Source organism: Cynocephalus volans, chromosome 1 (assembly GCF_027409185.1).
Source record: "Cynocephalus volans isolate mCynVol1 chromosome 1, mCynVol1.pri, whole genome shotgun sequence".
In the NCBI taxonomy this organism is placed as follows: domain Eukaryota; kingdom Metazoa; phylum Chordata; class Mammalia; order Dermoptera; family Cynocephalidae; genus Cynocephalus; species Cynocephalus volans.
Genome location: NC_084460.1, coordinates 275,270,572 through 275,342,660, shown reverse-complemented (window position 1 = coordinate 275,342,660; position 72,089 = coordinate 275,270,572). Strand labels below are relative to the sequence as shown.

At 36.9% G+C, this 72,089-nt stretch overlaps 1 pseudogene; it reads left to right on the top strand.

The window, feature by feature from the left end:
- The first annotated feature begins 47,157 nt into the window (after nt 1–47,157).
- Nucleotides 47,158–63,041, top strand: LOC134369751 (serine/arginine-rich splicing factor 6-like; annotated as a pseudogene).
- Nucleotides 63,042–72,089: the final 9,048 nt, after the last annotated feature.

Below are 72,089 nucleotides of genomic sequence, written 5' to 3'. Positions count from 1 at the left end.
GTTCAGAGACTCCAGCATGCTCAGCTTCATAATTCTGCAAAAAAATTTAGAGCAACTCAGTACCTCTTAAATAATGACACATTTCTTTGGCCAATGCACTAATATGTTTATTTGTTTACTGAGGAGAGCTTTTTGTGTCACTGTTTCTGGTTGCTGGCTTTGAAACACTCTGTCCCCATAGGAAGCCATTTCGATCTAAAGAAGCCACTCTCCGAAGAGCATGGAACTGCTGCAATATTTATGAAATCTAAAACCTCTACTCTTGATCTTTTTAATAAAGATCCCAGAGGAAGGTGTTGAGGCTAATAAAGAAGGAAGGGAAAAGGAAAAGCGATGAGGTTTGGAGGGGACAACACATCCAAACTCCATCCCATGGAGGAGTTTCAAGATGGCGGCAGCTGCGGCGGCTGGCGCGGAGTAGCTGAGGTGGAAAAGGTGGCCACTGGGCCTCAGGCAGCCGGGAAACTTGTGGTCCTTCCTCTGGCCATCTCTTAAGGGAGGACTGCTGCTGCTGGCTGGTCGTGGGGGCTCAACGCCACTTTGCCCCCGGCAGGAGAGGCTGCCTCATTTACAGGCAACAGCTTTGAAGTGTGGAGCAGGAAAAGAACTGATTCTTAGCTGCAAAAGTGAGTCTTGAAACAGGGAACACGGCGCCAGGGCTGCTGTGGATGCAGCCAGGATCCTGGAGGCTGGGGCCGCACTGAAGGCGGCCAGCTGCCCTATCCAGGATTCGAGGTTTCAAGCCGGCATTAAAGAAGACTCCTGGGAGCGCCCGAGCGGCGCCGCGACTGAACAGCCCGAGGCGGCAGCGCCGAGAACACGGAAGGCAACAAACCAGAGACAGAGCGAGCGCCCGACCTGGCACAGCACTGTGAGTGATCCCTGGCACAGCTCTGTTCGGGGGGTGGATGCCCACGCGGCTCCCCGCCTGCACCACCAGGCCACTCACTGCCCCGGTGCTGCCTCCATTTTCCCAGGTGCGGGCAGCTCCGCCCTGCTCGGCCATCACTGAGTCCATTTGCTTGGCCTGGCGCGGGGCTTTCCGGACCCTGCGGGCCGACCTCCTCTCCCACTCCCTCCACGGTTCTCTGGCAGGGCTGGGGGTGTGGGGCGTCCCGACCAGTTTTGGGAGGGCTAGAAAGTACGGGCGGGCCGACTGTCACTCCACCACACCCTGGACTCCGGCCCCGGTAAACTTCCTGTTACTGGGAGGCAGATACCATCTCTGCGACCACCAGTTTGGAAAAAAGCCTAACGAATTTCTGGTTGGGAATAGTGTGGTAGGAGAGTTCCCAGGTCCGCTTGAACCTGCCGGAGAGCAGGCTGCAGGCGGGCACTAGACTCGGTTTATACCGGGGGGATACAAAGGTGAACAAGACCCGAGAAAGATCTACACAGTGCTACAAAGGCACCCAAAGAGACCGGTCGTCTGTGCCTAGCAGAAACCTGGTAGACTTCCTGGGCGAGGCGGTGCTGAGCAGGGTCTTGAAGGCCCAGCTGATAGACGAGGGGTGCAGAAGACACGCCCCAACCCAGCACAGTGTGCACAGAGGGGGGAGACGTGCGGCCAGGGAGGCGGAGACTCGACAGAAACCATACACCCGGTGGGGTCGCCACTGCACGATCTAACAGCCTGGGCCAGAGCACACGGAACGGGGAGAAGTCCTGTACAGAAAGTGAAAGCTCAACAGAGATCACACACCCTGTGGTATGTGATCCACCAGCCCAGCAGAGTACAAGCTGACCAGAAAGGTGGATCCCCGGAGAAGCCCAAGACCCGGGGCAACCACACACACAAGACACTAGAGGCCAACTGAGCAGTCACGGCGGGAGCCATACCAAATTGGCAACCACAGCAACATCCTAGTTAGTCATTAGTCTTAAACCGGTGGACTGTGAAACCCCCTGCCACAATGAATAAACACCAAAAAAAAGACACCAGAAATACAAAAAATCAAGAAAGTACACCACCAAAAGTTAATAAATCTCATACTCTAGATCCTATAGAACAAGAAGCCCTTGAAATAACTGACAAGGAATTTCGAGTGATAATTCTAAGGAAACTGAATGAGATACAAGAAAACTCAGCTAGACATCATGATGAAATGAGGAAAAGTATACAGGATCTGAAAGAGGAAATATACAAGGAAATCAATGTCCTGAAAAAAAATGTAGCAGAACTTGCTGAACTGAAGAAGTTATTCAGCGAAATAAAAAACACAACGGAGAGTTTAACCAGCAGGCTTGTCGAAGTTGAAGAGAGAACCTCTGAACTTGAAGATGGGCTGTTTGAAATAACACAAGCAGACAAAAAGAAAGAAAAAAGAATCAAGGACATGGAAGAAAATCTGAGAGAGATATCAGACAACCTCAAGCGCTCAAATATCCGAGTCATGGGTATTCCAGAAGGGGAGGAAAATGGAGATTCCATTGAAAACATATTCAACAAAATAGTGGCAGAAAACTTCCCAGGTATAGGAAAAATCACAGATCTTCAGATCCAGGAAGCTCAACGATCTCCAAACGTATTCAACCCAAAAAAGCCTTCTCCAAGACATGTCATAGTCAAATTGGCAAAACTCAGAGACAAAGAGAGAATCTTAAAAGCTGCAAGAGAGAAGCGTCAAATCACCTATAAGGGAGCCCCAATCAGGTTAACATCAGACTTTTCATCACAAACCCTAAAAGCTAGAAAGGAATGGGATGATATTTTCAAAATACTAAAAGACAAAGATTGCCAGCCAAGAATACTCTACCCTGCAAGGCTATCCTTCCGAAATGAGGGGCAAATAGTATATTTCTCAGACAAACAAAAACTGCGGGAGTTCACTACCACAAGACCACCCTTACAAGAAATCCTCAAGGGAGTACTGGGTTTGGTTCCTGAAAAATAACTACCACTGCCATAAAAACCTAAGAAAAATCTAAACCCGCTAGTACAATAAAAATGGCATTCATGAAGAGAAAACAAGCTAACAAAAACACTATCTACAACCTAAGGAACCAACAAACAAAGAAACCAAACAGTAAATCAGAAAGCAAGGAACAAAAGACACCTAAGACAACCAAACAACCAATAAAATGCTAAGAATAAATCAACACCTTTCAATAACAACTCTTAATGTTAAAGGCTTAAATTCCCCAATTAAAAGACACAGACTGGCTGACTGGATCAAAAAGCAGGACCCAACTATATGCTGCCTACAAGAGACCCACCTCACCCATAAAGATTCACACAGACTAAGAGTGAAAGGATGGAAAAAGATTTACCATGCAAACAGAAAAGAAAAACGAGCTGGAGTGGCTATTCTTATATCTGACAAAATAGACTTTAAACTAAAAACCATAAAAAGAGACAATGAGGGACACTACTTAATGATAAAAGGACTGATCCATCAAGAAGACATAACAATCATAAATATGTACGCACCCAATGTTGGAGCAGCCAGATTTATAAAACAAACTCTATTAGACCTAAAGAAGGAAATAGACACTAATACCATAATAGCAGGGGACCTGAACACTCCACTGTCAATATTAGACAGATCATCTAGGCAAAGAATCAGTAGAGAAACACAAGATCTAAACAAGACTCTAGACCAATTGGAATTGGCAGATATCTACAGAACATTCCACCCAACAACCTCAGAATATTCATTCTTCTCATCAGCACATGGATCATTCTCCAAGATAGATCACATATTAGGTCACAAATCAAGTCTCAATAAATTCAAAAAAATTGGAATTATCCCATGTATCTTCTCAGACCACAATGGATTAAAACTAGAAATTAATAACAAACAAAACTCTGGAAACTATACAAACACATGGAAATTAAACAGCATTCTACTTAATGACATATGGGTCCAAGAAGAAATCAAGCAGGAAATCAAAAAGTTTATTGAAACTAATGAAAACAATGATACATCGTACCAAAACCTGTGGGATACTGCAAAAGCAGTATTGAGGGGAAAATTTATTGCATTAAATGCTCACTTCAGAAGAATGGAAAGATGGCAAGTGAACAACCTAACACTTCACCTTAAAGAACTAGAAAAACAAGAACAATCCAATCCTAAAGTTAGCAGACGGAAAGAAATCATTAAGATCAGAGCAGAACTGAATGAAATTGAAAACCAAAAAACAATTCAAAAGATCAACGAATCAAAAAGTTGGTTTTTTGAAAAGATAAATAAAATTGACAAACCATTAGCATGGCTAACAAAAAAAAGAAGAGAGAAGACTCAAATAACAAAAATTAGAAATGAAAAAGGCGATATTACAACTGATTCATCTGAAATACAAGGAATCATTCGAGACTACTATAAACAACTATACGCCAACAAATTTGAAAATCTGGAGGAAATGGATAAATTTCTGGACACACACAAGCTCCCAAAACTGAACCGTGAAGACGTAGAAAATTTGAACAGACCAATAACAATAAAGGAGATTGAAGCTGTTATCAGAAGGCTCCCAACAAAGAAAAGCCCAGGACCAGATGGATTCACAGCAGAATTTTACCAAACATTCAAAGAGGAATTGACACCGATTCTTTACAAACTATTCCAAAAGATTGAAACGGACGCAAATCTCCCAAACTCATTCTATGAAGCAAACATCATCCTGATACCAAAACCAGGTAAAGATATAACCAAAAAAGAAAACTACAGGCCGATATCCTTGATGAATATAGATGCAAAAATCCTCACTAAAATACTAGCAAACAGAATACAGCAACACATACGAAAAATTATTCATCACGATCAAGTGGGATTCATCCCAGGGATGCAAGGTTGGTTCAACATACGCAAATCAATAAATGTGATACACCATATTAATAAAGTCAAACACAAGGACCATATGATCATCTCTATAGATGCTGAAAAAGCATTTGATAAAGTTCAGCACTCATTCATGACAAAGACCCTCTATAAGTTAGGTATAGAGGGAAAGTATCTCAACATAATTAAAGCCATATATGCCAAACCCACTGCCAATATCATCCTGAATGGGGAAAAGCTGAAAGCTTTTCCTTTAAGAACAGGCACTAGACAAGGATGCCCACTCTCACCACTCCTATTCAACATAGTGTTGGAAGTACTAGCCAGAGCAATCAGAGAAGAGAAGGAAATAAAGGGCATCCAGATTGGAAAAGATGAAGTCAAACTGTCCCTGTTTGCAGATGACATGATCCTATATATCGAACAGCCTAAAACCTCTACAAAAAAACTGTTGGAATTGATAAATGATTTCAGCACAGTAGCAGGATACAAAATCAACACACAAAAATCAGTAGCATTTCTTTTCTCCGATAGTGAACATGCAGAAGGAGAAATCAAGAAAGCCTGCCCATTTACAATAGCCACCAAAAAAATAAAATACTTAGGAATTGAGTTAACCAAGGAGGTGAAAAATCTCTATAATGAGAACTACAAACCACTGCTGAGAGAAATTAGAGAGGATACAAGAAGATGGAAAGATATTCCATGCTCTTGGATTGGAAGAATCAACATAGTGAAAATGTCCATACTACCCAAAGTGATATACAAATTCAATGCAATCCCCATCAAAATTCCAAAGACATTTTTCTCAGAAATGGAAAAAACTATCCAGACATTTATATGGAACAATAAAAGACCACGCATAGCCAAAGCAATGCTCAGCAAAAAAAATAAAGCTGGAGGCATAACACTACCTGACTTTAAGCTATACTACAAAGCTATAATAACCAAAACAGTATGGTACTGGCATAAAAACAGACACACTGACCAATGGAATAGAATAGAGAATCCAGAAATCAACCCTCACACTTACTGCCATCTGATCTTTGACAAAGGCACCAAGCCTATTCACTGGGGAAGGGACTGCCTCTTCAGCAAGTGGTGCTGGGATAACTGGATATCGATATGCAGGAGAATGAAACTAGATCCATACCTCTCACCGTATACTAAAATCAACTCAAAATGGATTAAGGATTTAAATATACACCCTGAGACAATAAAACTTCTTAAAGAAAACATAGGGGAAACACTTCAGGAAATAGGACTGGGCACAGACTTCATGAATACGACCCAAAAGCACGGGCAACCAAAGGAAAAATAAACAAATGGGATTATATCAAACTAAAAAGCTTCTGCACAGCAAAAGAAACAATTAAAAGAGTTAAAAGACAACCAACAGAGTGGGAGAAAATATTTGCAAAATATACATCTGACAAAGGATTAATATCCAGAATATATAAGGAACTCAAACAACTTTACAAGAAGAAAACAAGCAACCCAATTAAAAAATGGGCAAAAGAGCTAAGTAGGCATTTCTCTAAGGAAGATATCCAAATGGCCAACAGACATATGAAAAAATGCTCAACATCACTCAGCATCCGGGAAATGCAAATCAAAACCACATTGAGATACCATCTAACCCCAGTTAGGATGGCTAAAATCCAAAAGACTATGAACGATAAATGCTGGCGAGGCTGCGGAGAAAAAGGAACTCTCATACATTGTTGGTGGGACTGCAAAATGGTGCAGCCTCTATGGAAAATGGTATGGAGGTTCCTTAAACAATTGCAAATAGATCTACCATACGACCCAGCCATCCCACTGTTGGGAATATACCCAGAGGAATGGAAATCATCAAGTCGAAGGTATACCTGTTCCCCAATGTTCATCGCAGCACTCTTTACAATAGCCAAGAGTTGGAACCAGCCCAAATGCCCATCATCAGATGAGTGGATACGGAAAATGTGGTACATCTACACAATGGAATACTACTCAGCTATAAAAACGAATGAAATACTGCCATTTGCAACAACATGGATGGACCTCGAGAGAATTATATTAAGTGAAACAAGTCAGGCACAGAAAGAGAAATACCACATGTTCTCACTTATTGGTGGGAGCTAAAAATTAATATATAAATTCACACACACACATACACACATACACACACAAACCGGGGGGGGGGGGAGAAGATATAACAACCACAATTATTTGAAGTTGATACAACAAGCAAACAGAAAGGACATTGTTGGGGGGGAGGGGGGGAGGGAGAAGGGAGGGAGGTTTTGGTGATGGGGAGCATTAATCAGCTACAATGTATATCGACAAAATAAAATTTAAAAAAAAAAATAAAAAAAATAAAAAAAAATAATAATAAAAAAATAAAAATAAAAAAAAAAAGGAAAAGGAAAAGCAACTTAGGAAGGATTCTCAGAGTGTGCTCTCTACAGACTGCTAAAATATAAACAGAGAGGTGATCAATGACAGACCCTATTTCTAAATTAAGTCTTAAAATGCATATTAATGAATGCTTTTTGAAAAAGCATATTATATTGAGAATGGCACTTAGGGAAATGAAAGCTACTTTTATTTTAGATTCAGCTTCCCATTCAGCTGAGTTTGCTGACTAGCAAATACTTGCCTACTTAGTGGGTAGAGTTGTGTGGCTCATTTTAAAGTGATCTGGAAAGACTATTTTAAAAAGAATACTCCAAACATAAACAGGTCAAAATGTGGCTCTCAACTCATCCCCTGGCGGGTCTCTTAGAAAGACTCACAGATGCTCAGTTTTATAAGGCCACCTGCCATACTGAGGAAAAGGATGGGATTGCTTTGAATAGCAAGGGAAAAACGCCAACCTCCTGGAAATGAGCATGAAAAACTGAAAAGATTAGAATTCAGTATCTCGATTCTATGAAACAACTGTGCAGTGTAAAGCAAATTTATGAGTCCAGAAGAAACAAATTTAGAATTGGCCTAATTCAAATTGAATATTCTTCTAAGGTCAATAGCACAGTAAAACCCCATCTTTCGTTTATCAAGTAAGTGGCTAGATGAATGTGATGGAGCATAAATTAAAAGGCAGGAGAGTTTTAAGGGATGAGGCTGGCAAGTTGTTCCGAGGCTGGGTCATGCAGACTGTTGTCATGCAGGCTGGTGGCGGCTCTCGGGCTTTGTAAAATCAGTCAACTCCCTTCCCATCCTGTACCTCTTCCATTCTTCTACCCAAAATAAGATGTTTTACAGAATTATAATACATAGAAGGATAAAAGTAGAACTACTTTAGTTAAGTAGGGTAGGACAGAGTAAATGTGCAGCAAGAAGGGAGGAACTACTTAAAAATTTTCCATGCAAGTCCCACCATCACTACAGGGACCCTAAGTCACTTTGAATAAACCTTACGGCTTTCAGAGAACCATCCCAAACATTACTGATACAGGCAATGGAGATTTCTTAAGAGCTTTAAGCAAAGTATGAGTATGTCCGGATTACGATTTAGAAGCTGAGCATCATTCTAAAAATAGGTAAAGAGGATGAATTTGAGCTCATGAGCTTGAGGGCAGGGAACAAGTTGGGAGACTTGCAGTTCTCTGGGAGAAAAAGGCTACGGGTCCCAACTAGGACGGAAGTCATTAAAATGGAGTGGAGACATATTTAGGAGGCAATTTGAGAAAACGTGGAACATGGTGATTGATTAGACATGGGAAATTCAGAGTTAAGGAGGATTCAAGAATATATCCTGGGGTAGTTCCAAGCACTGTAATTGGGTGGGGTATAGAGAATGAAAGAGGAACAAGTGGGTGTTAGTGGGAGGGAATAAATTAAGTCTTGGTTATTTCTGGGTTGAGGTGCTTGAGACGTTTAGTGGGCAAGAATACATGTGAGTCTGAGTCTTGAAACACAAGGCTAGTCTGGATCTTTCAATTTAGGGTACTCAGATCCTAGCAAAGCAATAGGCAGGAGAGAAGAATCTACTTAGACTTGAAATCTATAGGTCAACAGCACTTAAAGGATGAATAATGAAAAGAGGCATATGAGAGAATCAGAGAAGATACAGCATGAGAAACAAGAACAAGGAGAATGTCCTGTCAAAGCAATCACCAGAAATTTTTAAGAGGGAAGAAGCAATCAACATTGTGAAATACAAAAGAGAGGTCAAGAAAGATAAAGAAGGAAAAAGCATCTGTCGGGTTTAGCATTTAAGAATTGATTTAAAGATCATAATGAAAAAGTCAGAACTCAGGTTACAGCTGGTTGATGAGTGAATGGAAGGTTGAAAGGGACAGGTGACGACAAGCAAAAGGAAGGAGGAAAAAAGAACAACTGGACAATAGAAAAGGATCTGTAAGTAAAGTGGTCTAGCACACAAAACAATGTCTGGCAAACAGTAGTAAACAAACGAATGACTACCAGAATGAATAAATGAAATGAGTGGGCAGAATAGCACAACGGACAGGATGAAATTACAGAAACATAACACATGCTCATGTGATTATGTTACTTTTATGTTCATCAAGCAACTTCCAGTCCTCTGGGGAACTGGATGAGAAATTCATTATTTGATCAATAGGAAAATCTTACAGTATTCAAATTTGCCATGAGTCTTGCCACATTTCCTTATGCTGGCACTTGTAAGGCAAGAGACCGGAAAGGAAGGGAATTGAGCTGACACATATTCATTGAGCGTACTTTGCTCTTTTTATCACATTTGATCTTCAAACAACCCTGTGAGGCATGTATTATTATTTCATCATCCTGCAAATGAGGAAACTGACGTTCAGAGGGGTTAAGTGATTTGCCTGAGGTCTGACATCATTATTTATATGTTACTATTTCCAGCTATCAAAATCAGCTGCTATAAATACTGTATAAAAGAAGAAAATAGTTCTGTGAGTGCAATTTAAAAACCATTCTGACTGGAGAAATTGAGCGATGATAGAATATGTTTAGCAAAACAGCATGGGAGGCAGGAAATTCTTCCAACACTGCAGTATACAGAGGACGAGAGTGTAGGTTTTCGAATCAGACTATCTATGTTCTTTGACTTTGAGCAAGTTATGAATCCTCTGAATGTCCCAGTGTTCTCATCTAACAAATGGGCATTAGAATTCTTCCTCCCTGATAAGTGATGTAATGTATGCAAAATATTATCACGGTGCCTGCCACATAGTAAATTCTTAATTCATGTTAGACATCTTTATCCTTCTTATCATTGGTATTATTATTATTATCACTTTCTTATTTTGCCCTAGAGTGACATAAAAGAGGAAAATCATAACTATGACATTTTCTTTTAAAAGTATTTGGAGATCGTATGGTTAAAAATCTCAAATGGTGATGCTAACAAAACCTTGTCTCAGAGCATATTCCAACCAGAACGTCTCCAGAGGTGGTCTCATGGGTGGAAGATGTATGTTGACTGCCAAAGGGGATGCGAGTTGGGCCAGATTTATCTGAGATCTACGCCAGAAACCCATGAAAGAACAAAAATAATTTCCCTACTTATGGTATAGAGATTGTGGAATGAAAATATCCTGGAGCTCTGTAGCTGAGTGATAAGGTGACTTGATTCAGAACAGTGGATGTTCACACCACGTGACAGGCAGTCGTACTGATGTGGTGATGCTGCTTCTGAAAGGTATACCCTGCTGTGGAATGAATCAGCCCTCTCATCGTAGGAAACGTTTTTCTTCTGAGGTGAAAACACTGAGGAAGAGAAGCAGTTCTATTTCTCTGGATGTTCTAGAGAATAATTCTCCTTGAAAAAGTGACATCAGCAACCCACCACTCTAAACTTAACCATGGAATCCTCCATCGTGACCCTGCTGCAGAGTCTCCTTTGATGCAGCCACCATCTCTGAATGAATCCAGTCCTAGAAAGGGGGTTTCAGTGCTGAAGATAACACTTTCCCCCTCTTAACGTTGACAGCATGGGTTAAATGGATTGAAGGGACGATTTGATTCTAGAAACAAATCCACGAAAACAAAATGAAACTTAGTAGGAAATCAGGATGGCAAAGTAAGGTTATTTATCAAGCATAGAAGCTTGGCCTTTGAGTGGCAAAGTTTACGGAGACCATGTCCTGTAATGGACACAAATTCCTTAAAGGTGCCTATGGGAGTGCAACAGCACATAAAAGTAAAATACAGCTAAGAGCTAGAAACTCTGAAAAGATGACCTGTGGCCCCTGAGCATACCTTTAACCTAAGAAAACATTTTATTAGTTTGGGATAAAAAGAACAGAAAACGATTTTCTCTCCATTTCTGTTCTCACTACCATTGAGTGTAAATATCACTAGCAGACAGTGAGGAGAAATACTACACAAAGGCATACTTGATTTGGAAGAATATGATTAAATTATGTGAAAAAGCGTAATAAAGATGGATATAAATGCAATGTGTCCCTGAGACATTGAGACTATGAGAGGAAATGTATTACTGTGATAAAGAGCTTAGGCATCAGACTGTGCAGGACTAAATCCTAGCCCCATCCTGTTTTATAACTGTGGCTTTTGCAGTCATTTAACTTCAGTAGGCCTCAGTTTTCTCATCTGTAGAATGAGAATTACATCCGTACCTATGTTGTGGAAGCGGGGTGAAGAAAACTGTTTCCCCCCTTCATTAACTGTGAGTTATTCTGGGGCTCTGAGTATGTATCCTGTATTCAACTTTATATCTCCAATTCCTAACAGAGTGTCTGGCAGCTAGTAGGCACTAAAATATTTGTTGAATAGCTATGGAATAAATTATTCCTTTTATATAACCACTGAATTACAGATGCATTTTCCCATACTACAACCAAATTCATGCATTACTTAATGCCAAACAGAAGCAAGGTTAGTTTATGTGATCTTTAGCTTGACTCCTCAAAGATTATTTAATAAGAAGCATAAAAGTTGTAATCAAATCTTGATAAGCCATCAAAGAGTGGGATAGGAAAGAACAGTTTATTAAAAATAGTTTAACATGAAAAAGTCTAATGGATATTCTAAAATCACATTGCTCCTTAGCGTTATTAGCTATATAAAATTAGGCTGTCAAATACTGGTTTATGAATAGTCAGTAAGGAAGAAACAGAATCTCAAGGGACAAATCACTGTCACTCACAGAAGACTACCTGGCAGACTAAGAATTAAGTTCACTCTTCGGGGCATGCTATCCTCAGCTGTTATAAATATGCTGGAATGCCTCTGTCAGCATGCTCAATAAAGAGGCTGCCTTCACCAATATGGTGCTTGTAAGGAGCAGTCTGTTGCTCAGAGGAAAGGAGAACAAAGACATTTTGTTTCTAATTATTGTCACTTTGCCTTTTAGCTCAGCTGAGCAGTTTCATGACCAGTAAAACAGAAAGGATTCTGAACAGTAGAGTAACTAAACAAAACCCCTCTAATTAAATGACACTTGGCTAAGGGTAGAGTACACCCAGAGTCTAGTTTAGAGCAAGTTGTCCCTACACAGAGTCAGTAGCTTAGCATTTGGGGATTAGAAAACACTTTTCCATTTGTAGACTCTCCACTGGGTCTCTCATAGCCACATTTAGCTTTTAGTTGTCTATGAATTTTCTCAGGAGCTCACTGATTTATCAATTCTCACAATATGTCATAAAATAGAGGTTTTTGGTATGACCACCATCTTTTGCAAGTGGTGTACAATAGCAGTTTCCTGATCCATTTTTCTTCCTGCTATTCTAACTGCACACAACTTTATTTACTCGCATACCTAACATCATTTGAGATACTCAAATTTACATATTCAGCCTACAAGTTACCAAAGGTCAGAAAGTGGTTTAGAGACTGCATTCAGGAAAACCCCAGCATTTTCTCTGTCAAGTCATGACAGTGGCATACCTGTGTGATTTGTACTAGAGCTGATCTGTAGCTATTTTTTTTTTTTTTTTTTTTGGTCCTTTTAGATCTGAAATCAACAAAGCTGTCTGGAACTCTGAGATCTAAGAAGCTCCAGGGGCCAGGGCAGGAGATAAATAATACCTGCACAAGTGCTCTCCATGAACCACTACACAAATGAAAGAAACATTGTTGTACAAATCAAGACACAAAATTTTACCGATCACATTCTTATTGTCATTTGTGGACTATAGAGCTGTTGCAGAATCTTCCATTCTACACCACAGAGCTATAACCCACCCTAGGAGCTGTGAATTTCTGAGGGCCTCTGTGGAGTAATCAAGGGTCTTCAAATCCTAATGCAAAGAAAGCATTGTTAGTAGAATGAATAAACATCTCTTGCACATAATGTATACATCTTCCAAATGTATACTGAAACTAATAAATTTATTTAAAATATTTCCTGAAAGCATATATGTATTTTTATATATCTTTACCATTAACTGATTCTAAAAATTGAACTGATGGCAAGACAAAGAGGAGCTACAGAAAATGCCACTATTCAAATAAGGTCCTTTCATTCAACAGACATTAGAGAAGTACCTCCAAAGAGAAAACTATAAACTTGATAAGCATTAGAATGAATAAGGAAAAAGAAAAAAAAATGTTTATCTGCTACAGTTTCAGCCCAAAGAAAAGATCTGGAGTTATCAAAGCTTATTCTAGGTGCACTAAAACCTATCTACCTTTATACAGTGCCACATTCTGCTGTTTGATACATATTAATGCAACTCTCTAATTAGCACAGTGATATTTTTCTCCTTATTCTTCCTTTATATGACAGCTCAATCTAAATACTAAATTTACTAATCTTCCATTGCAGCATAAGTTGTATCAAACTTTCAGTAAGCCATTTACTCTCGATTATTCATCCTTTTCATTTCCTCTATCATCTTCTATCTGTAGAGATCTTAGTCATAGATGGCTGGCTTATGCTGACATGCCAGGATTTTTTTAAACATTTATCTTGTGATAGCTGAAATGGTCTACCCATTTTAATATCTTAATACATTCTCCAAGTCAGACTCAATTCCCCAAGCAGTATAGAAGGTGCAATCTAAACACTTCAAGTAGAAGTGAATCATTTACATAGGGAAATAGTTCTTGCTAATAGCATCAAAAATGATTTATATTTTACTCACTTCTCAGTGAGGCAGACTGTTTTTCTCTACTAATGACCTTCGCATTATAACAGGGGTCATATGGAACCCAAAAGTATAATTATTAACAGTTCTCTGAGAACAGAAATTTAGTGTGTGTGTGGTTTTTTCCCTTCATGTTGTGTCACTTCCACCTTGCATAGTAATTGGTGTATTGTAGATACTTGTTAGTTTTTGAATGAAAAAATGAGTGAATGAGCAAATGAATTAATTATTTCAGCAAATCAGTGACTCAATGAACTTACTTTGGCCTGAAATAATTAGCTCAGTAGTGAAAACATGGTGTAGGACAGGGGAGAGGAAGTTTAGAATCCAAAACTCCACTACCTCTTTCTCTAAGTCATTTGAAACAAATATGCAATCCAAGTTAAAACAGTCTATCTTTCTATGCAAATCTTGCTTTGAGGTAGCTCTCTTGGCATACTCTACCAAAAAACTACATCCCAACTTCAAGCTTGTTATTATGGAATTCTGGAATTACAGTTGAATCATCAGCTAAGCCAAATGCATATTTATTCCTCATTTCATTTTTCTGCCAAATATTTTTGTTAACATTTCCAAAATTTTATACAGCCATAGCATTACCTTTCTCAATTACTCTGAATCATTATAATGTAAACTCTGCAAGGACAGAAATCTTTAGTCATTTTGTTTGATAATATATTCCAAGCACCCAAAACAGTGCCTGGCATATAATAGACACTAAATAAATATTCATTGCATTTTCTAATGTTCCACCTGTCTCACTTAAACACACCACTGCTTTGTACCACTGCGTGATTCTTTGCCTACATTCATTCGTTGTTACCTAACTTGATACATTAATTTCCAAATTATGTTTTCCTTACCCAAAAGCCAGTGAAATAAGAACACCATAATCAATACAGTGGAGATATTTAGTCATTTATTGGACTCCTACTTAGACATTGTATCTTCGATTGCTCAGTAGTGACACATCCAATAAGACTCTACCACTGAGTGACAGAACAGGTGGGTGCCAAAGCAAGATGGTGAAATAATCATACTTTACACACATCAGCAGTTACAGATTGTAAAGCACTTTTACATACACTGCCTTATTTAATTTTCATCACTGTTTGGTAGAGGGAAAAAAAGTCTTCTTTTCTCAATGTTCAGAAAGAGAAACTAAGGCTCAGAAAGGCTGATTTGCCCCAAGCACACGCAACTACTAAAAGTTTGACCCTTTCATACCCCTTCCCCTTGGAAATTTGCTTTCCATATATTACTCTAGGTCCAAATGCATTCCACAGATTTGTACACTTAGGAAATCAAAAAGAAACAAATACTACATAGAGACAAGGATAGGTCTCATATTTGCTACCCTTGATTATCTCATGATAGCTTTAACCTCAAAACAATGAATAAAGTGAAAGACTGAAGAACAAGCCTAATCTCCTGGAAACAAGCCCTCCAGTGGAACAAATCTATGTGCAGTAAAAATTGGGAAACTGCAGAAGGTAGAGTAGTATGTAATGGCACAGGTGGACAATCTTTCAAAGTGAAAGAGATAATTGTAATTCTGCAGGGATGCGCACCCTCCAGACATGGTGGCAGCTGCTTTTGAGACCTCTGTCACACTCTGCTCTGCATGCCCCTGAAGTCTGTGGGGGAAGGAGGGCTTCTTCCCTTTCTCACTAATCATCCTTGACATCCAGTTGGCACACCCACCATACATGGTCTATTTGTGGCTTTCTAGGTCAGCCTGGTACTGTGCGAGGAGAGTGTCAGTATTTATAAGTAGCCTAGGGTTGTAATTGAGTTATTTTGCATAGGCTGGGGAGCTCTGGGATACCTGTCCTGTTCCTGTGACCTTTGAGGGAGGCATATTCAACCTCAAGTTAAAGAAACTTTAGGGGCCCCTCATGCACATGGACCCAATCCAAGACCCTGGGAAGAGTCCTGGTAATACTGCACTAGTCACATATTTTTTAAAATTAATAAAACTGATATATTGATCTCTTCTATCTACTCTTCCATTACATTTTCCCTTGTGTCTAGTGGCATTGCAGTAGCTACTGGAAATTTTTATAATCTAAAAGCTAAATGTGGATTAAATTGGACATCCATTAATTTGGGTTTAGTGGAATATATTTGTGTAGTTTAGTCACTTCCCTCTATAGTAAAATTATTGCTAACAAGATCGCCCAGCTAGTAAGTGTAAGAGATGGGACTAAAACTAAGCTTTGCCTGACTCTAATGCTAATAAATTTTGGACTATAGTACATTGCCTTCCATATGCTTAGTGATCTGTCAATACACATTTAATTTCTTAATCTAAAAGCAAGAGAGGAGAGTCTCAGCCACCTGACAATATTTGACGCCAGACAGATCCTGTTTTTTACCCAGTTCCTACACACTTGTCTAGACTGACTACTAATTGTTCCCTCCTTATACACATTATAATCATGCTGCATTTTTCTATATTCTATGCCGATCTTCTTATACATGTTCTTTGTTTGGCCTCTAATGACTTGACTCAATAACATTTCGACATGTTCTAATTAAGTTCTTGTTGGTTTAACAAGAGGTACTGACACTGACAAATATAAAATTCATAATATGTCAATATTATGAGGATGACAATGACCATTGTTTAATGAGAGTTGTCAAATCAAACAGTATTTAAGAATACTCATGATGGATGAAAACTTGTAATGCTCTGAAATCTTAACAGTTATATGGAAAATTTTTTTCCTAAATTTTACAATTCCAAAAGTTTACATAACAACACCGATAATGAGTTGTGAAGATAAATTTTTCTAGGTTGTCAATAATCAAGTATAATTTTTTTCATCAACCCTGGTAAAGAAAACTCTTAATCATGTTTCTCTTTTCTCTGTAGAAAATGATTATCACAAAATTGTCATTAAAGAACCTGCAGCAAAAATATAGGTAAAAAGGTATTACAGAGGTATGTCAGGCATTTACTTACTAAAAAATAGTGTGCTGTATTTTTAGACTTTGTGATTTTTGCGGTATTTATCATCTTTTCAAAATTTGTACTTTGTTGTGATTTTTTTCATTCTACCTAAATATTTATTTGGTTTTGATAATTTTATATTATTTTTCTTAAAGAAGACCGTCAAATTTTATAAGCTTCAAGCTCTACAAAATCTGAGTTTGGCATTGGTGGAGAGGGGCTAAAAAGAAAACACAGATTAATGATGTATCCTTCAGACCTGACTTAAGATGCTCTCGGGACAGCACAGGGGCCTTCCTGGCAATACAGAGAGGATCAACTCACTTGGAGCTAAAGGAATATTAATGGACTCCTGTCCTTTTTCAGGACTCAGCAAAGCGAGCCCTGGGGAGTTAGGAATGTGACATTCTGTGATGTTCCATGGATTTGTTTTCTTAGGCAATCACAAACAATACATAGAAAATTCTTTGGAAAGTTGCTCTCAACAGAGCTGCATTGCAGTAGTGTTGATGCTGGACGCTTGGGGGGTAGATGATTCTGTATGTCCTCTAGAGAGGTTGGGCAAGAGGGTCTAAGGGAGAGCCCCACCTATGGGAATTACTATAAAGGACAACCAAAACCAAGATATTTGAAGCCCTCAAGTCAGCTTTGATAAAGGGCTAAGAAGTATGCTATCAGAGCTTTTGGTCCATAGGATGCTAAGAACAGAATGGGACCTAATGCAGAGAGCAGCAATTTTAAGTGGGAACCATATCACACACAGGGGATGCATTATAAATTTGTAGAGATATTTTTCATTATTGCAATTACTGCTGGCTTTATTCAAGGATTCTAGATAGTGTCCAGTGTACAGAATGGTCAAGACTAATAAAACACTATTACATGCTGTACACTAGTTTATAATGTTCTGCTGGATATTGATGTTGAATGGGTGATACCCTATTTATAATTATTTAAGTCTTTTTATATAAGCACGGAATACTTTTATACGATTTTAATATAAACTGAATTTTATGCCATGTAAATGATGGGAATTTGTTTATAATTTCCCCATGGCTTGTTCATCTCCTTAAAATATCATGAACCTGTTGTTACAACACCACACTCTAACAAATTGCGAATCAGCCAGGCCAAAAGAATGGAAATAATCATATCAAAGAGATATCCGTACTCCCATGTTTATCACAGCTCTATTTACAATAGCTGAGTTGGAACTAATCTAAATGCCCGGCAACAGACAACTGGATAAGGAAAATGTGACACATACACACAATAGAATACTACATAAAAAACAATGAAATTCTGCCGTTTGTAGCAACATGGATGAACTTAGAGAAAATTATGTTAAGTGAAATAAGCCAGGTACAGAAAGAGAAATACCACCAGTCCTCATAAGTAGGAGATGGATGGATGGAAGGAAGGAAGGGAAAGAAAAGAAAAGAAAAGAAAAGAAAGAAAGAAAAACAACAATTACAATAATACGTTGAACTTTCAAAAGGAGAGAACAGAACTGAGGTTACCAGAGGTGGGAAGGGGGTTGCAGCAAGAAATTGGTAAAGGGCCACAAAAATACTGATTATCCTGATTTGATCACCATCCATTGTACACAGGTATTGATATTCAACTCTGTACCTCACCAATACATACATACATATATATATATATATATATATATATAATTAATCATGTTTCAATTTTAAAAAGACAGAACAAGAAATTATTTATATATTATGACCCTCTTGGCAAAGCAAAGTGTGTCATTTCTATTACTGATATACTGTACCTGTTATTCTGTATGTGCAGTTGTATTTATAGAGACTGTACCTATACACAGAAATAGACTTATGAATCACTGATTTCAAATTGTCAAATGCAAGAAAAAGTTTTTAAAAGTCTTAAAACCTATTCACTATAAGTATTTGCAAGTACCAAACTATTTCATTATTTATTCTATCGTGAGGGTTCCTGAAGATGTAGATAGTGCAAAAGAACGATTAAAAGACTTATTTAGTTATTTTCCCACAGAAAATAGGTTTCTCAAATATGAGACCATAAGCTGACAGGTTGAAGCAAGTAATAATGGCAAAAGCAGAATATATAAGAGAAGGGGTTAGGCTGCAGTCTGGGATCAGTGAATCATGTTTATACAAATTTTTGGCTAAGTCTATCAGATGGTCACTAACATAAAAGTCAAGTTAAGCATTTTGACTATGAATAGGACAATTAGAATATGAAATAAAACAATTTCCATTATTTATGGATTTTCTAAAAGGCCTTGAGTGTTTTAGATGTAATCATACACGACAGCTTGCCTGTGTTATGTCCACTTAGGTCCACATCGTTTCCTTCATTAGAATTTTAAAGGGGCTGACTGGTCGCTCACTTGGTAGAGTGTGGTGCTAATAACACCAAAGTCAAGGGTTCAGATCCCCACATCCATCTGCCACAAAAAAAAAAAAATTATAATATTGACATACATAATATTTTATTTTAAATTACTTCTCTTTAATTCTTTTTTATATTGAGCTAAGGATATTATACTGAGTTTTTAGGAATTAGGTAAATAAATGGGTTATATAATCCATGACATTTATATCAAGATAATAAAGGGGTTTTGTGAAAATATTTGCTATTAAAAAGGAGTGTTGAATATGATAGGGTCGAGGACGATTTAGCACCAAGTGAAGCAGCAGGAGAGATGTTCATGCTTGGAGGCCTCCAACTGGGCTTCTCCCCTGATCCATAGGAGCCTCCATCATGCAGAAGGGGGCCTGTAGTAGAGCATCTTCCAAGTGAGAGGAATGTAATTCACATTTAACAATGGATGAATGAATTTAAAATAAGATTAAGTTTCATAACCCTCATGTGCCTCTGGAAGTATAGAGGTTTTTTGTTTTGCTTTTTAAGTACAGTCATGTGTTGCTTAACAACGACATGGGGATATGGTCTGAGAAATGTGTCATTAGGCAATTTTGTCACTGTGCAAACATCACAAACTTAGCTGGTATAGCCTACTACACACCTAGGCTATTCAATATGACCTGTGGTTCCTATGCTGTAAACTTGTACAGCATGTTACTGTACTGAATGCTATAGACAATTGAAGCACGATGGCAAGTATTTGTGTATCTAAACATATCTAAACATAGAAAAGGTAATGCATTTTGCTATGACTTTACAACATCCTTGACTTGAATTTTTCATCTCTGTTATAACTTTGTAGGACCACCATCATATATGTGGTTCGTCATTGGCATATACAGGCATATGACTGTAAATGATCCACTGAGTAGAAAGGTGATTTGATAAGTTTGCTATCTTAGAGAAACTGTAGATAGAGAAGCAAGTGGAAGAAACTCAAAATTTCCCCCCAGAAACCCTTCCAATTTTGCCTGGGGAAGCTCAATTGAGTATCTTTTAAAAATAAATTATTTTAAAGTAAATTTTACTGGGAATAAATTCAGAAGCAGATCTCATAAGCCATCGTCAAGAAAGGTAAAAATTCTCTCTGGCTTCTTATAACCAAAAAGAGCTAAGCCATGTTAGATATGCTTGCAGCCAAATGATTTTATGGCTTCATAAAATAAATGGCCAAATAAATCTGGATATTGCATTAGTCCAGAGAAGGTGTTTCACATATCAGAAATGCATACGTATCAGCATTTCAGTCTGTTACTAGTAGTCACTCTACAATTTTTCTCAAAAGGATTGAGATTGCTATATATATGTATGCATGCATGTGCCTGTGTGTATAGATAAATGTATATAAACACACGTATTTATCCATAGAAACTTGCTCCCACTCCCAATGTAATAGACTGATATTCTTAAATTTGCTCTGGAACGATGATGATGTTGCCCTTAAAATACTCCTCCAAAACTATTCATTTTGTTGTAATAGGATCTTACCTTGTCAAGACATAGAGGAATCAGGCATTTACAACTAATAAGCAAAATTTCATTCAAATTAATGATTTTGTCTACTAAATATATTACAGTGAACATTATATAACAAATCACAAACTGGGAAGAGATATATGCAAGACATATAACAAACAAAGAATCTGTACTCCAAATTTAACTAAATTCAAAATACCAAAAATAAAACGACAAAAACCTCAAGGAAAAAGAAAGGGCAAATTTCTGAACAAAAGTGTTATAGATGTGCAAATACAGAAGATCATTCCTTATAAAGTCAAACTCATATAATCTAGAAATGCAAATGAAAACCATAGTGAGATATCTTTTAGAAGTACTAGATTGGCAAAGATTTAAAATTCTAATAATACCCAGAATTGATTAACACATAGAACAGTGGGAGCTAGTAAGCATTAAGGGAAAGCACTGAGGATTGAATTATGACTTGGTATAACTACTCTGGAAAATGATACAGTGTCAGCTGCTAAATAACAGGTGCAAATTCATTACAACCCAGAAATTTCACATGTAATTCAGGGAGTCTTGTCCTTATCAATATAGAAAAAGAGAGATGAAAAGAAGGAAAAGAGAGGAAAGAGACAATCTAAGTGTGCTTATCAACAGAATAGATAAATGTTCTGCTATTTAAACAATGACGTAGTGGTGAAAATGAAAAAACTGTCATTATATTCATTGTGTAAATTTAAGCATTATGTTGGGAGAAAAAACTAAATTGCAGAAGAATATATACACCATTTATGTAATATGTTCAAAAAGCAAAGCTAAAAAAACTATCATTCAAGGATATGTATGTAGGTGATAAAAATATCATTTAAAACAAACGAATGAAAAGCACAAACGTCAGGACAACGGCTCTTTTCTGGGAGAGGTAAAGGGATATGTTCTAGGAAGGCATTTAACAAAGCTTTGAAGGGTAATATTAGTAAAGCTTAATTTTTAAGTTAATCCGTGATTTTATTATTTTAAAAATTAAGCAATTAAGTAATTTTACTTTTTATAATACTTATAACTCTATAACTTATCTATGTTAGATATGCATTATGTTGGCTTCTTTCTGGTGCTTTGCTCCTCTCTGTAAATTACTAGCAGTTCCAATAATAGGCATGGGTAGATGGAGAACATCTACCAGGAGTCACTGTATTTCTGAAGATCACAAAATTGTCTCAGCATTAACATATTAAGATATAGCATAGGATGGCTTAATAATAATTTCATTCATTTATTTATTCATTCACTCACTTACTATTGGATGAGTGGTTACCTTGCACTTTCGTTGTTTACAGTGGTTTGAAGTCCCACACTATATCAGCTAGTTGCAGAATGAACACATTCTCATCATGAGGCCAACTATTTTCTATCATTTTTCGGACTGCTGCCAAGGTGGCAAAAATCACTCTGCCTGTCTGACAAGGCTCTTTCATTGCACAATGAACTCATGAAAATGATCAATAACTAAGAGTCACCAAAAATACTCCTCAGCCCTTTGGAAGTTAATGAAAACAATCTGTGATTTGAAAACAAGGCGATTAAAAATATTTTAAGTCTTCTTATTAAAACACTGATAATTAGAATTTGTGACAAATATCCTAAACTTCCTCTCTGGAATACAAACTGTGGTGATTATGGCTTAGAACCACAACCACATGAGACAACATCCTAGGCATGAACATGTGTGCAAGCAAGACACCAACAAAACTTTCAGCTTAGTAAATGGTAACACAATCTCTAGACTGCTTTTCATTCGTATGTTTTCAAGATTTTTTTCTGAAGCCTAAACGTGGTAACTCCACTTAACAGTAACCAGGTAGGAAGTTACTATTTACCAAAAAGAATTAAAATAAAATAAACTGAATTGGATTCTTTGACTTAAGAGTGCATATACTACGAATTTTTCTTTTCCAACACCAGCTGGAAAAAGGCAGGAAAAACACCATGCTTCAGTTCAGTTTTACTTTGTAGCCTGGCTGGTTCCAGATGCTAGGATTACTCTGCAAATGTAATTAGTTTCAATTTACTGACATCTGGCCAAATATAAACATTATATTTGAGATCCAGGTAAAGAAAAGCACATCCCTACAGAGCAAGTTTGTTTACTAAACAGTCTGAAAAAGGTTAAGAAATCCTGTTTCAGCTATCGAGGAAGAGCTAGCTTATTAGAAATGGCTTTAAAACATATTCTCTGAGATTTTTTCCATCTCTAGGTTTCTGAGTTAACCTCCAATATAATTACATGAGCCAAAATCTGTTTACATAATACCAAGCCAAATCCTACCCCAGCAAGTATCAACTCAGCTGAAATCTCTGCATGGCTCTACTCCAGCCAAGAGTTCATCTATTTCAAAGAAAAATTTACATCTAGTTTCAATATGACAAAAGAAAAGTCCCCTTGGAATTGGCTATAATAGGATTCGAGTGGCTCTTCCATGGGATAAGATGTATGAGAGAAGAATTTGGCCTCATGATAGTTATGAGTGATTTTTTGTACAGGAGCTGTGCATAACAATATAGATGATAAATCTCTAATTTGATGTGCCACAGGTAGAGATCACACTAAATGCTGTTAGGCTTAGTGGGAATAGAAGTCATAGTTCATTAAAGAGAGTTTTCTCTGCACAGCAGCGTGGTACACTTCCGTTCAAATTTGAGGCTTTAAAGAATGCATAACTGCCAAAGGCCTAACATCGTCAACATAGACAACAGATTTCAATCTGTAACTCAAAGATGGTAAATAATTCATGTCCTGCAAGACCTACATGGAAAACATTTGATTTCTTGCTCATTTCCATGTTTGTAATATTCAGGTAAAGTTACCTTCAATCATCATCCATACTAAAGAATCAAATCAAAAATCATGTTCAACTTTAGGGGGTTGAAAATTTGACATTACTAGCCTCAAGCCTCTACCAAATAAAGGGTCATAAAGCACTGTGACACTCTGCTACCATGCTGTACCACAGAAAGAGCTAGACCAACTTCCTGACAGTGGCTTTTTCACATTATCTATTCTATATGTAGGATAAGACTGTCATTGGTGACAATTTCAATTTAGTCAATCTATTAGCATCATGGTCATATTCCTCATAGTTCAGTTACACAGATTGTACACATGGAATAAACAATTACAAAACTAAGGAACATATACTATGGTGACAAGATACAGTTTTATTTCACTAAAAATAGCTTCAAATTACTTCTTTTTGGCTAAATTTTTTCATTTAAGAACAAAATCCAACACATACACACACACACACACACACACAGAGTATGCATAAAGTAAATGTACTTCACAAGGCCTGGTTTTCCAAAGCTTTGCAGTTTCAAATATTGACCTTGCAAAGGACAGGAAATTTTCCGCAGGCTATAGTCTCTGTTGTAAGATAAAGATTTGTAACACAGCAAGTCTGGCTCAAAGGACAGACAGGTTACTGACTGATATGTAAAGATATGGGGAAATTGCTGTAAGAGAATGCTTGCTAAGGTCAAGCTTTTGTTGGTGGATCAACTTAACTTCTTGAAAATTGCATTATAGAAGGTCACATTGCTTGTCTTACTGAATGTTACCAGCTTCTATTGTTAAACTTGTTAAACTATACTTAGCAAAAACCCCACCTATGTTCTCTTTCTTTAACTTCCTGGTCTGGAGTATAAATGCAGGAAGAGAACTCCAATTCGTGGTTAATTTCCCAAATGGAAGGAATGCCTCTCTCTTGAGGGTTCCAAGAGATTAACCCCTTTTTGGGGCTTCTCACTGCTCAGAAGAGATGGGCTTTGAGTAATCTTTGGCAGCTCCACCACCCAGGGGAAAAGGGGTGACAAATCCATGGGAGGCAAAGCAACACACTCTACAAACACATTTCTTTGACAATATTTACCACCTCTAATTCATAGCCAAAATTCTTGACTAATAATCTACATTGACCCTCCATTTTCATATCACTCATTCATCCCCAAACAAGACGTTGGTTTCATCACTTTACTAAAAAACAAGTATTTTTCAATGTTTTTCTTATGCTTATGTTGAGTTGAACACAATGAGCCTTTTCTCCATTTGAAAATATTCTGCTACCTTGGCTTTCAATCTCCCAGACTCTTGCTTCTGTTCCCAGTTTCCTTCCTACTCCTTTTTCTTTATTTATTTTTTAATTTTATTTTATTTTGTCAATACACAATGTAGTTGATTTTTGTGTCCCTTTACCAAATCCTCCATTACCCTACCCTCTCCCATCTCCATCAATATCATATCTATTCACTTGTCTTAACAAGTTCAAGAAATTGTGATTGTTGTGTCTTCTTCCCCGCCCCCCTGTTTGTTTGTGTATTTATGTATTTATTTTTACCTCCCACAAATAAATGAGAACATGTGGTACTTATCTTTGTGTGCCTGACATTTCATTTAATATAATTCTGCTATAAAATAGAATGAAATACTACCATTCACAGCAACATGGATGGACTTAGAAAAAATTATATTAACTGCCTACTCCCTTTTTATCTCCCTTTTCTGTGCTCTTTTTAAATGTTGGTGTTGTCTTGGTTTTCACCTTAACCTCCTGTGTTCCCAGGCTATGCAGTGTCCATGACCAATTCCATTTATGACTCCTCTTTATGAACTAGCTCCTCTTACTGAATTCCCAGTGTAGTGTATCCCATCATCATCCACACAATGAAGAAGTTATTAGATTATAAGGACCATGACACAGTGAATGGATTAATAATAGTGGCTAGGAGTGTGGTTCTGGGGCTTTAAAAGGAGAGCACATAAGTCTCTCTCACTGCTCTACCAGTTCTGCCATGTGAGACCCCTGTGTCATGTTGCCATCACCAAGACCCTCACCAGACATGTTCCCTGCATTTTGGACTTCCGTGCCTCTGAAACTGTAAGCAAGAAGTTTCATTTTCTTGCAAATTACCCAGTTCCATGTATTTTGTTATAAGCAACAGAAATGAATGATACAGTCTCCTTCCAGTCCACTTCCAACTCTCATTCAAGATTGCAGATCCTGAAAATGACAGAGGCTTCAGGCCCAGTAGCAGACACTTTGTTGCAAATTTTTACCAGCCTCCTTTGCTGCTCTACTCCAGAAGCTTTGTCACTAGGTTTTCTTGCCAGAACTGGTTAGTAACATTTTTCTGATCCTTCAACTATTCTCTTTGAACCTTATTTCTTCAACTCCTCCTCCTATTGTGTGAGGTCTAATTCTTATGATAAATTCCTTATTCCATAATACTTCCTGACTGAACCCTGACTGGTAGATGGGTTGCACAATCTTCATGTACCATACTGATGTACTTGACGTCCTCTAAACATACTCTGCTCTCAAGTGCTTGTGCCCATGCTGTTCCCTTTGCCTGCTTTTTATTTGCCTGTGCTATCCTCTTCTCCTCAGGATTTCCTGACTATTCTCCATCAGACTCAGGCTCTGCCTCGTTATCATCCCCTGTCTGAAGGATTTCCCACTATGCACTACTTGCCTTTCCCTGGCATTATTATATCAGTTACCACAACATTATCATAATTATTAATTTGCCTCCTGCCACCTTCCTTAGATTCTGAGATTCCTAAAGGTAACTACAGTGCTTATGTCTATACCTTTAAAACCTGGAACAGAACTTATGAATGAAATCTAAAATAGTAGCCAGATAAGAAAGAACTCTAGTCAATGAAATTGTCTGGTATCCAGATATATGGAGCAGAACTTTTCTTTATTTTCAAAGATTCTGACCTCAAAAGACTCCCATATCATATTTTTCCTTCTTTTTCGTTTTTGAGTGAATCATAAATGATTGTATGTATCTGTGGGATACACAGTTGGATATCAACACCTGTGTGCAATATGTGATGCTCAAATCAGGATAATTAGCATATTCAACATTATGCAATGTAATTGTTTTTTGTGACCGTTTACCAATTCCTCCCTCCACCTGCCTCTTTCCTACCTCTGGTAACCTCAGTTCTGCTCTCTCCTCTTGAAAGTTCAATGTAGTATTGTGAGTGCTGCATCTTTCATTCTTCCTTTTTAATTTATTTATTTACTTATTTATTTTTCTTTAGCCCCAATTTATGAGTGAGGATACGTGGTATTTCTTCATGTATGGCTTATTTCACTTAACATAATTTTCTCTTAGTTCATCGGTGTTGCTGTAAATGGAAGAATTATATTCATTTTTATGGCAGAAGAGTATTCCATTGTCTCAGTACACACATTTTCCTTATCCAGTCATCCAACAATGGACATTTAGATTGGTTCTAACTCACCTATTGTAAATAGAGCTGCAATAAACATGAGAGGGCAGGTATCCTTTTGACATGATGATTCCTTTGGGTATTTACCCAGCAGTGGAATTGCTGGATCATATGGCAGTTTTATCTATAGTTATTTGAGGAAATTCCATACTGTTTTCCATAATGGCTGCACCAATTTGCATTCCCACCAACAGTGTAGGAGGGTACTCCTTTCTATGCATCATTGTCAGCATTTGTTATTCTATGTCGTTCTGATGATAGCCAGTCGAACTGGGATGAGACAGTATCTCAATGTGGTTTTGACTTGCATTTCCCTGATGCTTAGCGATGTTCAGCATTTTTTCATGTGTCTCTTGGCCATTTGCATATCTTCCTTTAGAAAAGCCTATTCAGCTCCTTTTCCCATTTGTTAATCAGGTCATTTTTTTTTTAACTGTTGAGTTCCTTGTATATTCTGGATATTAAACCTTTGTCAGATGCATAGTTCGCAAATATTTTCTCACTCTGTAGGTTGTCTTTTCACTCTGTTGATTGTTTCTTTTGCTGTGCAGAAGCTTCTAACTTTAATATAATCCCATTTCTTTGTTTTTTCTTTTGTTGCCTGTGGTTTGGGGGTTATGTTCATAAAGTCTTTGTCCAGTCCTACTTCCTGAAGTGTTTCCCCCTTTTAGGAGTTTTACTGTTTCAGGGTGTATACTTAAGTTTTTAATATATTTTGAGTTGATTTTGGTATATAGCAAGAGGTATAGGTCTAGTTTCATTCTTCTACATATGGATGTCCAATTTTCCCAGCATCATTTACTGAAGAGACATTCTCTTCCCCAGTGTGTGTTCTTGGTGCCTTTGTCAAAAATCAGTTGGCTGTAAGTGTATGTGTTGATTTCTGGGTTCTCTATTCTGTTCCATTGGTCCATGTGTCTGTTTTTATGCCATTACCATGCTGTTTTGGTTACTATAGCTTTGTAGTATAGTTTAAAGTCCAGAAGTGTTATGCCTCTGGCTTTATTTTATTTTATTTTTCAGGGTTACTTTGGCTATTAGGGATCTTTTGTTATTCCATATGAATGTTAGAATTCTTTTTACCATTTATGAGAAGAATGTCTTTGTAATTTTGATGGGGCTGCATTGAATCTGTAGATCACTTTGAGTAGTGTTGAGCCTTAAAAACTAACACCACCTTAAGTGACATTACAAGCAGCACCATTATCGGCCCACAAGGGCATATTAATGTGGCAGCCTAAGACGGTGCCAGGAGGAAGTAGGGTCGGGGTGTCTGCGGGAAACTTGCCTTAGCCCTTATTGGCCAAATACACGCTTCCACGCTCGAGGTTGCAATAGCTAGGCATTGAGACAGGATGCATGCTCTCTTGACCTTTAAGCTGATAAGATTTTGTAAAAAACCTCCCTTCCCCATTTGCCTTTAAAAGCAAGTGCTTGTGTGGTAGTAAATGGAACTGCTCGACAGAACCCCAACTGTGTCTGAGTGTCCTTTAACCAGGCTATTTTTGGGGGGCCGGTGGCTGTGCTCACCTGTCTTCATGGCTCTCTTCCCCTGTCTCCTTCCAAAGGGGACAGGAGGGAAAGAGGAATCCCGGGCCATTTGCTCACCCACCGAAAGGAACGAGGCTAGGGCTGTTCGGGTTGGCCGGCGGCGGACCCGACAGAGTAGTATGGACATTTTCACAATGTTAATTCTTCCAATCCAAGAGCATGGGATATCTTTCCATCTTGTGTCCTCTCTAATTTCTCTCAACAGTGATTTGTAGTTCTCATTGTAGAGAATGCAATTTGACAAGCCACTAGCTAGGCTAACTAAAAGAAGAAGAGAGAAGACACAAATAACAAAAGTAAGAAATGAAAAAGGAGATATTACAAGAGATACCTCAGAAATACAATCTGCATGCCCTTTCTTTCTTTCTCTTACTTGATTGCTCTGGCCAGTATTTCCAATACTATGTTAACTAAGAATGGTGAGATTGTCCATCCTTGTCTTGTTCCTGTTCTGAAGGCTTTTCCTAATTCAGGATGATATTGGCAGTGGGTTTGTCATATATGGCTTTTCTTGTATTGAGATATTTCCCTTCTATACCTAATTTGCTGAGAGTCTTTATTATGAAGTGATGTTGAATTTTGTCAAATGTTTTTTCTGCATCTATTGAGATAATCATGTTTTTTATACTTGATTTTGTTGATGTGGTGTGTCACATTTATTGACTTGTGTATGATGAACCATCCTTGCATCCCTGGAATGAATTCCACAGGATCGACATGTATAATTTTTTTGATGTGTTGCTGTATTCTATTTGCTAATATTTTATTGAGGATTCCCATACCAGTTGAAATGGGATAACAAGTAAAGAAATTTTGCACAGTTCAAAACTCATGTCCAATGCCAAAAGGACTGTTATTTCTACTTCCATTTTACTCTACAGCCCTCCTGGTATACCTCATCCTCTTCACCAATGGTTTCCAAACCAGATTCCTCAAATCCCAGGATTTCCTTGGAATTTCTTCAGTGGCACCTATGGGGTATGAGGCAGGAGCTGGTAAATCCTGGATGTGAGAATGTGAGGTGTTATTCTACTCTCTGCTTCTATTATATGAGATGCCCTTGTATGCTTCTGTCTGAAAATAAAATTTTTTTTAAATCCTTTAAGACAAGTTGAAAATCACTGGCCTACAGGATAAATGTCACAGCTCTTTAGCTCCTTAGTATGGCTACTCCAGTCTCCCATGAACTGTCTCCTATCTAATCCTGTAGACCATTCTTCTGCCATTCCTTCTCTACCTTTACATTGTAGTAGTTTGCAACAAATATCGTGCTGGTTTATGCTGTTTTTTGCCTTGGTTTACACTATTCCCTCTGCCTGGAATGTCCCTCTCCTTGCCTAAATTCACTCATGTGTCATTCATAAACTCAGACATCACCACCTCCAGAAAGCCTTTTCTGAGACCCAAGGATGAAGTAGGTTTTTACCCTCTCCACTAGCATATTACTCAAAGTGCATCTCTATCATAGCACAGCAGTCATTGACATTATTTTTTCATCTAAGTATTCCACATTCCACGGAGTGTTGCAAGATGTCTTTATTACCTTTGTGCCTCCAGTGTTGAGCCCTGACACAATGTTAAATTGTTATTGAATGAAACCCTCCCACATAATTCATCAACAAATTTTAGATTAAAGAAAGAATAGAGGATAAAAATAAACAGAAGCTGACTCTGTTTATTTAGCTCCCAAAATCTGCTAGCTTATTTCCATACATATCCTATTTGAGCTTTACAGGAACTATATAACACTAATATTATTATTCTAATTGTATGGTGAGCACATCTTGGCTCACAGAAGTTAAGTAAATCACATAGGATCAGGTACCTAGAAAGGAAGTGAAAAGGATTGGATTTCAGGGTTGCCTGACTTCAAAACCTAAGTCTTTATTCCATAATACATGTAAATAATATATATCAATGTGCATTAAAATGTGACACCAAAGAAAGCTAGCCAAGAGAATGGTCTACAAAAGTCCTCCATAATATGTCAGCCTGTTTGAGTTTTCCAAATTTTCCTGGCAACCAAGATTAAAAATAAAACATGCCTTTCAAAAAATAGCAGTCTATTTCTAAATATATGCCAGCTACTCAGTCAATTTAATAAACATTTATTTAGCACCACCTAAATATAAGTCATTGCATATAGCCTTAGGGGAGATATAAATGAGAAGGGCATGGTCCTTGTCCTTCAGGAGCTCATAATCTGAAAACATACATTAACAATTCTGAATGGAGGCAGATGGTGATAAGTGCTGTAATAGAGCCACTCACAACGTGCTAAGGAAGCATAAAGCAGGGAGAGATTAATTCCGACTCTGGAGTAATAAAACATCTTGGTAAATGTATCTTTCACTATACACCAAGAAAATCTTTTATGATCCCAGCCAAAGGATGCATTTCTTTGTAACATACCAGAGCTTATTCAAGAAACTAATAGACATAACTTTTGTTAGCAAGAATTGAATTTAGCTACAATGGAAGCAGCCTTACCTATATGTGTTTTCCACTGCAATTTGAGGAAACCCATGGGTCTATTTATTTAAAGGGCCTTTGGTCAATTTAGAAGAGACTGTACATGGTTCTGCCTCCAAATGTGTGCCCGTTCATAGTATTTCTTTCCAGTTCACTTGTATGCTTAAAGTGAGACTCTGAATACTCAGTCTTGAGGCAGAAAATGTAGGAAATTTCAAAAGACACAGCTCAGGCCTAGCAAATGAAGGATGAAGGCAAAAAAAAATTTTTTTCCTTTTTAATTTTATCAAGAAGCAACCACAGCATCTTAGCTAGTTGGAACCTTGACTCAAAGTACTTAACTGTGAATGAGGCCGACAATGCTAAATGACTTCCCCTATGTGCCAAGTAGATTTATTAGGTGTCAGCACTAGTGTACCAGCCTAAAGTGGTTAGACAGGAAATAAAAGTGAAAGCACAGAAAATTCATACAGTTCCATCATTAAGGATCATCATTACAGAATTTGCCCTGTTCTTTAGAAGTCAGTAGTATGATACACACATGAAGGAAACCACACTACTCATACGAATAATATTTTTAAATAAGGAAGCCCTTTCTTAATGTAAAACTGTATCACATATGATAAACTTATTTTATAAAAATTAACAGTTTTTTTAAGGAAAATATATCCATAGAAAAATGTAAATTAATAAAAGGCCAACATGTTATTATTTCTAAAAGCTGTCTCCCTGGTAGGATATTTACGCCATATAGCAGAGAACAAGTTGAGATTTACAGAAAAGCCAATGGGCCAATGAATGGTTTCGCTTGGGTGAAAATTTAAATATACTTTGGACAGAACAGGAAACTGTTGGGAAAATGTCCACGACCTTATTGCCTCCCAATTTTTTTAAGCCTTTTCTACTTCACTTATTCCATCTTTTCAACATCCTCAATCTTTCATTCTCTAATATCAACTTCCCCTATAGTTTCAGACCTAGAGATGTTCTTTTCGCTTTGGGAAAAAAGCCACTGCTACCAATATATTATTCTACTATAACAGATTTTTTTTCTGTTTCTATAATTATAACAAGCAGTTTATAATACCTGCTTTTACTTTTCCACCAGTGTTTTTCTTCTTAATGCATTCAATATGGCCATTGTCCCAACTATTGCCATTGAACTAAAACATTCTCAGTGTCTGCCAATTATACTCTCCAAACCTGATAGCCCCTTCCTAGTTCTTATAAAGGTGATATCTTTCTTTTATTTACTTCTAATACTGCTTGTTAGGTAAAAAAAAAAAAATACTTCTTCCGAATTCCTGACATCTCCTTCCTATGAAGAGGCCTCGTTTAACATAACTCTGGACTTTCAAAAGGCTCTTGACTCAGTCTAATCTTAGGAAGGTAATGTGATTTTTCTGATAAATAAAATTGAGAGGAAAACTGGGCATGCTGAGCTCATCTCCAGCTTATTCTTCATAGGAGGGAAGCTGTCTGTGGAAAGCCTGTATTTTTCTCTGCTTCCCTGTACCTAAGTGTTACTCATTCAGGTATCGAAATGGGCCTCGCCAGATACAGTATTGACTGTGATCAGGGAAGTAAATTGGCCTAATTCTAGGGTCCTATTTGCAAGCCCATTTGAATCTTATTTGGCTCTTTGCTTTCATCAGTGAGTAGTAAAATTCTTATCTTTATGTTCGTATTTGTTCTTTGTTTTATTTGCTTAAAACCTAGGTGTAGAAGAAGGGTGTCCCCTCTAGTCCCCCAACATTTTGTTTTTGAAACCCTGTCCTGCATGGCTTCTCATATATACGCCTGTTTTTCCTCCTACCTCTCTAATGACTCCTTCTTTATGGTTATTTTAGTTTTAATAATTCCTCTTTTCTCTTCATAAAGATGTCTTGTTGAATATACTATTTCCCTCTTCCTTCCCTTCTTTCTTTCTTCTCTCTCTACACATACACACAAAGTACATATATATATACATACACACACAATACATATAACACAAATATATACACACATGCACATACACACACATACATATGTTCTCATTGAGCACATTGAAGAAGCTCAATTTTTTTTTTCTTGCATTGACTAAATCTTCAAACTGCTCCTCCTACCATTGCTCATGTTTTGTGATTAGCAATGACCATTAATCCAGGCATTCAGTCTCAAAAATATAGAGTGATCTTAGATGTCTGTTGTCTAATTCACGGTATCCAAGAATTGGCTAATAATTTACTCTATATCATCACTAACTTTTAGAGCTTTGTTTATGTATTCTTAGTGAAATAATTATCAATAAATTCCCAAGTATTTATGAAAAATCTACTATGTGCCAGGCACAATATTAAATGAACAAAAGTAGTGAACAAAACAAAAATGAATTCCACTTTCAGGGAACCTACATTCTAGACGAGGAGACATATGTCAAACAATATAATTACAAAATGTGACAAGTGTTACGATAAAAAGGTGCTATTATAAGAAATAACAGAAGGAACTGATTTATATCAGTAGCTAAGAGAACGCCTTGCTGAGAAAGTGACATTTGACCTGAAACCTGAAGAATGTTGGAGATTAGATGAGAGCAGGAAGAAATTATAGTTCTTAGACTGAGATTGCAGATGTTCATTTTATTATGCTTGGTAAGTGACATACATACAACATATATTCTATTGGAAGTTTATAAATGTTATAAAATAAGAAGAAATTAAATATCATTGGAATATGAACTTTTTGCATAATAATAATAAGGAACCATGATGCTATTATATGAGGTTGTATATATAACTACATATATACACACATGATTCTTTATAGGAATCCATCTAGTTTAACAAATGCCTAGAATCAAACAAAGTCTCTTGGGATCCAGTTTAGAAAAAAAAAATGTGAATCTTTGTTCACCCAAGCAGTTTTAAAAAGGACCTGCACCCCATTTTCATGTCACTCTTATAATAGCAACTCCTTTGAAAATGGATTTGAAGTAGGAGGTTGACTCCAAATTCACTGATAACCAATCCTATTACCCTCACAAGGAAAATGATGAAGATGATGAAGACAACTGCAGTTTCATGAGGCCAGGGAATGAACATTGTATTCAGATCGGTTTAAAATCATATCTCAGATATGATTTCTCTTTCCTCATAAAACTGAAACCCTAATTTTAAAGAAATGCTTGTAGTGCTATGACAGCAGCCTCTAAACAATATTCTTACTATGTCCCAGAACAGCGCATTCCAACTTCATCTCTACATTATCTGGCAGGTGCACAGCCATCGAGTCTTACATAGATGGGATTAGGGGAATGCCTTAGAATTTCTCTATGAAGCATTTTATGTCTTAAAGCAGAGACTTAATTACTCATATCATTGTCATTACTTCCCTTTAGTACTTTTTAAAAATTTAAGTTATGAAGTATTTTGACAAATAAAATTATTACGTTAAAAAACTAGTTCAAAAAACTTAAGATACGTGTTGGAGTTAAAAGCTTCAGACGTGTTTAAGATTTTTAAATATAAAATTTCTTTTATATCTCAGTGTATACTTAGTAAATCTAGATTTCTAATGAATATCTGCAGTTGCTCACAGACATGAAATACAATGGTAAATACATCTCTCATTTTTGTAAATTAATATTTCTAAATTCGGAACCAAGTTATGGTTTTGCTTAATGTTTAGGCAATTTCCAGTTTTATGTGCTTAGGAACAATTTAAGACATTGCAAAGTGCCACCCAGGTTTCCATCTAGATTTCAGACCCCTCAGCAACCACAGGCTACAGTTTCGTCCTCAGGGAACTGGTGCTCAGAAAGTGTAGCTCATTTCCCTTACTCCTAGTTAAGGTTTCAAATACACTGTTAGTGATGAAAAATGAATAAACAAATTGGACTTGCCAGAGCTTGCATCACCAGAGGAGCAGGGAAGGAGAAAGTTAGTATGGCCCTGTCTCATTGGTAGGGTAATCCTAAAGCACATGGTGTAGAAAAATCTCCTTTGCCTTCATTGACTCAACATGGAGACCAGTGTAGATCTAGTAGTGAGGGGAACCACACGTGTGCAAAGAATCCAACAGGGAAGGACTTCCCTGTACTCGCTCTGTTCTCTTCTAAGGCAGGACTGCACAGAGACTGCTGACAATATCACATGTGAAATTCATTTGTGCTTTGGTGGACATGATTTGTTCTCCCAGCAAAGACAGTAATTCACCAGGGACACAAATGAGACTGTCACACTCATTCCACTCGTGTGCTTAAACAGACTGCAGTGCCAAAGTTGGTTGGGTGGGGGTTGCACAGAGAAGTAATTATTGGACCACTCAGTCTTCTTTCTTAGTTAAATCAGAAGGGAACAACTGGGGCAGACATATTTCCCAGATTTTACTAGGGAGAAATCCTCAACAAAGACCAATTTTCTCCAAAGCAAAAAAGAAAGAAAACGCATTACAACTCTTTTGAAATGCTTTTGGGGACTTCAAGCTGTTATTTCAAGCAGTACCAACCCATCCTGTAAATGAATATGTATTTTGATTCTCTCCCTGTCTACTTCACTCCTCTTTGTAAAATACCCTTCCACCCTTCATCCCCCAAGCTTCCCCACATCTTCCTCCCCAAAGAGTAAGTAAACCCCATTACCCTTTTGCAGGGACACTCAGGCACAATGGTTGGTCACCGACAGCCTGTGCAATTGTCATCAGATAATCACCATCAAGGTGGCTCAGAGCTTCTGTCAAGAGCAGCCTGCAGGACTCAGTCTGGAGCCCTGAAAGCCACTCTAGCATGATCAGGAGTTCTACCTGCTCTCAGGAAATCCTGATTCCGGCATTTTCATAATGATCAGTCCTTACTGGAACAAAGTCTTCTGGGACTCCCCACAGGGGAAGGTAGCTGCTTGCCTAGTCATTTTTGCACATATTTAACAGCCCTCAGAATGGGAGTCTTTAATGTGGACATTCATAGGAACCTGTTATTTACGTATTATTAAAGAAAACCCCAAGGCAAACAGCAAGATGCTATCCAGTAACAGGGAATGTGACAGTCACAAACGGTTCTGTGGCAAATCCCAGCCTTGTCAGTCATTCTTGTCTCTTGGTAGCACCAAGTTCCTTTACCTTCTGGAGTAAGGGCAGGGTTTGGAGGCCCCCACGGTACAGTGTGTTCTGCTCAGCACTCCTCCTCCACTCACAGACTTAGTTAGGTGCTAGGGCAGTTTCTGTAAGTCACTTCAGTCTATCAACCTTTAGAATATTGGTATTTTCTAGTCTTGCAGGTAAATAAATCTTGTAAAAATAAGATAGACAATCCCCAGTACACAGCTCAGAGAGCAGCATTTGAAGGCATCTGGCCAGTCTTAGAAAGGGCAAGTGCCTCCAACTTCCTCAGTACACCTCTCAACAGGCAACCACCAGAAAACACTCTCAGTTTTGCCTTTTCTTCTCAGCTCAGAGAAATACACAGAAGTTGATCAATGGAGTATAACTAAAAACTATTCATTGAATGCTTGCTGTAGGTGAGTTTCCCATACATGAGGGGGAAAGCAAGTCATGGAGGTATCCTTCCTACAAAATTGAAAAGGATGAATAAAGAAAAAAAATAAAAGGAAACAAAACCATACTTGTTTTGCATGTTTATATGTAATGAGTTCTATGGTTTTTATATCAACAATAAATTAATTTGGAATAGGCATTTATGAAATCATGGTTTATAAATATTTAGAGAAAATACCCTACAGTAGATATCGTCTAGCACATGAATAAGGAAGTGAAATGTACCCTAGAGATTACTGTGATTAACCTTCTCCACTTACTGATAAGGGAAACAAGAGCTCAGGAGGTAAGTGGCTGGGAGAGTTAGTGCTGCAGGGTAAACAATGAATAAATACTTCTTGAAGGAACAAATGAATGAATTGGCTGAAAATTACCCAGAAAAGCAGTAGCAGACAAAGCATTAGAATATTTCTGAATTCCCAAGCCTGTGTGTATTCTTTCCATATTTTTATGTATAAGTTATTCAATCCATTTATGCAGGAAAAAAGGCAAGGAACCAGTAGAGTAGTAAAAATATTTATTCATAGATGATAAAAGGGCAATTAAAGAGAGAAAGAGAAGTCATAAACAGGCACTGTTACATCTGAGTAATTAAAAGTATAGGGAGAACTTCTCTTGGGTAAAAACTGTTTTTATGTACTTCTTATGCTTTAAATAAGTGTAAAAGTAAAACTAATAAATCATGGTCTTATAGAGCTGCTCTGGATTGACTTTCATAAAAACAAGTGTACTTTGCTTCATGTGTGGATGTGACTCCTACAAAGGTGTGTGATGGGGATATTTTGAAAGGCCTCCAGATACATTTCATCTCTCTTTAATACATATTTTCCCTTCTCCTTAAGCCCTTGAACCCTTAAACGTAGGCCAAGAGACTTATTGCCTAGAAGAGGAAAGAAAAAATCTGTAGTATAGAAAGTCATCCACCCCAAAACGATAAAAACTAAGAAGAAACTTCCTTTGGAGAGAGAGGGGGGAAGAGATGGTGGAGCCTAGAGTGGAAAAGAGTGGTCCGATCGAGGTGAAATATGACTATTTTCACTTTCTTCCTAAGCTCAAAGCATAGTGAGAGGGGATGGTTGAAGGGGAGAATTTACAGGGATAGATACAAACATTTGGAGGAACCGAAGAACACAGAGGGTTGAGACCCACTACTCTGCATATAAACTGGGGGAAGCTGTAAATCTTAGAGAAGCCTTGGTTTGGGCTGGTACTGAATCCAGCATGGTGGGATGCTGTCTCCATACAGTAGCTGTGGCTAAGCAGGTGCCTGATCAGTCTCCCTGAGTCATGTGCATTGCAGATGAATATGCAGAAAAACAGTGAAGGATGTGTGTGTGTGTGTGTGTGTGTGTGTGTGTGTGTGTGTGTGTGTGTGTGTGTGTGTGTGTGTGTGTGTGTGTGTGTTGGGGATAAGCACGCAGTGGGCTCATAGGTCCTGATCAAATTAGTGAACTGGAGGTAGCCTAGAATAAAGACAAGGAATCAGTAGAGCCTCTGAAATCCATGATTCTTCACATGCAAATGAACCTCTTATATTCACAAATTTTTCTCTAACTCTCCCCTTACTTGGTTGCTGTAACTTAAACCTAGCTCTTTCTTGAGCACGCTGCCTCTCAGTGTTGGGGGTCTCCTATCTACACTCTTCACATTACTCTTTGGAGGCTGCACCTCAGTCTCTTTAGAAACCCATTCCCTCTGACTGTCCCGCCCCTACACCACCTTATCACAGTAATCCACAGACGCCTAAGGTCAGGAAGCATCACTCCTTTTCATTTCTTGAAATATAAGACCCTGGTTCATCGACACTCTCACAAAGACTCCTTGTGTCATAACCAGTATTTCTATTTCCACATACATACAAAAGCGTCCAATACACTGACCTTTCAATTGCTGACTTGGTCCTTGATCTGCTCATCAGTAATGATATCTTCCAGTTGTTCTTGTAAATACAACTACAAGTCATATTTGACTCTTTTATTTTTTTTTTCACTCCCACTATCCTGTTAACTTTTGGGGCATCTGTCTTACTTCCAAGTAACCCATGTGCTTCAGAGGATGTTTCCTGGGGTGGGGAGACAGGGGAGAGTCTTGATTAATTGAGTCAAACTGCACACTCTGGCCACAGTGATTGTTCAGAGATGAAACATGATCAACACAGCTTAGTTAATGTAAGATATTTTGCTGGGAGCTTTCGGAAAAGCATCCTTCTTGATCATCTGAGAACTACCTGAAGAAGCTGTAACACTTTTTCTGGAGGATATGATGTAAAGTTGTGGCATTTGGAACTGTTGCAGCTGGTTCTGCTCTGATGCTGCATACTCTGGATCATCCCTGAAATTAAGTAAGCAAATAAATCCCAGTCTCTTTTGCACTAAGCCTACGGTCTGGGCAAGAAGAGGCCAGAATTACAAAAATAAATAAATAACCAAAGCTTAGTTTGGCTGAGACACAACAGCAAATTCTAGGGAGAGTTTCTTGAATCTTGGGTTGGTAAATTTAGTAAGATACAGATAAACTACTTAATTTTTTAAGTGGCAATGCCTTTGAAAAGTTTATGATCACTGAAGACTTTCATTTTGTTAACTGCTAGGAGGCTTGTCTGTTACAGCACTGGCACTATCTTAACTAGTATACCCTTGTAAACCATGGTAAGAATTTTAAATTCTATTCTTCATGCAACAGAGGACAGCCATAGGAGGACAAAGACAAGTGAGTTATGTAAGCATTCTTCCTAACTTTTCTCATATAATCTCTAAAAAATTCAAATCTCAATAAACATATTCTTACTGAAAACTAGGCCCTAATGTATAGATTAATGCATTTTAAAAGGCTATATTCACATACAATGATCACAGCTTTCACTATGTGTGAGACTTCCTTATGTACCATGGGTCTTCTTCCTAAATTTATTTCTTTTACTTTTTCCCCAATAATCAGTTAAGCAATAATTGATTCAGAAACACAGCTAAGGGCCAACCCCGTGAAGCACTCGGGAGAGTGCGGCGCTGGGAGCGCAGCAGTGCTCCTGCCGCGGGTTCAGATCCTATATAAGGACGGTCGGTGCTCACTGGCTGAGCGTGGTACTGCTGGTCACAAAAAGACAAAAAAAAAAAAAAAGAAAGAAACACAGCTAAGGCAACACTTCACTCAAATGATTGTATGTTGCTCCAGCTTTCAATTTAAAGTAGGCCCTCATGCTCTCTATTGCTCCTACCTTGGGCCAGTTTTATGGGCATAGAGGCTTTGCAGTCACACAGGACACAGGCTTAGCAGGGTCCCATGCTTGGTTAAATGCTCTTTTATTGCTATCTTCAAATTCTTAATACTTTCTGAATAAGAGGATCCATATTTTCATTTTCCCTGAGCTTCACAAATTATATAGCCAACGCTTCTACTTATTACCACTACACACACACACACACACTCACACACACACACACACACACACGCACACACACTCACACACACACATGCACAAAGACTCTCTCCTTGACCTGACTTTACTCAGGGATTCTCTGAGCCCACTTTTCAGTTAGGCTTTGATCTTGGCCCATACTGTCTCTGGACTGCTCAGCCATGTCTTAGCAAAGAATTCTGCTAAGTCAGTTTAGAGAGAATCCTACACCCTTGATGTCTAATCAAGTTCTTCAACCCCCACCCTTGATGTCTAAGTCCTTGAACTGTTTTCAGCAAAAATCCTCTGAGATCAGTTTGGCAAGGATCCCCTTACCCTTTATGTCTCCTCTTAGTAATTTTTCACCACCGATGCCCTCACTCTGCTCATTGGGTATAAATCTCCACCCCTCTTACTTGTCTTTTCTATATTCAGAGTTAAGCTCAATCTCTCTTCCCTATTGCAATACTCCTTTTGCAATAGTCTTAAATAAAGTCTTTCTTATCATTTCAACAAGGGTCAGAATAATTTTTCTTCAGCAACACACACACAGTCACATGCCACCTGCACAAACACATACACCTGCTTTTACTTCATTGCATTTCTTCTTAAATAATAGCACAGATAAGTAAGGTTTAATAGGTTTATCAGGTGCTAAGCACTGTACTTAGCACTTTATATACATTATCTCACTTAATTTTGATAATAACCTTGTAGGGAGAAAATTTGTATTATGCTATTTACAGGTGGAGCAGGAAGAGATCAGGAAATTTACCCAAATTTTCCGTCTTTCAAGAGACTGAACTAAGATTTGAACAAAGGGATTCTAACTTTTTACCGCTATACTATACTATAGAAATCTTCAAGAGTAGACTTCAGGTTCTATGTTAAAAAGGGGAAGAGGAAGAAATACACCCTACCCAGTTCTACTTTCTGCTACACATCAGCACCACTGCTTTGATTCAAAAACACATCATGTAGTCCATATGATTATCAAAAACACAGATAACAATAACCTTTCTTGAGTAAAACCTACAGATATGTAACTTCAGAAGGAGAAACAGATTTATTTCAAATTGTACTCCACTAATATTCTACAAGACAGCCATGGAAACTAAAATTTATGCACAATATTCCCCTTAATCTCTTTAAATATCAAATTTTGACTCACCAGTTGTTTCACATTCATAACATAATGTTATAGGAGTTGGGGATGAATTATTAATCAGAATCTGAAAAAAATTATAATTACATATTTATAAAAGTAATCCTTATCTTTGGTTCTACACTTGCAGAGAAGAAAAGGCAGCTGAATTTCTGCTAGAAAAACCCAGCTGCCAGCACTTTTCATTGCAGTAAAAAACAATTGCAGATGTGATGTCTTTTAAATACGCTTAAAATGCACATTTAAAAAAAACTTTGATATTTTAAAAAAATAAACTGAGAAGTATTAATAAACTATGGTGTCACTAACATCAATCTGTTAGTAAGAAGCAAAGGCCATGTATCCGTTGTAAAAAAATGAAAAATCAGGTGAAATGCTGTTGATGTCTCAGGTTGACTGCACTGAACACAGGCTATCTCTTACTTCTCATGTGGGGCACGGAGGCAAGACACACCATTCTAATTAGAGCTGGATGATCCTTTCCCTGCTCTGCACCTTCCACTGTAGGGTAGGATGCTCTTTTCAGAAATTGCTCCACCTTCTCTTTACTTTCAGGGGATAAACCATGCTTATTCTAGCAATGACTCATTTCATTTTCCAACTTAACAATAAAAAGGCCCCGATGAGTTTTATTTTCCTACACCAAGGTGTAACAACAAGAAATTATCATTGCATTTATATTGCATTTGTCTTTGAATTACTTGTGCGTCTTTTTCTTATAATCAGATATGTACTCTTTGGTGGGGGGTGGGTATTTCTTTTAAATTTTGGTTGCATTTTTCCCATTTATTATAAATCATGTCAAAGTTATTTTCAGTTTTCCTAGTGGACCATGTCGCTCATACCCCTGTGCCTTTAATATTCCCTTGTTTGAATCACCTGGTAAACAAATCCTATCCTTCTAAAATAATTTCAGAAGCAGCTTTCCTAAGGTTTCCCTGCTCCCTTCCTTCTCCAATAAACACAGTGAAGATCAAATGTCTTCTATAAGCTTTATGATAGCTCTGATCATACTATACCATAGAATATTTGCATGTTTTCTTGATTGAATCTTTGATCTCAGTTTCTATCACAAATAAATGTTTAAGAATATTGAAGAAAACAGAAATTTTAGGGAATTGTTTTGGGTCACTATTAAGGTTCTTGTACAAGAGGCTGTTTATAATCTGCACAATGGGTTAAATCTCTGTACAGGGTTAGTACACACCATTCGGTAAAGGAACTCCTAATGATTATGTGAATCATTTTATAATGGTTGAACAACAACATTCCCAGCATTTGTTCTGGTGGCACATTCTACTGGTATCAGTCAGAATGTGACCCCTGGACAAAGTTTATAGTTAGTATTTGAGACATCTCAGCTTGCTTTCTGAGTCCTCACTCCATTTTATGAAGGAGAGATATTGGAAAAGGTGCCAGCAAATTTACTTACAAAATGAGTTATGTTTGTTACATGGCATATCAGCCCCCCTTATCCTCATGGGATGTGCTCCAAGACCTTCAGTGGGTGTCCCAAACAATAGATAGTACCGAACCCTATATATACCGTGTTTTCTCCTATATGTACATACCTATCTATGACAACATTTAATTTATAAATTGGGCACAATAAGGAATTAGCAACACTAATAATAAAATAGAACAATTATAACAATGTACTGTAATAAAAGTTATGTAATGTGGTTGTCAAGCTAGGACTGAGGCTCGCAGACCCCTCAAGCCCGTTGTACAGACTGGGTCACAAACCCTTCACACGCAAGTTCACGAGCTAGGTAACAGGAAAGATCCTGGGAGCCGTGGGTAAAAAAATTCATAGGTTTTATTCAGAGCTAGGAGCAGTCGCCCTAGTGGCCTCCCTCAGCATCCTGAGAAGCACCGTGTATCAGAACCGTTAGTCCTTTATACCTAGGTCCATTACCCAGGACACCTGGGTGCCATACGCAATTACTTTAGATAGTAACCAAGGAACACCCGGGTGCACGTGCATATTTACAGCAAATACTCGGCAAGATTCTGAACATCTAAGGGGCCCTGACCATTTTCCTGTATTTTCCCAACAGTGGTCTCTCTCTCTCTTTCTCTCAAAATATCTTATTGTATGTAATATTTTCAGACTGCAGTTGGCAGCACGTAACTGAAATCATGGAAAGTGAAACTGTGGATAAAAGGGGACTTATTATATTTGATTGCTCTTGTTTGACTCTTAAATCAGGTCTTTCCTTGTAACAAATGAAGATAACTTATAAACTGTTTACTTATAACACCAACCATTTAATAGAAATACTACCTGATGATTCTTTTAGGAAAGAGAATCACTCCTGGAGGCTGAAACATTCTTCATTCCTTCAAAATCATCCATGTAATTATCGCCCATAAACCATATCTCTAGGACTAAACATGATGAAACTTTTCTTCAGAATATCCTTCCTTTAATGACATGTGGGTTATCCTTGTGTTCTAAAGTCTACCAAGAAAAGGTGAAATTTGGGTGACATGGAAGTCAGATAGACTTCCAATCACAAGAAGTACACCATATATATTAAGATTTCAGGAAAAGGAAAGAATGGCTTCAAACACTCATATAAACCTCAGCTACAGTTTCAAGGACAGATGTTTTAAATTGCAGATGCTAATTTTCTATCCAGCTGCTTCTCATATGGGCAACTATAGATTCCAAAATGAGTATCAACAATAGGTAATGATTACCTGCAATGACAAAAAGACATAGTGTAGTATAAGATTGGGAGAATATCTAAACCCAAACGCTAAACATATCACTACTTTGGAAAATAGAATCAAACAGCCCAAATCTCTCTCTCTCTCTCTCTCTCTCTCTTTCTCACACACACACACACACACACACACACTCTTTTATTAATGATAGAATTATTTCTCTTTCACATTTGTTTAAAATTTGGGACATTGTGTATTTATAGTTAAAATTTTTGAGTAGTGAAATGTTGACAAATCAGCATGTTCATTTTATTTAAATGACCGAATAATCTGTCATTTGTATTTTACAAAATGGAAAGAGAATTTAATTTAATGTCTCACCAGTTTAACCACGGATCCAGATTCTTTTATGTGCCAGTAATTCTGATAATATTTGCTCATAGAAAACAAATATAAAGCTTGTCCTTGTAGGATCTATAAACTCATTTATATGAATAATCACCAACAGATTATGACAGTGATGTGATGTAGCTTTACAAATCCCCCAAGTGTAAAACCGAACAGAGAAATTAAATAAATCACAATAGCACAAATCAAACTAAGCAAATCTCTCTTCTTACTGGATTTTACATTACATTCCACAAGGTTGTTTGACTACGCTGAGGTTGCCAGGATTATCTAAGTAGTGCCTACTAAGTTCCCTGCCTTTTTCAGCAAAATTAGTTGCTGAAATTGCCGTTCCTGGGACACCCAATTGACTTTGAGTTAATATATTCTCTTCACAAAACAGAATGACCCAACTTGAAAGTCCTGCTGGAAGAGGAAAGACAGCCATTGACAGTTCCTGCTGGAGGAGTGTTTTATGTTTCATATTTGTAATAGCACACAGCTGTACCTCTGACATTCTCGCCAGACTTCATGTTCTAAATTTTGGGTCATAAAAACAGAATCATTAAAACAAAGAGAAGCCCTACAAATGCAACCCAATTCTCGATGCCCTGTATTTTTGACTCTAAGAAAAAGACACATGTTTTCCATACACAACATGCTACGGTTCAAAGTTAGAACTCTGAATCCCTTCGGACTTTCTCCCATAACACAGTGCATGCTATATTTAAGGGAATGGATTAGCCAAGAGTAATTTTTAAAGCAAAAGGGATGTTTCTGAAAGCTTGTTCTTTTGCCTTTTATACTGTTCCAACACAAAACAATTCCTAACAACAAAACAGAGCCTTTTTTCTCTTGACTGAAGAACACATCACCAGAAATCAGAACATATTGCAGCCCCTCCTTATTCAAGTCTCTTGAGAACCTTGCTAAACACAAAATGAATTTTTTATTTACTTTTACTTCTGGATCATCCACTTTCAGTTTGAGCTTTTAATGATTATTAGGCAGACAAAATAAATAAATAAATAATATATACATATATATATATGGCTAACCCAAGGCCTATTTTCTTTGCCAAGTTTATTCTCAAACTCTACATTTTGTCTTAAGATTCCTATCACTTCAAGTGGATTGGCTTCTCCATAAAGTTTATTCAGTGTTGTGAACAGGAGACACACTGAATGATCTTATTTGCCAGTTTACAGTAACTATTGTTAGCAAATTTTATGAAGTTCTTACTTTAGTCTAAAGAATTTGTCACAACTAAATTAGCTAATGTTAATTAAGCCAGTGCACATGCTAAAAGCGAATATCCATTGCAGTTTAGGGGCACAGACAAAATCTAGCTCCAAGTTATAAAAAGATATTATTTAAAAAATAAAAATTCAAGGAACCAAAAATTATAATCATTTTAATCAGAAGAAAAAAAATCCCACTAAGATCCTTTTATTCATTCATTCATTCATTCATTTAATAATTCATGCACTCAACAAATCCTTACTGAGCATTTACTTTGGATCATCTTATAGGTGCTAGGGACAGAGGGGAAAAAGGAAATAAAAACAGCTAACAACCTGTGCCCTTTTGGAATTTATATCATAGCAGACAAAGAAAGAGTGAACTGTCTAAATAATAAAATATGTAATATATCAGACATTAATCAGTACTATGGCAAAATAATAAAGCAGAGAAGTGAGGTAGGGAATGCAGGGTCAAGGAGAAGAAGGATCTAGAAGGGTTAAAGAAGGTAACAAGGAAGAATCCATGAAAAAGGGGCATGTAGTTAACAGAGATGAGGGAAGAAGCCATGAGCTTACCCAGGGAACATTCCAGGCAGACAGGATGGACTTGTGTCTGGAGTAAAGCGAGCCAGAGCAAGAGGACTAGTGCATGGAGTGGAGGCAAGGGCAACACAGACTGTGCAGGTCGGGGTGGAGAAGCATGATCCTGCCCAACGCTAGGGCCAGCCCAGGTTTACTCTCACTGAGGTGGGGTGACCTTGCTGGGTTTTGAGCAAAGAAACAACATGAGCTGGCTTAGGTATCATCATGACTTTTGTGATGAGGAAGGAGTTTGGAAGGAAAATGGCAGAGCGGAGAAGGCTTCTTGCTGTCTAACACTGTCAAACAGAACAACTCAACCTTCTTTCTCTAATGAAAATTCTCAGCATCTGTTTCCTCCTGTGACAAAAATAAAAGTGTACCTATCGTGTCTTCCAAAGGGAAACTCCTCCACAAATACCAAGGCACTGTCCTGTATGAAGAGTCATTCTATCAAGACAGCCACGGCTCCCTGCGGGCCTAAATGCTTTAAGAGAGCTTCTTAATTGCATCTAATTAAAGAGCATGTAAACAATCTTAATTTGAGATGTCTGTGTGAGGATGGGTTTTAATTATTTAATATTAAACTTAAAAACCTTTCTCTTAGTGTATTTTTTTCTCATATACAAGGTTGATGTAGCTACATTTTCTGGACTAGACATATGGTGTGGTAGTTTCATAATTAAGAAAATACAAGCAATTTAAACCTGATACATGCTTAGAATTCTATCATGCTGGTTTCAAATAAATCATATACCTAAACATTCAAAATTATAGAAAAGAAATTTAAAGACATCTTTGTGTTTTAGGGGTGTTTCTTTAATCTACAAATCAAAGCACCACAGGATTCCATTAAATAGAAAGCTCTCATAGTGAATTATTAATATATCGATGTTAAAGTATTTATAGATATGCAGTAACACTTTAAACTGAGATTTCTAACCTGGGCTACATTTAAGGTTTATTTAGGTGTCCTGGGGTCTATAAAACCCCTGAAATTATATTCAAAATAGGTGTGTGTGTGTGTGTGTGTGTGTGTGTGTGTGTGTGTGTGTGTGTGTGTGTGTGTACATAGATAGAGATATGTACATGATATGTACATATATATGAATTTTTCTGAAAAGAGTGGTCATAGATAATACCAGACTTTGAAAGAGAATCTTTACTCGATAAATTTAAGAACCATGATACAGAGTCAGTATGAAGAAGTGATTGCAGTCACAGGAGAAGTAAGCACATAAGCAAATGTTCAATATTTATTCTGAAAGCCTTTTTAGAATCTTCTAAGTGCAAAGTACTGCAGTGCTCACAAAGAACCTAAGGCAAGATCTACCTCTTCTAAAACTTATGTTCTCTTCTAGAAGAAAAATAAAATTACACAAAACAATTCAGGGAAAAGGAAAGGAAGTGATCTGACCAAGGAGCAGAAACCCAATCTTGCTGACTTAAGGGGAATTTATTATAAGCAATCAGGAGATGTGTACAGACCCTAAGTGCCAGAAGTATAAGCAGGTGTCATGAACTGGGATGAGATGTTCCTTCTTGCTCTCCTCCTCTCTCAGTTCTACTCTGCAGTATATTTGATCCATTCTGCTGTCTGCCAACTGTCTCTCACAGGCTCAGAATTTTTGCTCCTCCAAGCATTGGCTTATGACTGGTTTGGGGTTGCCATAATGCTAATGCTGAATCCCCAGTTTACCAAGGTTCTGTCTCTAAGCTTAATAAAATCTGATTCAGCCTCTGTATTTCTTATGTCAATTCTTTAGAGAAAGAGAATCTGGTATTCGCAGGTTGGCTTCTGAATTCATCCTTGGTCCCAGAAGAGGTAGGATCATCTGGTATAAGCCTGACCACTGAGGCCCCTCCTTCAGAAAGGACAACTAAGCACATTCAAAGATGGTTACATAGTATGGGCTGGAAGCCCCAACCCACCTGTCTATCCCAGTGGTCTACAAGTAAGTGACCAAATTGATCAGTGTAAAGTTTTATCCTTAATTTATAGAGCACCTAGAATGTAAATGGTACTCACTAAATGTGAGGGTATTAGTTCTTTCACCAAACACACCCCTCCATCAGTCTCATACACACACTCACCAAACAGCTACTTGTAAGGTCTCCTCTCGCACTGGACAGCCAAAGGAATTAAGATAAACAAGCTACCTTCCTGTCCTAAGGGACCTTAAAATTCATTACAATATAAAAGAGTATATGATAAGTGCCAGATGGATAAATGCCAAAAGAGTATATGATAAGTGTCCTGCAGGAGTGCTATACCTAGATTATTTGACACCTGAGGCAGGTCATTTTTCAACACACCCCTCCTGTATATAACAAAATTATTTTTAGTAATAAGCTCCAATTAGCTGTTTTGTAGTAATAAGTCCTTTAATAAGCATCATATTTCTCATGGAAGCTAACTTGGAGAACTCCTGGAATATTCGTAATGGGTCAGAAATGCTGGAATGTGCCTTAAGTACAGTTGTGTCTTCACCCATGTGGTACCACACATTCCCGCATTTAAGCAACAGATTTCACATAAACGATGACAGCACAGTGATTGTAAAGAAAAGAAAAAAAAGGAAATTTACTTCAAATCTGTCATTCTGCAATTTTTATTTCTGTTTCACATTTAAAACAGTGAAATACAGTGGCTAGAGTGAACATTTCAAAATCACACCCAGCTGGATCTGAATTTGGAGGAAACCACTTTAGCTTTTTTTTTTTTTTTTTTGTCTTTTCCGTGACCAGCACTCAGCCAGTGAGTGCACCAGCCATTCCCATATAGGATCCGAACCCGCGGCAGGAGCATCGTCACGCTCCCAGCACCACACTCTCCCGAGTGCGCCACGTGGTCGGCCCTCTCTTTAGCTTATTTTTAAAATGAACACGTGTATCTGAGTCTGCATATCTTAAGCCAACTATAGCTACATATAGTTTAATATATTATTAAAACTCAAAAGTAACCAGAGAAATTGTTTAGAGCTGAGACCAACAAAAGATTTTTTTTTTAGGAAGGAGCATTTTTTAGGAAGGCGTTTAGAATTGCCAGCTAATGGTGATAATAAAAGTAGACTGGTGTCTAGTTATTTGTCAAATACCAATCTATATGTTGCTGTGAAGGTGTTTGTTTGTTTTTGTGTGTTTTTGGTTTTTGTTTTTAAGATACGATTAACATTTAAATCAGTAGACTTTGAAAGCAGATTACCCTTCATAATGTGGGTGGGTGTCATCCGATCAGTTGAAGGCCTTAAGAGAAAAGACTGAGACCCACCAAAGAGAAAGGAAGTATGTCCCCAAACTGCCTTTGGACTCAGGACTGCAACATCAACTCTTGCCAGAATATCCAGCATCCCCTGTGAATTTTGGACTTAGGGCTGCTATGATTTGAATAATGGTGTCTCCTCCAAAATTTCTGTTAAAACTAAATCCCCATTGTGTTGCTGTGAAGAGGTGGAGTCTTTGAGAAACTAATTAAATCAAGAGGGCTCCACCCTCATAAAGGAGTTGGAGTCTTACAAAAGAGGGGGAGAGAATAAGCTTAGGCCCTTTTTGTGCCCTTCAGTCCATTCCACCATGTGAGGACACAGCATTCAAGGTGCCATTTGGAAGCAGAGACCAGGGCCCTCACCAGACACTCAACCTGCCAGTGCCTTGTTCTTGGACTTTTCAGCCCTCAAAACTGTGAGAAATAATTTTGTTGTTGTTTATAAATTACCTAGTCTGTGGTATTTTATTATAACAACACAAAGGGACTAAGATAGCAGCACCCCCATTGTATGCATGAGCTTATTTGTTAAAATCTCTCTAGAGAGATACAACAATAAAGATACACACATACACACACAAACATACACAAGGGTACTTCAAATAGTTCTTGGGGGCTGAGCCCGTGGCACACTTGGTAGAGTGCAGCGCTGGGAGCGCTGCGACGCTCCCACCGCGGGTTCGGATCCTATATAGGACTGGCTGGTGCACTCACGGGCTGAGTGCCGGTCACAAAAAGGACAAAAAAAAACAAAAATAGTTCTTGGAAAAATATAATTAAAAGATAATATAAATCTTTCCATGAAGTTTTTGAAGACCCTATTTTATTGGTTCTGTTTCTCTGGGGAACCCTGAGGAATACAGATTTTGGTACCAAGAGTAGTTCTAGACAAAATCTTAAAGATGGCTTTTCTGAATTTGTTCTGAGCCTTCTGGAATTGATTATCTAATCTGATTAGATTTACAGGCACTAATAACTTTATTTCCAGTAGCAAAGACAGTACTAATAGTCTATACTGTGATGTACCAATAGACATATGTGAAAAACTACTACTGGATATTCCTAACCAAACACTTATAAGAAGCAGGGTTATGGGTGACCAGGTATTTGATAGCCTAGAACATAATGAGTATGAAAAGACTGGCTGGTTGCACCTAACTTCAGTGGACAAACTGGGAATAGAAAAGGATGAACTCAGGAATTTAAATTCCCAGCTGAAAGTTTATTTGTCTGCCCCTAAAGAAACCCTTATATCCTATAGCTGCAGGACTGAGATTACTGAAAATCAGACCCAGAATCTCATCCTGTGAATGGCTGAATTACAACACAAATTGTATTCCCAACTTCACAGGATGTCTGCTGTTAAAATGAGGGCATTAATTGGGAAGAAATGGCATCCTGAAAGTTAAAATGGGGACATACGGGAGGATTCTTGTGAAGCTGGAGATACTGGACCCTAAATTCTATTGAGGCTTCTTTACCAGCAGAAGCAACAGTTTCATCCCCATCTGAGATTAACCCTGCTTTGCCTGAAGAAACCATAATGGCCTCCCCTGAGGTGGCTGCCTGGTGCTCTTTATGACCCACCACCCACCACCACCACCACCACTCTTTGGTTCTAGACCTATAACTGGATGCAAGTCTGAGCAAGGGCCAAAAAGTTTATGTACAAAGTATGACACATAAAAAGGCTGCTTCATGCCAAAAAACTACATAATTTTTCCAATTTATACAAACAGAAATCCAGGGACTATTGTGGGAATGGATATGAAGGGTGTGAGATAATAGTGGAAGGAACGTGAGATTGAATGAGACCAAATTTACTGATATAGGCCCACTAAGCAGAAATTCTGAATTTAATGTTACAGATCAGTGAGTGAGAAAAGGCTCTAACAGTTTGGTTGGTTGGCTGACACATGGACCAAAAGGTAGACTACACCACATGAAGTTAAAATGTCAAAACTGTCCTAGAATATCGTAGAAGAAGGAACCCAAAGGTTTACGGAGATGGTAATGTTAGACTGCATTTATCATTTAAAACCTGCTCACCCAACAAAAAAGGTTACCAAGTAGCCAACATAAGTATGAGAGATAAATACGTGAGGAGAGCCCCAGCATGGCTGAAGAAGTCTGTGGTTGTTGTTCTCCATAGGTCAGAAATTACAGTGAGAACTGTTGCCACTTAGATGGAAACCTAAATGCAGTGGGAAATTATTGGAACCTGGGGTGGCAGGGGCCAAGAGGCAGCACTTAATAGCCAAAGGCAAGGTGAGCATTGTTACCATAATGGACAGCAGAGTCAAAATAGTAATCAAAATAGCCTAGCTGGCAGAGGCTTATGGCTAGCTGATCACAATGTTCTTAGAAAGAAAATAGTGGGGCAGTCAACCCAATGTTTATTTCATCTGTATAAGTAAAAAAGTTCTAGGTCAAGTGAATAAAAGTCGAACTTGAATCATAAAAACAAAGAGACGTGGCCCCTCAATCAATTCTCTAAAGAACCTTGACTGCTACAGAGTTTTCCTGCCTTGAAATAGTTTATACCATCCTTATTGTACAGATAAAGCAACTGAGGGCCAGAGAATTTAAGTAACTTGTCTCAGTTCATATATTAAGAAATTCTGTAGTCCTGTGATTTTAACCATGATATGGAAAGAAATCAGATTCTTAATCACTTAACTCTAGCTCCTAGCAGAGTGTCTCATTCATAGGAGGTGCTTAATAAATACTTGTTGAAAGTGTCCAAGAAGAACTAAAAAACAGCGTCTAAAGATATATTAGACTTCCATTAATATCATAAAAAGCATTAATAAAAATATTATTGAAAATATTCTGATAAATAAAAACATATTATTTAAAGTTATTAATAAAACATATTTGGTAGACAGTTGGAGGCAGAAGGAGGGAGAAGAAACTTGCATAATAACCACCAAAGAGTTTTAAGGTTAATGTTCTATGCTGCAATGTTGAAAGATCAAGACTTGGTTTACCTTAATTTTGGCCCTTGCTAAATAAAATAAAGGAAAATAGAAAAAGAAAAATCACAATTTTAAAGAAGATTGGCTTCTTGTACTATATATAGTTCTTCTTCTAATCTGCTATTCTCAACTTTGACCTACACAAATAGCTTTGACAAAGAAGAGAGAACAATGTTCTCACCTGAAAGTTTAAGGCCATAAATATTCTTTCCTTCCTCTGCCTATAAATTTATTGGGAAATACCCATTATGGCTTCTTGCATCTGTCGTTATCTGTGTGACTAAGATGTAGGTACTACCTTTTCTTGACTAGAGTTCCATTAAGATATTACACCACTAAATTCTTTTATAACAATAACAATAAAAAATAATTGAGTCACAATAAGTTGCCAGTAGATCTCTATATTTACCAAGTGAAGCTTAAATAGATACGTAATTGATGTTTTCCTGACTGAAAACTAATTATGTATTGGTAAACACATAACTGCCAGTTTATGAGATACAGAGGTGAACTATAATGTACCAGCATCATTAGACCATGCATATCTAAATTCAAGATGCACGAAAAGAAATTACTGTTTTCCACCCATTCTGAAATATTATTTGTTTATTGTTTCTTTACAAAATATATATACTACTAAATATATAACAAAATGAAAAATCTTTTTCATGCTGTAAAGAGCCATCTGTAATTTTTGGAACAGTGAATAAAGTTAGATGCATGTTTCTTTTTACTTTCTTTTCTTCATTGTTTGTCTAGTATATTCTAGATACGAACTCTTATGGGTCAATATTTGTGTCACCCCCAAATTCACATGTTGAAATTCTAACCACCAATATGATGGTAATAGGAGGTGGGGCCTTTGAGGGGTTATTAGGTCATGAAGGCAGAGTCCTCATTAAAGGGATTAGTAACCTTATAAGAAGAGACAGGAGAGTCTATTCTCTCACAACAAAGATATTGCTATCTAAAAATCAGAAAGAGTGTCCTCACCTGAGACCAGATCTACAGGCACCTTGATCTCAGACTTTCTAGCCCCCGGCACTGTAAGAAATAATTTCTGTTGTTTAGGCCACCTAGTCTATGGTAATTTGTTATAGCAGCATAAACTAAGACAGGAACACACACACATGGCCACTCCTAGGATCTTGCTAAATCATTTCAAATGATTTCTTAAAATTGTTCCTGACTTAATGGAACATAATTTATGTTATCATCATTGCTGTATATACATCTTATAAAGAAAAGAGAGTTTTAAGTTTGGCAATTGGGATATTTGAAATGTAGGTTGAATAGGCTTTTATTTAAGCCCAAATGCTTACAGTGACCAGGCAATGGATTTGGAAAGTATAAAGAAACAGAGAAGGTAGAGATGGTAAACTGGAGAATGTGGTAAATGTAAAGAGGAGTGAAATCTCTGCGTTCTAGTTGAGACTAGCCTTGTAGGAACTTGGGTCCAGCATTGGCAGATACTTTGAATTTTCAAGAGAAGCCAGAAATCCAACTTTGATGTTATTTTAAAATGTCAATAGAAAACTTTTTAATATTCAAAGCTTTGTGGATATGGAAGTATGGGCATGTGATGGGAGCCTGGATGTACCTCATCTTCAGACCTATGGCCCCTAGCTTGCAATTTCTGGTTCAACTGACACGTGAAATTAATTTAACATCATATAGTCTTCCTTAATGGGAACAGAGTGCTACAAACCTGAGATATTCAGATAGAAATCTATGTGAGCTATGAATCAGTAAATGAAAATATAATAAATGAATCTGATTTCTGGTGTAAAACTATACAAACCAATTGAGCAATGTTGCCTTACACATGCAACAGGGGTGGGGTGGGTTTATTTCAATTAGGCAAATACACAGTGTTCTGACAAGCAGAACATATTCTATAAGAAAATATTTCAAGAAAAATACCACGTAAGCAATTTTGTCATGATCACAAACTGTTTCAAATTAACATCATCAATCTGTTTTAAATAAGCAATAAACAACTAATTAAATCCAGAATCATAACAGATTCAACAGTTAAAATTCTTGCTGCCAAACCAGCTATTTTTTATTCACAGATAAATCTTGATTTGAGAAGCTATAGCTTCTGGCTTCTATGTACCCATTTCCCTTTTAGAAAGGACAAAAAAAAAATCATTTAATTATTTCATAAGTGCAACAATTATAGCATGCAATCCAATCAATAGTTCTGTCAGCTTCCTAGATTTAAAACACTTATGGGCTTGGCTAGTAGTCATCTACTATACCTTGCCTGTAGCTATCCCTGATATTTATTGTTTCACTCTGGAAACAAAGTCTACTCTCATAGGTAGACTGGCATAACTGTTAACTGTATTTAGATCAAAGTGTCAATATGCAAAGGAATTAATATTTTTTCTAATTGCAACATTTCTTAAGGCTTCTGAAAATGCCTCCCTGCTTCCAAAACTCTAGACAGGAACCCAACCCCTAACTTTCTTACATAGCTCTTTGTCTATATCTTTTTGTCCAAGCCTCAAATATACTTATTCTAGCACTTATCACAAGTCTTGACTTGCTTTTAAATAATTTGTATATGTTTGTCTCCAATTACGTGTGCTAGGTACCTGGAAGATAATGATTTAGTCTTATTTATCTTTCATTGTTCACAGATGGAGGACCAACCCATCATAAGGTCCTACTCAGAATAGACACTCAACAATCTTTATAAATTAATTGAAATATGAAAACCTGGAGATTTAGAGATTTGAAAGCAAATCATCCTTTTCTTTGTAGTTTTTGTTTGTTTTTAGGTGGTAACTTCTCTCTGGCTGCAGCTGCCACCCAACAATTTTACAAGTTAGATATCATCTTGCTGTTTAGTAGCTTTTCAGTTTCCCACTTGCCAACAAAGGATATATCTTAAGAATACGGGGATGAGACATATTATATGCATTGACCCTTTAAATAGAGAGTGGTAAGTGATAAGACGAGAGCAATTACCGCATTATATTAAATTTACTATTTATCTCTTCCCTAGAATACAACTCCCTGAGATCACTGATCATATCACAGTCTCCTCACATTTCCACACTAAATACAACAAAGAGCTTGACACTTAAAATATACTCAATAAATACTATTTCTCAAAATAATAACAATCATTAATAAATCAATTTGAATAAAAATTACAAAAACCTCATAATCAAACCTAATAAAATATTTAGTAAAGGGACTTCCAACTAGCCAGGATAATGGTTGCTACCTAAATCCAAATCTTTTCATGCATCCTCCAAAAATGATAAAGATTAACGAAAAGAACAAATAAAATTCCATCTTTTCATCAAAACTAAAAGATAGAGAACACAACAAACTTCAGGTTATCTAGATGTAGAAAAATAAATACCAATTCCCATCTGAACTATTTCCTGAGCTCCTGCCACAACCATTTGCAGAGATTTTGCTGGATTTGAAAAGACTGCAAAAGAGGGAAGTAAAATATATTGCCACAAATAGGAAGCCCCACACTAAGAAGACAACAATATATCAAAAAGAAACAAAAAAAAAAGAGTTCTACTACATCACTACATGGAACATAGAGGGATGATTTAAAAATTAAACGTTAATAAAAATGGGGGTATTGGTAACACCAAGGGCCCCTGCTTCCACAGAATTATTGAAAAATGAAGTGCAACTATAAGAATCAACTTTGTAAGAATTCTGGAAAAATCCAAAGATTCACAAGAATCAAGCAAACCCAGAGTTAAGAAAGACACACCTAGAAATTATGGAAAGCTTTGCTGCATTTCTACTGCTCTTGCCCCTCCCACCATCCAAGCTCATTGGCTGTCTGTATACGACATCCCAAGTTCACGGTGTGGGCCCTGTTCCCTGATCCTGGTTTCCTGTACAGCAGATCTTATTCTCAAAGAATTGTGTTTGTCTGTTTTAATTTGTCTGTGGCTACCTGAAGAACCCAAGGCATTTGCTTTTGTTTTGCCTAACTCAGAATGCACTCAGGACAGAAAAACAGTTATGCAGAAGACATTCTTAGAAAATATTGCAGAGCAAGTGAACAATTGAAGCAAAAAATAGGCATGTGGAAACCCTGGGAGGGAAAGCTGGGGAGAGAGTTCCTTTGGGTTACTAGGGCATTCAAAAGAACCCATGTATATTTAAAAAATAAATAAATAAATACCAAAAAGACTTGAGAAGAACCTAAGCTTCTACCTCTAGCCATCCTCTAGGCTCAGGGTGAGCAATAAGTTAAGAACAAGACAGAGTTGTAAATGGCCTGTCCAAGTGTTGGAGAGCCAATCCGCAAAAACAGAGAAAGTTTCATATTCCATTTTTTTTTCTATTTTTAGAAGAGTTTGAAAAGTATTCACTTTTTAAAAAAGGCAAGATGATATTGAAAAAAAAAGAATAAAGGTGGAACACTCACACTTCTTTTTCAAAGCTTCTTACCAAAGTAGTCAAGTTATGTGGTACTGCCATATAGACAGACATATAGACCAATGAGATAGAATGGAGAGTTCAGAAATAAACCTATATATCTATGGCGAGTAGATTATTGAAAGGACGCCAAGACCACTCAATGAAGGAAGGATAGTCACTTTAACAAATAAGGCTGTAGCAACTTGATATCCATATGCAAAAGAACACAGTTGGACCCCCTACTTCACACCTTAGACAAAAATTAACTCAAAATGGATCAATAACATAAATATGAGAGCTAGAACTAAAAAGCTATTAAAAGAAAACAGGAATAAATCTTCATGACCTTGGATTTGGCAATGGATTCTTAAATATGAGACCAAAAGAATGAGTAACAAAGAAAAAATGCAAAAAACAGGCTTTTTCAAAACTCAAAACTTTTATGCGTTCAAAAAACATAAGAAAGTGAAAAGGCTATCTACAGAATAAAAGAAAATGTTCTGCAAATAATATCACTGAAAAGAATCTGGTGGCCAGTATATATATTTGTGATATTGTGAAATATATATTTGATCTTCATCTTTGTCTCCTGGTATACAATTGCTAAAATCCTTAGAATCTCCAAAGTGATAAGTCTCTTTTTGTATGCTAATGAAGTTGACTGATGGTTGGCAGCCCCTAGTTAGCTTTAGGATGAACCAAGGCAGCATTAGAGGGTTGGGACTTTCAGCCCTACCCGTCAACCTTTGTGGAGGGGAGGGGCTGAAGGTTAAGTTGATCACCAACAGTCAATGATTTAGTTAATCATGTCTAAGTAATGAAGCTCCCATCAAAACCCAAAAGAACAGGGACCAGAGAACTTCCAGATAGCCGAACACATGACGTGCGCAGGAAGGGCATGAAAGCTCCACGCTCCTTCTCTCATACCTCACCAAATGCATCTACCCATCTGCATCCTTTGTAATAGCCTTTAAAATAAATGGGCAAATGTAAGTAAATGTTTCCCTGAGTTCTGTGAACTGCTCTAGCAAATTAAACCCAAGGAAGGGGTTGTGGGAACCCCAATTTATAGCTGGTCAGTCAGAAGGTCCAGGAGCCTGGACTTGGCGATTGTCATCTAAAGTGGAGGCAGCCTTGGAGACTGGGCCCTTACTTATGGTATTTTAGGTTATCTCTGGCAGATAGTTTCAGAATAGATTTGAGTTAGAGGACACTCAGCTGGTATCCCCTGCAGAACTGGTTGCTTGCTTACTGGTGGGGAGAAATTCCCACACATTTGATCACAGAAGTCTTCTGTGTTGATTGTTTCTGAGTAAGAATATAGGAAAAACACTCATTTTTTCCTATAAACAGAATATTTTTAAAAAAAGAAAAACACTCTTTCAACTCAAATACGTCTTGAAACAAGCATTGTCTGACATCAAAAAACACCTTACATGAATAAATCTAAAATTAAAAACAGAAATGAACAAGAAGTAGGAAGAAATCCAATGAGTTTATTAAATTCAGGAAAGATAGACGAAAAGGACAAATCATATCAGAAAGGAAAACTAAATTTCAAGTTTGTCAAAGAAAAATAGATTTGAATACAAGTATATTAATTAGTTTTGAAGAAACACAAAAAACCAGGAGAACAAAAATGAGATAAAGAAAGAAGTACAGAAGGTCTAAAAAGAAAATAGTTGTAAAGAAAGAATGTTCAAAAAAGATCTAACATTTGTACAATTTGAATTCTGGAAGGAAAAACAAAACAAAACAAAACAACGAATGGAACAATATTTAAAACTTCAGTCAAAGAAAATACTCTAAAAATGAAAGATCAGCACCTACCAATTGAAAGGGCTCAATTAGCACCTACACAAACTCACCTAGATTTATTAATGTGAAGATACATCATAGTAAAATAGAATTTAAAGAAAAAGGAAAAAAAGCCTCACAGTATAAACCTCCAGATATAAAGATCAAATAATGTGCAAGAAAAGCAAACTGTCAGAGAATTCTCAAAAGCAACCCACAAAGTAAGGCAAAAATAGGACAGACTTTTTTAAATTCTCAAGGAAAGTAAGTATGAACCAAGGTTTTTTAATCCAGCCAAGCAGTCCAATCTATTAAGTGTCAAGACTAAAGGAAAACCAATTTTAATTAGCAAGAACTTAAGGAATTATGGACTATGAGCCCTTTTTGAGTAATCTACTAGACAATGAGCTTCATCCAGTAAGATACTCAGGAAATTTTAGCAAAATAACTGATAATAAAGATTTAATATATTTAATTGCAAATTAAGACTTTAAAAAAAAAAAAAGGACCAAACATTTAAGGAAGAAATCATACCAATTTTTCTGGAATCTCTTCCAGATGGTAGAAGCAGAGGAAGTGCTTCCTAACTCATTCTATGACACCAGCATTACCCTAATGTCAAAACTACAGAAAGATCTTACAAGAAAACTACAGATGGATATCCCTTATAAATGTAGAAACAAAAATCCTCAGCAAATATTAGCTGTTTGAATTCAACAATGTATAAAAAGAATTATACTCTATGATCAAGTAAATTTTTTTCTAGAGTTATGAGGTTGGCTCAACATTTAAAAATGAATTAATGTAACCCATCACATCAGCAGGGTAAAGAAGAAAAATCACATGATTATATCAATAGATGCAGAAAACATATTTGATTAAATCCAACACCTTTTCATGATATAAAAAGAAAGAAAAAAAAAACCCCAGCAATCTAGGAATAGAAGAGAACTTCCTCAACTGAATCAAGAACACCTACAAAAAACGTATGGCTGGAGTCACACCCAAAGGGGCAGCAGGGGAGTTCCTACAAGAGACTTCCCCATATCATGTAGAGATGGGGCTGGTTGAGATTCCAAAGAAAGAAGCATTAAATGCCAGGGTGATCAATCCAAAGCATTTATCAGGGTAACTTACATACAGATGGGTCTTCAGCTTCCTCTTGATGGACAGAAAGCAAGACAAGAGATGGTCTACCTAGGTATGTCCACAACAAAGGGATAGGGTTATGGAGTTTACATAGGAGTTTAAAGGAATTTGGACTCAGTGCAGGCCAGTTTCTAAGTATTCAGCAACATGTTGGATCTTTCAGTGTTTTGAGCAACAACCTAAACAAGTTTATCAGTGCCTGTGAATGTTCAGAGCCCTGACTTGGGTTCTAGCCTGCAAAGGAAAACATACAGCTAATCAGATCTCAGACTGGTCAAGGAACTCTGCGTTTCTCAGTTAAGACACAGAAAGAAAACAGGAGGAACTGCAGGACCTCACAGTGAAAAACTAGACGCTTTCCTTCTAAGATCAGGAATAAGGCAAGCATGTCCTCTTACCACTCCTTTGCAGAACTGCAAGGTCCTAGCTAATACAGTAAGACAAGAAAAGAAATGAAAGGAAAAAAAAAAGTATACAGATTGGGAAGGAAGAAATAAAACTGTCTTCATTTTCAGATAACATGAATGTCTGTGTAGAAAATGCAAAAGAATTGACGAAAAAAACTCTTGGAGCTAAAAAGAGATTATAGCAAGGTTGCAAGATGTAAGGTTATGGTACAAAAGTCAATCACTTTTCTGTTTACCAGAATGAACAAGTGGAATTTGAAATTAAAAAACACAATAGTAGGGCCGGCCCGTGGCTCACTCGGTAGAGTGCGGTGCTGATAACACCAAGGCCCCGGGTTCGGATCCCATATACGGATGGCCGGTTCGCTCACTGGCTGAGCGTGGTGCTGACACCAAGTCAAGGGTTAAGATCCCCTTACCGGTCATCTTTAAAAAAAAAAAAAAAACACAATAGTAGTAGCCATAAAAATGAAGTACTTAGGTACAAATCTAACAAAGTATGTTTAAGCTCTATATGAAAAAAACTACAAAACCCCAATGAAAGAAATGAAAAAACTAAACGGAAATATATTCTGTGTTCATGGAAAGAAAGACTCAATGTTGTTAAGATGTCGTGTTTTTCTCAACTTTATCTATAGATTCAACACAATCTCAATCAAAATCTCAATGAGTTGTTTTGTGGATATTGACAAACTGATTCTAAACTTTATATGAAGAGGCAAAAGACCCACAGTAGTTAATATGGTTTGGATATTTGTGTCTACGAAAACTCATGTTGAAATCTGATCCCTAATGTGGCAGTGTTTGGAGGTGGAGCCTAGTGGGAGGTGTTTGGGTCATGGAGCAGATCCCTCATGAATAGATTAATGCCCACCGTGGTAAGTGCACTGTCACAGGAATGGATTAACTTCTTCCAAAGTAAGTTGTTAAAAAGAGCCTGGCTCCTCTCCACCTTCTCTTACCTCCTCTGTTGCCACGTGATCTTTGCACACACCAGGTTCCCTTCCAGTTTCTGTTATGAGTGGAAGCAGCCTGAGGCCCTTATCAGATGCAGTTGCCCAGTCATGCACTTTTCAGCCTACAGAATTGTTAGCTAAATAAATCTTTTTTTCATAAATTATACAGTCTCAGATATTCTGTCATAGCAACACAAAAACAAACTAATACAACAACCAACACAATATTAAAGGAGAAAAACAAAGACTTCTTTGAATGAGACTACCCAACTATAAGACTTGCTATAAAGCTACAGTATTTAAGACAGTCTGGTATTGGTGAAAGAATAGATAAATATATCAATGCAACAGAATACAGAGCCCAGCAATACATGGACATGAATATAGTTAGCTGATCTTTGACAAAGAAGCAATGGCCATGAAGTGGAGACAAAATCTTTTAAGCAAATGTTGCTGGAACAATTAGACAAGTACGTGCAAAAAAAATAATAAATCTCAATGTAGACCTTACACCCTTCATAAAAATTAACTCAAAATGGACCATAAACATAAATGTAAAATGCAAAACTACATAACTCCTAGAAAATAACGTAGAAAACCTGGATGACCTTGGATATGATGATGACTTTTTAGATACAACATGGAAAGCACAATCCATAAAAGAAATTATTGAAAAGCTGGGCTTTATTAAAATCAGAAACTTTTAATTTTTATTTGTCAGGATAATTAGTATATTCAATATTATACAATGTTATCATTTTTCATGGTCCTTTATCTATTCCTCCCTTACCCCTCCCACCCACTTTGGTCTGTGAAAGACAATGTCAACAAAATGAAAAGACAAAGCCACCAACTGGGAGAACAAATTCGCAAAAGCTGCATCTATTAAAGGATTAGAACTCAATAATAAGAAATGACTCTATTAAAAAATCAGGATGGTGCAGCTGGACTTGGCCGCGCTGTGGTGCGAGGCACGTGTTCTGGCTCTCACTATCCCCGCACTCGCACCTACTGTCTTAGGGTCCACCGTTGACAGCCAGCCTCGGGCCCGCCCGCCACGGATGTGCTGCGTGTCTACACAGGACGCCTGAGGTACAATGTCCAAGAGAAGAACGGTCAGCGCTTTTTCAATGTCTATGGCCGCTTCCTCGAAGCAGACCTCAAAAATGGGTACAGCTTCAGCTTTGTGGAGTTCGAGGATTCCCGCGATGCGGACGCTGCCGTTTACGAGCTGAACGGCAAGGAGCTGTGCAGCCAGCGGGTGTGGAATCGAGGAGCGCCCAGGACCCGCGAGGCCATCGCGCCGGCTACAGCAACGGAAACCGCAATGGTGGAGGCGGATACAGAGGTCGGAGAACTTCCGGTGGAGGCAAATATGGACGCCTGTTCGTACAGAATACAGGCTTAGTACAGAAAATCTTTCTAGTCGTTGCAGTTAGCAAGATTTAAAGGATTTTATGCAACAAACAGGTGAAGTGACTTATGCAGATGCTCACAAGGAACGCACTAGTCAGGGTATAATTGAGTTTTGCTCGTACTCTGACATGAAGCCTGCTTTGGATAAACTGGATGGTACAGAAATAAATGACAGAAATATTAGGCTTATTGAAGATAAGCCCCGAACTAGCCATAGGCGGCCTTATTCTAGAAGCTGTTCGAGGTCACCATCCAAAGGAAGGTCACGGAGTAGGAGTCGCAGGAGCAGCCGCAGTAGATCTCGAAGTATCTCAAAAAGTTGCTCCCGATCCAGGCCACGGAGCAAAGGTTGATCGTGTAAATCTAGGTCAAAGAGCCCTAGTCTGAAAATCCAAGCCCAAGTCTGATTGGGGTTCCAGTTCACATTCTGGAAGCGGATCTAAGGATGAGTATGAGAAATCTCGAAGCAGGTCTCGGTCTCGATCTCATTCCCCAGAAGGAAATAGAAAAGGTGATATCAAGTCAAAATCCAGATCAAGGAGCCAGTGTCTTTCCAATTCACCCCTACCTGATCCACCTTCAAAGGTTCATTCTGTGTCCCCTCCCCCAGTAAAAGCTACTTCAAGATCCCATTCTAGATCTCACTGAAAGTCAAGATCAAGGTCCAGATCGAGTTCCATAGATTAATCCAAAACTCTATATTCTTTGCACACTATTACGGAACACTTTCCTACTTGCTTAGGCAGTTACTCTTCCATGTTTTACCTGGCCTCTTCTACAAGAGAAATCTCTTGAAAACAGGGGCAAACAAAAATTCGATTTATGGCCAAATTTGATGAAAAAGATGAGGTTCTAAGGAAATGGTGGCATGAAGTCAAAGACCCTCTCTCTTCTTTGTAGAATTAAGATAACTTTGATTTTATAGCTTTTGAGCTAAAATAACTTTTGCAAAGATTAAGCTCACTTATTTTTTAAGTATTTCAGCAGGATCTGCCGCAGGTTTCTTTGTTTTATTTGTTTGCTTATTTTTAAATTAAGTGTTTCAAGCTTTGAATACTTAAGCCTTTAGAGGCAGAACCCAATTTTCAATTATGTTGGCTTTTTATAAAGCTTGAGTTATGTAAGATTTAAATAAACGTTTGCTACCAAAATGATTGCCTTATTGAATAGGTCACTATTAAATTACTACAAATGTTGATACCTGCTATTTGTGGAAATGATGCAAATTCTACCTAAGTGTAAGACAAGGCAAGCCTCACACCAGCAACAAATTATTCAGTTTGTATATTTTTTAAAAAATGAGCAAAAGACTTAACAGATATCTCACCAAAAAAGCTATACAGATGGCAAATAAGCATATGAAAAGATTATTAACATCATATGTCATTATGGAATTGCAAATTAAAACAACAGTGAAATATCCTTGTACACCTGTTAGAGTGAGCAAAATCAAAAACACTGACAATACCAAATGCTGGCAAGCTTGTGGAGCAACAGGAACTCTCATTCATTTCTGGTGGGAATGCAAAATAGTGCAGCCACTTTGGAAGACAGTTTGGCATTTCCTTACAAAACTAAACATGTTACCATATGATCCTGCAATCGTACCCCGTGGAATTTAACCAAAGGATTTTAAAACTTATGTTGAGACAAAACCTGCACATGGAGGTCTACAGTAGTTTTATTTAAAATAGACAAAATTTTGAAGAGGCCAGAATTCCTTCAGTAGGTGAATGGATAAATAAGGTGTGGAATATTCAGACAATGAAATACTATTCAGTAATAAAAAGAAATGAACTATCAAGCCATGAAAAGGCTTAGATGAATCTTAACAGCATATTACTAACTGTAAAAAAAGCCAGTCCGAAAAGGCTACATACTGTACAACTCCAACTATATGACATTCTGGAAAAGACAAAATCATAGAGTCATTAAAAGGAATAATGTTTGCCAGTGGTTGGAAAAAGGGAGAAATGCATAAGCAAAGAATTTTTAGGGTACAAAGAATTTTTAGGGCAGTGAAACTATTTTGTATAATACTATAATGGTGAATACATGTCATTACACATTTTTCAAAACCCATAGAATGAATGTACAACATCAAGAGTGAATCCTAATTTAAACTATGCTCTTTGAGTGATAATAATGTGTCAATGTAGCTTCATGGAGTGGAAGAAATGTACCACTCATATGTGCCGTGTTGATTGCAGGGGAGGCTATGCATGTGCAGGGGTAGGAGGTATATAGTAACTCTCTGTACTTTCTTTTGCTGTGAATCTAAAACTGCCCTAAAAATAAACTCTATTATATATAAAAAAATGTGGAGATGAGAGAGGAAGAATAATATATAAAAGTTATGTGTTCTGAAGAGTAAAAACAATGCAACAAAAATAGGTTAATATATATATATATATAAAATGGAAAGTATAATAAGTTAATTGATTGATATATAGGCAATAAATGACAGCCAAAATGTTACTTGAAACTGATCAAAAAAGGACATTAAACGGTTAAATTTAAAAAGTAGAGTAATAGGGCATAAAAATGTATAATTATAAAAGTAACCACAGTAGAAAAAAAGTGTAAATTTTCTTAAGTACAAAAACCTTTTTTTAACAGGAGAGGTTAAAATTTTGTTTTCAGAGTAAATGTAATAAATTCAAGTTAAAAGTAAAAATAATAAAACAGAACAATTTATAATGCTAAAAGCCACAATTCACAATAAAGTTGAAACAGTTGTGTCTATCTACGCACCAAATAACATAGTAACCACCATTAAAAGGTAGAAATCATAGAAGATGCAAAGAGACATACACTAATAATAGAAGATTTAACATACTACTTTCAACACAAGCACACAGAAAATATTCACAAAATTTTATAATACATGCTGTCATAAAGTAAGCATTAATCAATGCATTCCATAAAATAGAAATATTATAAACAATACTCTTTGATCAAAATAAAATAAAACTATCAATTAATAACAAACTTTTAAGGCCCTTCTATACAGAAATTTAAAAAATACCTTACATTAAAATCTTGCATGAAAAAAAAAATGCAAACCAAATTATAGAATTTCTCAGAAGTGATAAATTTTATGTATCATAACCTTTGGAATACATTGACACAGTAATCACATGAAAATTCATAAACTGAAACTCTTATAAATTAAAATAGAAAAATGAATTAAATGAATTGATTTCCCCAATTAAAAGCTAGAAAATAACAGCAAAGTAAGCCAAAAGAAACCACAAGGAAGGAAATAAGAAAATGGTACAAATTAATGGATAAAAGTGGTATTGTCCAATAGAACTTTCAAGTATCTATACATGTGAAATGTACTAAAAACATTAATAAAAAGAAACAAACTATTGATATATGCAACAATATAGATGATTGTCAAAAACAATAAGCTGCCTGAAAGAAGCCTGAAACAAAATAAAAGGAAAATATAACCTATAAATATAGAAAGCACATCAGTGCTTGCCTGGGTTTGAGGATGCAGAAGGACCACCTATTGCAGGAGGCATGGCAAAATTTTTTGGACTGATGGAACTGTTCTACAATTTGATAGTAATGGTGGTTGCATGGGTATATATATTTGTCAAAACTATTGAACTGCACCCTTAAAATTTATATAGGTAAATTATACCTCAAGTTGATTTCATAAAAGGATCTATAAATCTATGCTGGTATAATAAACGACTAAATAAATAACCATACAGAGGTGAAGCAAATCTCATTCTTAGAATCCAACTGACAAATGTAGAAACAATGATGAAGTTAGAAAATTAACATTAGCACCCATGATAATGAGTCAATTGTGCAAGAATATACATTGGATGCTAAAACTAATAGTAGATGAAAGATAATGTGTCCCTAGTAATGGGACAAACCGACATCCTATGACTCCTGATATGATGCACTGAGGACATATCACAGCTCTGGTGCTCCTACAAAAATGCATTGAAATCACACAAAAATATCAAACATTAAAAAGATATGTTTTTAAAAGCAGTAATTGCCTAAAACCAAATAGTTGATATAAAAGCTGACACAAAGTATGGAGGCATATTAAAGTAACAGTTTAATAAAGAGGGAACTGATATGCTGTCTTTGCCAGAAACATGTCCCTTAAATAGCATGCATTCCCATTGCTCTAAGGATCTTTAAATTATTCATAACCTGAATCTAATCATGTGAAAACATCAGACAAACCCAAATTGATCGAAATTCTACAAAATAATTAGCTTTTTCTCTTAAAAAATTACATGGCCATGAAAGACGAAGAAATATTGAGAAACTGTTTCCAAATTAAAGAAATATGACATGACATGTAAACTCAATTTGTGGTTTTGGATGAGATCTTAGAGCAGACAAAAATTATGTACACATATACATAAACATATACGGTATATGGCAATAAATGATATCCAAGACAATTGGCAAAATTTTAATGAACTCTGCAGATTAGATAGTATATCAATATTAAGTTCTCGAGTTTGGTCATTGTTTCATGTGGTAGAAGAGTGTTCTTGTTTTTAGGTAATGCAAGGGGACTTCAAAAAATTCATGAAAAAAATAGAATTAAAAGATAAAAATAAAAAATATAAACTGTACTTCTCAACATAAGCTCCATCAAGTCAAGACACTTTAGTAAGCAACGATACCAGCCATTTAGTTCATTCCTAAAGAGCTGAGGGTCTCCAGAATTTATCCATGTCAATGCAGTCTTTTTTACATTATTATCTAAAGAAAAATGGGTGCTTTTTAAAGATTTTTTAAGATTAGGAAACAAGAAGAAGTCAGAAGGAGACAAATCAGCACAGTTGGGTGGATGTCCAGTGATTTCCTATTGAAAGTCTCACAAAATCTCTCTCGTTTGATGAAAGGAATGGGCAGGAGCCTTGTCGTGGTGGAGAAAGACACTCTGGTGAAGCTTTCCTGGGTGTTCTTCTGCTACAGCTTTAGTTAACTTTCTTCAAACTCTCATAATAAGCAGATGTTATCATTCTTTGGCCTTCCAGAAAGTCAACAAGCAAAATGCCTTGAGTATCCTGAGAAATTATTTTTGTGACCTTTGTTCTTGACCACTCCACTTTTGATTTGACTGGACCACTTTCACCTTGTAGTGGCCACGGCTTTGATTTTTATTCAGGATTGTACTGGTAAAGCCGTGTTTCATCTCCTGTTACAATTCTTTGAAAAAAATGCTTCAGGATCTTGATCCTACTTGTTTAAAATTTCCATTGAAAGCTCTGCTCTTGTCTGCAGCTGATCTGGGGCCTACCGTTTTGACACCCACCGAGCAGAAAGTTTGCTCAATTCTAACATTTTAGTCAGAATCGTGTAGGCTGAACCATTTCAGATGTCTGTGATGTTGGCTATTGTTTCTGCTGTCATTTCTCTTCAATTAGGGCATGAACAAGATTATTTTTTTCTTTGCAAATTGATATAGACTGTTTGCCTCTGCAGGCTTCATCTTCAAGGATATCTTGTTCCTTCTCAAAATGAGTTATCTATTTGTAAACCACTGATTTCTTTGGGGCATTGTCCCCATAAACTTGTTGTAAAGCATTAATGATTTTACCACTCTTTCACCCAAGCTTCACCAAAATTTGATGTTTGTTCTTGCTTCAATTTTAGTAGAATTCATGTTGTTCTGATAGGGGATAATTTCAAACTGATGTCTTATCCTTCTTAATATCTCAAACTAGCTTCTGTTTAGACATGTTATAACAAGTCAGAATGAGTTATTTTGTTACAAAAATATTCTGCAATCCAAGCATAGTTTTTCCATAACACACATTTTCCATGATCTTTTTGAAGATTCCTTGTTTACTTTGAAGTATTCAAGAATAAAGGGGCATCATCTATGCAATTACTCTTAAAAGGTTAAGAAAAAATAACTGTGTGTGTGCATGTGTGTTCAGAGAATGATAAAGCAAACGTGGTAAATGTTAGCAACTGGAGAGTATGGGTAAGGAGTAAATGGGAGCTGATTGAATTCTTGCAATTTTTATGTGTTTGAAATTATTTCAAAATAAAAAGATACAGAAAACTTAAAAAACACATTAAGTATGTGGTAATAGATGGTACAGTATTAGGTTGTAGGAGTAGGATATGTACTAATAATACTGATACACCTATTTCCTTATTTGGATGAAAGTAAGATAAATGGAACTAGAATTGACCCTTTTTTATTGCCTATTATGCTCCATGATTCCCCAAAATGCAATATTCTGAGCATTTCAAGGCAGGAACCTAACCTCTTCTCTCTTCCTTATTCATCTCTTCAGAAAACCATGTTTCTATATTTTTTATGAGATCCTCTTGAGGCTTGAGTTATTGCACATCTTCCTACCTCAGTATAATAGAAGCTTTCGTCAATTTGTGTAAAATACGGAACCATACAAGGAACCCTTTGTTTAAGACTTACTTGATTCCTGCTGAGCATCTCAATTTGAGGTACTACAAATGAATAACTTTTACTGCTATTTCAATAGTGAAGTTGGATTTCTGATGTAAACTATATAAATCATATAAAATATTTAACATTAAAAAATACTACAGATATATATTTTTAGAAACATTAGTTGTCTAAAAGCAAACCAATTAATATAAAAAATGAAAAAGTACTAAAGCATATTAAAGTAGCAGTTTAATAAAGAGAGAATTAATACATTTTCTTTCTCAACAAATACATCTCCCTTATTCATGTATTTGTCTAGTCTAAACATCTCTAAACTGTGTTCAAAATAATCGTCATCTGTCTCAAAAAATTCACTGCCAATTTAATTTTAGTGAACGTTACTAAAACTATTTGAATGATAAATTCTGGGAAAGGGAATATTCCATGGCATTATTTCTTCTTAAATAATTTCTTGTTCCCCATTTTATAAACATTAAATGCGTGAAATAAGCAAGCAGCATCTCCACTGATGGCTTCAGCTAAGTGGATTTGGTGAATATGACCATACATCCATGAAAAAAATCCATGCTTTCCATATCATGACTTAGCTCATCTTGTCATCTTATCACTACAGATTTAATTGATCAGAACCAATCAACTTCATTGGAAACAGGTTTAGTGTCCATATTAACCACTTTTATTGGCAGTTGTAAATGCAAGTTTTGAATATTATTGTAGAAGGTTGCAGACCAGTGTTGCAGCAATCACCTGCTCTGACCTCATAATTGGCAATGGTAAGATAAGAAGGGTTACTTTAAAAACGATCATGCATTGAAAAAACTTACATTGTAGTAGGTAGCCAACCCACCAGTATTAATATTTGTTGGTTCTCTTAATACGTAGATTTTTTTAATAAGTGGCAGGACACTACCAGGGCTTTTAAAAACTTGAAGAGCATTACACATGACACATTTAAGGCCCTGTGTTATAAAGAGACTCCCATCTCGTCATTAATTTTTCAATAATAATGTCTTGGATTTGCATCAAAACAATATAGTGGGTGAGGGTATAGATGAAAAAAGTAGATGTGAATTACTAACTTGAAGTAGGGTGATGAGTTCATCAGAGTTCTTTATAATATCTTTTCTATTTTGTCTGTTCATATATATGTTTGAAATTATCCATTATATTTCAAATAAGACAACATTTCATGATACTGATATGAAACTATATGTAAAATATATCGAGGTTAATAAAAGGCACAGAAGACATGAATAGGATGGGCTTAACTCTGGGCTTAAAAAATGTGTGGGGATGGTGATATACATATTTGTTTACATGTGCAAAAAGTTATTCTGAAAGAATAAAACTTGTATTTAAGACATGGTGATCATGTATGAAGTCTCCTAGTTCTTCAGGGCTTGATTCAACACATTTTTATTGTCAGGAATCACGTATATAGGTAACAGTGCAATGATGTGCTTGTATTAAGGCCAAAGTAAAGCTAGGATTTAACTTACAGTAGAAGCTTATAAAAAATGGAGATCATACCAAAGAGCACTTCACAGGTCAATACAAAGGCAATTCTGAAGGGTTTACATTTCAGTCAGTTAAGAGCATGAAATCAGACTGCCTGGTTTTAAAATCTGTCTCAATCACTTATTAGTTGTGGAGTCTTTGGGCTGGTTCCCTGACCACACAGAAGCTCAACTGCTTCTTCTGTGTAATGGGAATAGCATACCTCATAGGATTGTTGTGTATTACATGAGTTACGCCCCATATAACTGTTTTTGTTTTGTTTTGTTTTTAAGTTTTCCTTCAATGTTTTTTAAACCACAAAAGCAATAACAGAACAAAAGCAGGAACAGAAAAAAAAAAATAATATAGCAGAAGTAAAATAATATATTGGTTGAGAGTCTAAGCTCTAGAGTTAGAAATACTTGGCTTTAAAATCTGGCTGTGATACTATTGATGTGATCTTGGTCACACTACTTAACCTCAGTCTTCCGATCTAAATAGTATACATATATAAAAAGCACTTAGTAGAGCCATGCATATAGTAAATACCCAGCAGAAAGATATTTCAAAAGTGTATTTTGCTCTTAGAAAGTTTGTCTGCCAAACAAGTAACTGATCATAATATGAAATCAATATGCTATAAAAAAATAAGTACTGAAGAACTGATTATGAAGCATTTTGCCAAATGATTCACAATGGGAGTAACATGAGCCCACAGTCCCTTAACAAAAACTCTTGGGTTGCAGGTATTTTAGAACACAGAATTATTCAGATCTTAGAAAGATAATATACATCAAAGGCCATTTTATACCTCCAGTGAGATCTGAGGCAACACCCATAATCAAACACATTAATATTCTGTAGTGAAATGCATGAATATTCAAATGGAGTATAACTTTAAAAAGATTATTAGTCTCCCCAGCTCAGTTAAGGTCAGGTTTTGCAGCCAAATGACTTAAAAGAAAGCTTTTAGTTTTCCGAGATTTGGGATTTCAGAATTGCAGATAAGAAATCATTGATCTGTATTTGCATACCTACTAACAAAGCTTTGGCACACAGAGAATTCTTTATGTACCTGTTAACTGGGTGATTGCCTAATATGAGAAACAAAACATTCTTGTCTGTTTCCAAGGGTCAAATATGTACATCACCCACACTAAGTTCAACAGGTCATCTGTGAACTCATGCACTGTTCTAGACAAAAAAGATCTGGTAGGACAGTGAAATGGGGCTACATACCCAGCAGGTTACCTCACTAGGAGATCTGTAATAGTTTCTACTACTGGATTAGATTCTCTTTAAGATATTCATTAGTTTTGCTTTGGTTTTTACCAGATTGTCAAAATGCAAAGGAACATAGAAATTAAAAGGATTTCATGAAAAATAAAAAAGAGAGACAGAGAAACAAAATGAAGAAGGTAAAAAAGAAACTGTCACCCATCCAAATTCATTGGATCTTTTTGCAATTCAGAGTTCACTTGTATAATAATGAGAATTTTCTAAAGGTTTTGTCTTAATTCTCAGCTATACTTTTTCATTCTATTAATAAGGTATGGAACCAACCTAAATGTCCATCGATGCATGAGTGGATAAGGAAACTGTGGTATACATACACTATGGAATACTACTCTGTCATAAAAAAGAATGAAATTCTCCCATTTGCAACAACATGGATGAACCTGGAGAAACTTATGTTGAGTGAAATAAGCAAAGCACAGAGGGATAAATACTGCATGTGCTCACTCATATGTAGGAGCCAAGAGAGAAAGGAAAGAAGGAAAGAAAGACCACAGTAGTATGTT